This window comes from Azolla caroliniana, unplaced genomic scaffold, assembly GCF_043228905.1.
Source record: "Azolla caroliniana isolate FFs.n. ecotype wild unplaced genomic scaffold, voAzoCaro1.0.p SCAF_13, whole genome shotgun sequence".
NCBI lineage: Eukaryota > Viridiplantae > Streptophyta > Polypodiopsida > Salviniales > Salviniaceae > Azolla > Azolla caroliniana.
This window is the reverse complement of record NW_028230448.1, coordinates 13,021,928-13,082,875: the sequence shown is the minus strand read 5'-3', so window position 1 is coordinate 13,082,875 and position 60,948 is coordinate 13,021,928. Positions and strand designations below refer to the sequence as shown.

Genomic DNA, 60,948 nt, shown 5'->3' with positions numbered 1-60,948 from the left:
TTGGTGAACCCGACATGAAAGGGCGGCAAGGGAGAACCAAGATGCAAGTTCTGCTCCATGAGTCTTGTAGTCAATGAAGAGAGAGGGTGACTACATAAAGCACCCTCCTCCCACCTTGTATAATGTTGAGTCTTTCTCCTTTGTCAATAGACTTTTACCTTGCGTATTCTCTGTGTTTCACTCTCACTCTCTCTCTCTCTCTTACACACACACATAACTCACATCTCTTCTGCTTCACAAGAATCCATCTCTTGATTCTTTACATGGTATCAGAGCGATTTGGTAGCTCGATCTAGCCCATTCGCCTCATCGTGATCGTGTGTTGTGCTCTATGCCGACGACCAAGAACTGGGTCATAGCTATCGTAGCTTCTCTACATAGCTCACATTCGAAGAGAGAAGAAGAAGAAGAAGAATCGACATAATGAATACTCAAATGGGGAGCGCTCTCCCTACCAAGAAGTTGGATCGAAACAACTTCACATCTTGGGAGTACAAGATGCACCAATACCTTGTCAGACAAGGCTATTGGAGCTACATCAAAGGAGCGCATGAAGACCGATCCGCCGAAGCGGTTCCCGGATACGCGACATGGGAGCAAGCTGCAAGCCGCGTGATGTATTGTTTGGCGACATGTGTTCACGACCACATGCTCGGTTACATTCGAGAAGCCAAGATGCCGAAGGAAGCATGGGAAAATCTAGGAAAGATTTTCACCGCCAACACGACCGCGAGGAAACTTCAACTCTGCCAAGAGTTGAACAACATTCAACAGAGGGACATGTCCATCACGACATACACCTTGAAGATCAAGGAGCTTTGCGACTCGCTCGGCTCAATATGCGTAACTATAGATGATGATGAGATGGTGCAAATATGCCTTGGCGGCCTCGCACCACGGTTCGGCGCGATGCGAACGACCGTTCTAGCATGGGAGAAATCTCCCTCCTTCTTCAAGCTCCAATCAATGCTATTGGTCGAAGAAAACCACGTGCGTACAAGCAGCAATGAGTCGGAAGTCCACATGCTCTACACGCACTCTAATGGAGGAAGAGGACGCGGACGAGCGAGAGGACGATTCGGCCAAGGACAAGGCGGACGAGGTCCGACCTATGACCACAACTCCCAAGTTTTGGCCGCAAAACGGAGGCCAACGAGGAACCTTCGCAAGAAGGGGGAGCTTCCACTCTGGCCCAAGCCGTCAAAACGCAACCGAATGCGGATATTGCGGAAAGCTTGGTCACCACGAAGAAGAGTGCCGAAAGAAGATGCGTGAATCGGCTTCCACAAGCCGACAACTCACGAATTACGCACACAACTCCGACTACGAAGATCGTGGCGGAATGTATGCACACAACTCCGACCGTGGTGAAATGTACGAGCACAACTCTGACTACGAAGATCGTTGCGGAATGTATGCGCACAACTCCGACCGTGGCGGAATGTTCATGATGAAACATAGAGCAAACTCTATGTTAGCCGCTACCTCAACTAGTGCCTCCGGTCCGGAAGATGTATGGTTCGTCGATTCCGGTGCCTCGAACCATATGACATCGCATCAAGAATGGTTCTGAGAACTTCGAGGGCCGGAGACAACACTATTCACCCTATTCGGCACATTGGCAATGTTCCGTTCGGAAAAGAAGGTAAGCAAAATTACATTAAAAATGTCTTGCATGTACCAACCATTACGAAGAATTTGGTCTCCGTCAGCCAAATTGTAGAGCAAGGGATGCAAGTTCGATCTAATCAAGGCGGTTGCTTCATCGAAAAAGAGGGCCGACTCATCGCACGCGGACGAAGAGAGGGCCAGATGTTCATTCTCGATTCATGTGAGATGAAATCCGCCATGTTCGCGAAAAACACGAAAGCCGACTCTGACATAGAGTTATGGCACAAGCGAATCGGCCACATCAATCTCAACAAACTCAAAGAAATGAAATAGAAAGGAGTTGTCATCAGACTCCTGACATTCAAAGAGAAGGAGATTGAAGGTGTATGCGAAGCGTGTCAATTCGGCAAGCAACACCGACACCCATTCTCGAAAGAGCGGAACGTGAGCAAAGGTCTACTCGACGTAGTCCATTCCGACGTATGGGAACCGGCGCAGACGACTACATTCGCCGGATGCCGATATTACGTGCTCTTCATCGACGACTTCTCTAGGCACACTTGGATCTACCCAATGCGGCAAAAGATCGAAGTGTTCGGACACTTCCAAAATTTCAAGAATGAAGTCGAGAAAGCCACGGGCCGACATGTACGATGCCTTCGATCAGATGGCAGCAAGGAGTAATTCTCAGACGATTTGATGGTGTATCTCCGAAAGGAAGGAATTCGGCGAGAATTCACTTGACGACACACTCCACAACAAAATGGAGTAGCCGAGTGCAAAAATCATCACATCCTCGAAGTAGTGCGGGCCATGATGAACGAGAAGCATATGCCCAAGTCATATTGGGCCGAAGTTGCAAATACGACCGTCTACCTAATGAACCGGTGCACAACATCCGGCGTGCACGAGGTCACTCCGCACGAAATTTTTTTCGGAAAGAAGCTGAACCTATCACATGTTCGGATATTTGGCTCCATTGTGTACGTGCACATCCTCGACGAGAAGCGTCAAAAGCTTGACCCGAAGTTGGAGAAATATATCCTCATAGGATACTCACTGGAGCAAAAGGGGTACAAGTGCTACAACCCCTCAACTCGAAAATCTCGAGTAAGTCGAGACATCGTTTTTGACGAGTCCGCATCCTGGTACGCACCAAAGATAACTCCAACTCTGACTCCGCTTGACCCGGAATTCGCCGAACAAGAGATCAAGGATGAAGATCGCCTTATGCGCATATTCGAAGAAAGTCTGATCACGATCCGATTGAGCGGACCACAAGAGCCTTTGAGAGATCAAAGCACATCACGGCCTAGCCCGAAGATGGACAAAGGCAAGGCGAAAATGTCGGAATACGAAGATGATCACTTCAACGACGATGAGTCGACTCACTCACTCGACAGTGAGCTCGGTGGTTTCGAGTTACCAATCGGAGCCAAGAAAGCCCTCATCTCTGCAAATGAAAAGCTCTGCCCATCCACTCGTGAAAAGAACCCCGTAAGCCGATTCGGCTACAACGATTATATGGTGTACCATTACGCATTTATGATGAAGGTAGCGACAGTACGGGAGCCGGAAACCTTTTTGGAAGCCGTGAAGGACCCGTGATGGATTGAAGCAATGAATGAGGAGATGCAGGCACTATGGAAGAACAAGACGTGGGATCTCGTTCCCATCTCACCACAGAAAAAGGCGATCGGATGCAGATGGATCTACAAGGTGAGGTATAACGCCGATGGCTCCATGAACCGCTACAAAGCTCAACTTGTAGCGAAAGGATACGCTCAGACGCATGGCGTCGACTACGAAGAGACCTTTGCCTCGGTGGCAAAGATGACGACAGTGCGGACCGTAATTTCGATTGCCGCGGCGAAAGGGTGGCACCTCCATCAAATGGACGTCAAGAACGCCTTTCTACAAGGCGAATTAGAAGAGGAGGTGTACATGATCCAACCACCCGGCTTCAATGCAAGCACCCATCCAAAAGCTGTTTGCCGACTCAAGAAGCCACTCTATGGCCTCAAGCAAGCATTGCGTTGTCGCGTTGTTACGCGCGTGCGTGGAGAGACGAGGCGGGACCACCGGGGTCTTGAACCGAAGAGCAGGTGATTGAAGGGGAAAGAGAAAGAGAGCGACGCCCGGTCACGTATGAGCAAAGAAACACAAAGGGGGGGGGGCACGGCCCGTCAAGACAGAAGACGCAAATGGACACAGAGACAGGGAGACACAAGTGTTTGTATATTAACGAATATCAAGTACACAACAGAGCACGCGAGCGGTTACAACCGAACAGGCCGGCGAACAGATGCCGACACCTGTTCGTCTGCGCACGAAAGGAGAAAAGGGTGGAGGTGCTGCCGGAAGCACACGGGCGTTCCTCGAAGCAGCGCGAGCCTCCCGAAACCCTGTAGAGAAGAGCGATGGGGAACGAACAGAGGAGAAGCGTTCGGTTCCAATCCGACAACAGTTCGTCCTCCTTAATGCGCGATGACTTTTTCCCTGCGTCTCCCTCTCCTTTATAGCATTAAGAAGGGAGCCGTCTCCCTCATTTACTTCCTACCTACCGAATCTAACTACCCAGGATATCTCTATGTACCTAATTCTCTATTATATACATTAAGAGCGCGCACACGTGAAGGGCCGGTTCATGGGCGCTATTCACCGATTGCGCTAAGGGACGGTTTTCTTCACGATATCCGCCCCCACCTAACCGCGCATCCACCGGTATGCACCAAAATTGGGTTCTGGTTGGAGAAAACCGGTCCGGGTTCCGTTTCTTTGTCCATCGGTTCGCCCTCCGTTTCAGACTGTTCGTCTTCGCTGTCCAGGCCTCTTAGATCCGGTTCGTCGTCGTGGCGCTTCTTGAACGCTTTTATCCGCTTCCCTGCTACCGACATCGCTATCCTCGTACCGTCGAGTTCCGCCACGTGATACATCCCGTTGTCGTTGGCGCTCGTTACCACGTAAGGCCTGAACCACCGCTTCGCAAACTTCCGTGTTGCTCGGTGTTGGTTGTCGAGGCTGCTGTCGTAGACTAGCACCCAGTCGCCTTCCTCGATTTTCTTCGGTCGTAGATGGTGCGTTCGGTCGAACCGGGCTTTGTTCTTCATCCTCGCCGTTTGAAGTCTCTCCGCCGCTCGTTCCACGTCCTCTGGCCTCCGCTCAAGCTGCCGTATACGTGCCGCTAGCAGTTCTTCCCGACTCACCTCGTCCCTCGAATCTACTGTCGCCTAAGAGGAGATCGTCCGTTCCATCGGCATGATCGGCTTTTGTTCGAACATGAGCTTTGACGGCATGAACCCAGTTATCGAACTGTGCGTTGTCCGGTCCACCCACAAGGCATAAGGTAACAGCCGTGGCCAGTTCCCGACCTGGCCTCCGCATGCCCGGACTAGCGCTTTGACGATTGGCCCGTGCCCGCGCTCTACCTTCCCGTTTGCCTCCGGATTGTACGCTGTGGTGAGCGAGAGCTTGATCCCTAACCGGTTGAACAGCTCCTCGACCTCTTCGACGTCCAACTCCCCGCGGTCAACCACAATCTTTCCGACGCACCCGTACCGGCATATCACGTCGTTGATCAGGAACCGACACACGGCCACGGTCGTTTTGTTTTGCAGGGCTCGGCCTTCCACCTGGTACGTTAGGTCCTCCCGGGCCAGCACCAGACATTGCATCTGCCCTACGCCCATTGGCATCGTCACCAAATCTACCATCCATTTGAAGTGGATGGCCGGAGGGTAAGTGGGGTGAAGCTCGTCCCGATGTCAGACCATGGAGTGCATTTGACAGCTCTCACAAGTTGTCACGAACCAATGCACGTCCCGGTACAGTCCCGACCACCAGTACTTCCCCTTTAGTTTCTCAAACGTGGCCCACGTCCCACGGTGTCCAGCCCAGGGGCTGTCGTGGTAGGCCTTCAGCAACTCCTCATGTTCCTCCTTCATCGCCACTACTCAGACCTCCGTACCTCCGTGACCGAGTTACAGTCGGGCTTCATTGAGGATATGGCTTTCACCTTAGCCGGAGACGGTTTCCGGCCATACGACCTGCATAGATGTCCGACGACCATGATCTCTGATTGCCCGAAGGCCGATTTCTCCCCGGAGAAGGTGAGCCTCGCGTCCTCTAGGCTCTGTAGCACCCTCTCGCAGTCGTCAATGTGTGTCGCCACGAATTTCCGGCATCCATCCGATCCAACCGTTTCGTCCTTTTCCTCCACCGGACATCCCTTGATCGGGATGTCGTCCAAGAATGGCATGGTGATGTCCGGGATACAATCCCTCAGCACCTTGTTCATTGCATTCACCATGTGGGCCACCGAGTTCGTCCCTCCTTGTGGCAGGGTGCACATCCGCACTAGGCCGAGAGGAGTCCGCATCGTCGTAATGTCTCTGCTCTCTACGGCTAGTTGGAACTGATCATACCCCGAGTACAAATCACCGACCGAGTAGATCGACCTTCCGGCGAAGGCCTTCGCAAACTCGTCTATCGTTGGTCCGATTCCTGCGTTCCGAATGGTCACTCTGTTGACCGGTTGCAGGTCTTGAATGAAGCGCAACGTCCCGTTCTTCTTCGGTACGGTAAACCACCGGTGCGAGTACGGGGCACTCGACGGTTCGAGGATGCCCATATCGACTTTCTGCCTCAATAGCTCCATCAGCTCCAGGATGTGAGCTCTCGGTACCGAAATTGGCTTGAGATTCCATGGTACATTCGGTACCGTGAATATCACCATCGGCTTCACGACTGTCGGGTCTACGCACCCGATCTCTTCCGGTGAGAATGCGAAGGCTTTCCCGTGCCTTCCGAGCATTCTCCGAAACCGGTCTTCTTCCGTCGGCAGTAGGAACCCGCCCCCACCTATTTTGAGCTCCCGTAGCGTTCTGTCGGTGAAGGCGTGCCCTATGCAGGCCGGATCTCGTAAACTGGGGTCCGACGCGACCCCCTCGATTCGCAACTCGCTGCCCTTCGGTAAGGGTGCCGCGACTGGCCTTACCTTTCGGTCCACAGTCTTGTACTTCGTGTTAACCCGGGCCGTGCGATCCGACTCGAGCCCTCGACTGAAGTCTGCGATGACTTCGTACATTTCTTCTGAACAAACCGGTATCGTCCGGTCCTCTTTAAGGCCCTCTCCGACCACCTCTCGCAGTATTCCCAAGGTATCGTCGAAGGAGACCGCCTCCACGGCTCCGTATATTTCCTCACTGGGCCCGAGAATTCCGCACGCCCGAAGTCGCTCTTCCGCCCTTGTCTTTTCTCAGCCAACGATGCTGACTATCGTACACCCTCCGTTGTCGGAGAAACAAAACTTCCTACTTATGGTACAAGGTTTCTTTAGTTTCACTTCTATCGTACATTTGTGGGGTTTTCTCGGAGTGTCTGGACTGTCGCGGCCCCATGCCTTGGCAGCCCTCTCTAAAAATCCTCTCGGTTCTTGCCACCGAGGGACTCGCGGTTTCGCTCGTGGTTCGGTCGCACCGTCAGGAACTGGACCGAATGACACCCGTCCTGAATCTTGACCCTCGCGTAAGCCGACCCGTTGTCCAACACCTTGGTCTCCATTCGTGCTGCCGTAATGTACGGTTCCCCTAGTATGACCGGGTGCGAGGACGTTTCCTGCACAAAGAAGTGCTGGTCTATCTCGACGTCGCCGATCTTGACTCGCACGTTTGGGCAGGCCCCGTGTAGTTCCTCGGATGCGTGCATCACCGCCCGTATCTTCCACCCATCCTTAGTGTTGATCGGCCATTTCCCCTTCTTGTAGAAGTCCATGGACATCAGGTTTATTTCCGAACCGTGGTCCACCAGCGCTACCACCGGTTCCTGAACATCCCCGATCTTCTCCGGGGTTTCCGTGGTCGCTCGGGCCCAGTGTGGCCTCGAATAGTGGCTCTCCGCCCACTCGTCTTCCAGCGCCATGTCCTCTCTGTGCGCCGTCTGCACTTCCACCGGCCTTTCCGGTTCTGCCTCCGTCGACAGCCTCTTCCTCTTCACCAAGTCCACGATGGAGTTGTGGAACTGCTGCTTGGCAATCCCGAGCACCTCCCGCAACGACAGTTCCACCTTGCTGTCGAGGATTCGTTCTTCCAGGACCTTTCGTAGGTCTGTGGTCCTTTCGATCTCCGTGCCCAAACGGTATCCGCCCTTCTTGTGGTTATCCCGGGCACTGGACTCACCGGCCTCGTTCCGTTTCGGCCCGAATCGGGTTTCGTATCTCTCTGAGGGTCCGGCCCCTTCGATTTTACCTACCCGTTTGTCTTCAACCAGAGCCTCGTAGTTCTGGCAAGCTGCTTCGACGAAACCCTTCTTTTCTTTGACTGGGTCACTCCACCCAGTTACCTCCTAGACCCGCTTCTCCGCGCGGTCTGCCTCGTCTCTCTTCAGTCGGGCACCGACGAGGCCTTCCAGCACCGTCGGTCAGAACTCGGCTTTGCTCTCCTTCCGGGCCTCGCTGCCTCCGACCCGAATACTGGCTGACGCTGAGTAGTGGACGGTCTCCGCGTGCTGGGCTGCCGCCTCTTCCATCAGCCTTTTCATTCCTCCTCGCCCGTCGTTTCGGTTCAGGGCTCTCCGGGTATCGTTGGCGTGCACCCGACCTTCCCATAGGTACACTACCCGGCTTCTCAAAGCCTCCATAAAGTCCCCGCAGTCTTCCCATAGGTACACTACCTCGTCGCACCACATGCACCTACTTCCTGCTGGAGGCCGTCGGTCACGAGCCTGATTGCCGCCTTCCCTCCAAGCCTGGGCGATCTGGAGATCCTTTACCGCTCGTGTCAACTCCTCTAGAGCTGTTCCCCCGAACGAGCCTCTGATCACGCCGGTCGAAGACGAACCGGTTTCGAGCCACTCCCGGGTCTCTTCCCTTCGCGCTTGCGGTATCGGTTCGAGCTTCCTTGCTACGACAGGTCCCGCCCCGGTCGCCTCTGTATCAGCCCACTCCCACCGTTTGTCAAAATGGCCGCAGACTCTCTTTACCGCGGCCCAGTCGGTCGTCAGTCCGTCTTCGGTTTCTGGTAAGGAGCCAACTTGCCCCCGATCCCATGCGTTAACCGATTTGACAAACAGTAGGACATGACTTGTGTCCAGAACGGTCCGATCGAGCGCCGAAAGGTGCGCAAAGCGTTCCTCAAACTCCTGGAGGAGTACCGACGCATTTCTTCCTTTGTTGGGGGACTCCACCCACTCCATGAAGCTCCGCTTCGAAAGTCGAAGCGCGTCATCCAACCCGTATTTCTCCAGGAGCCGTCCTTCGAACTCCTCCCATGTCCGGCTCTCCACCCGGACCTCGAGCACCTTCGCATGGATGCCTGGCATCGCCACTCGAGGGAATCCGGCAAGACGCCTCTCTTCCGGAATATCCCTCATCAACATCTCCGCCCGGTAGGACGCCAAATAACTCGTGGCATCCTTTCCACTGAACCGGCCGATCATACCGACGATCGCCTCAATAGCCCTGTTAAGGGCGCCGGTGCCCTCGCGCGCGCTCACTATCCGGTCCATGGTCGAAGCCATGGCCTCTGCAAGATCCGACCCCCTCATCTTCTGCTCCTCTGCCGCCTGCTTCACGTCGGGTTCACCAAATATGTCACGTTGTTACGCGCGTTGTCGGGGTTGCTACGCCCTTGCGTGCAGAAAGGAGGAGGGACCACGGGGGTCTTGGACCGAAGAGCAAGAGAGAGCGGAGTAAGAGAGAGACCCGATTACACAGAACCGAAGATTGCACAGGGACACGGCCCAACAAACAGAGATCACAAATAAACGCCGACGCAGATGGACGCAACAACGAAAGATATGTGCTTATGAATGCAAGAAAATAACAGACTAAAGTATTACAACCCACGGTGGGGCACGGAATAGATACTAACGAAAACGAACAGGGCGGCGAACAGATGCCGACCCCTGTATGTCGCGACGCACAGAAAGGGAAAACAGGTCGGAGGTGCTGCAGGACGCACTCGGGGCGTTCCACGGAACAACGCAAGCCTCCTCGAAACCAGCACAGGTACGCGATGGAGCAGAAGACAGAGAAAGCAGGAGTGAGAGAGGAGCTCCGAAATCGGTTCGGCAGCACTTCCTCCTCTCCGCGCGAGATCCCCCACTTCTATTCTTCCTCCTCCTTTTATATCCTGTCAAGAGGCCGTTTGGCATTAACTGCATACCAACCGAATCTACCCACCTAGGATCCTCGTACGTACCTACTTCGCCCTTAGGTACTTCTTGGCGCGTGTGTGTGTGTAGAGCCGTTTCCCCACGCCTTGTTCCTCCGATTCCTCTTGTGGGCGGTTTTCTTCACGACATCCGCCCCCACCTAACCGCGCATCCACCGGCATGCGCCAAATTAAGTTGGCACGGAGAAAACCGGCCCGCCTTTACTCTTCGCCTGCCGGCCCTTCCTCGGCCTCGGATCGGTCGTCGCTGCTGTCCAGGAGAATCGGGTCGGGTTCGTCGTCGTGCCGCTTCTTGAAAGCTTTGATCCTCTTCCCGGCCACGGGTATCGCTATTCTCGTACCGTCGAGTTCCGCCAGATGATACGTCCCGTTTTCGTTGGCGCTCTGTACCGTGTACGGCCCGAACCATCTCCGTGCGAACTTCCGCGTTGATCGGTGCTGGTTGTCGAGGCTGCTGTCGTAGACGAGCACCCAGTCACCTTGTTCGATCTTCTTCGGTCGGAGTCGGTGCGTTCGGTCGAACCTGGCCTTGTTCTTTATCCTCGCCACTCGGATTCTTTCTGCAGCCGTCTCCACGTCCTCCGGTCTCCGTTCGAGTTGTCGTATACGCGCTGCCAACAAGTCCTCCCGGCTCATCTCGTCCCTCCAGTCGACCGTTGCCCATGAGGAGATTGTTCGTTCCATCGGCATGATCGGCTTCTGGCCGAATATGAGCTCTGTCGGCATGTACCCGGTTACCGAACTATGCGTAGTCCGGTCGGCCCACAAAGCATAAGGTAGAAGTCGCGGCCAGTTACCGACTTGGCCCCCGCATGCCCGAACCAGCGCTTTAACGATCGGCCCGTGTCCGCGCTCCACCTTTCCATTCGCCTCCGGGTTGTACGCAGTGGTGAGCGAGAGTTTGACTCCCAGCCGATCGAACAGCTCCGCGGCTTCCTCGGCGTCCAACTCCCCTCGGTCAGCCACGATCTTCCCGACGCACCCGTACCGGCATATCACGTCCTCGATCAGGAACCGACACACGGCCGCGGTCGTCTTGTTCTGAAGGGCTCGGCCTTCCACCTGGTTCGTCAGGTCTTCCCGCGCTAGGACCAGATACCGCATTTGTCCTACCCCCATTGGCATCGTCACTAGATCTACCATCCATTTGAAGTGGATAGTCGGAGGGTACGTAGGGCGAAGCCCGTCCCGGTGTCGGACTATCGAGTGCATCTGACAACTCTCGCAAGTCGACACGAACCGATGCACGTCCCGGTACAATCCCGGCCACCAGTACTTCCCCTTCAGCTTCTCAAATGTCGCCCACGTTCCACGGTGTCCAGCCCAAGGGCTGCCGTGGTAGGCCGCCAGTAGCTCCTCCTGTTCTTCCTTCATCGCCACCACCCGGAGCGGGACGCCGTTCCTCTTCTTCGGGTGCTTCCACAAATGCCCATCTCGGAGAAAGAATCGATATGCTTTCTTCCGGATCCGGTTGGCCTCGTCCTTCGTCCATGACGCATCAGGCGTCATTGTCTTCAAAAACCCGCCGATCTGCAGCCACTCCCCGTCGTACTTGCTCGCGTCGAACTCGTTAAGCGCCGGAGTGCTCATCCCGTCGGTCGTTATGTATGCCGCCTCGAAGAAATCCACGCCGACTTCTTCGTCTTCCGAAACCATGCCGTCCTCGTCGTCGAACCTCGCCCTCGAAAGCATGTCGGCCATGGCGTTGTCTTTCCCGGAAATGTGTCGTATTTCCGGGTCCAGGGACTTGATGTACGCTATCCACCTGAGCATCGCCAGGTCCGGAGTCGCGCATCCGGAAACCATACCGAGAATCGGCAGGCAATCCGTCTCGATGATCACTGCTGTCCCTATCAGGTAGTCTTTGTCGGCCTTAACCGCCGAAACAATACCCCAGAGTTCGCGTTTAACCTGGGCGTATCCTCGCTACCGTTCACTGAGGACTTTCGCGCCGAATCGGATCGAAAACCGATTGCCGTCCTCGTCTTCCTGGTTCACGACCCATCCGATCCCGGTCGGACTGGTATCCACCGTTATGAATACCGGGGTACCCTTCCCGTATACCGCCTTCCGGAGTGCCGGTGCCGCTGCAAGGGCCTCTTTCAGCTTCCGGACCGATTCCGCGTGCTCGTCTAGCCATTCGAACCTTCGCCCCTTTTTCAGCAACCCGTACAGTGGCTCCGCGACGTGTGCGTAATGCGGGATCCATATGTGGTAGAACGCGCATGCCCCCAGGAACCTCCGTACTTCCGTGACCGAGCTGCAGTCGGGCTTCATCGCGGAGACGGCTTCTATCTTTGCCGGAGACGGTTTCCGGCCATATGGTCCACATAAATGTCCGACCACCATGATTTCCGACTGCCCGAATGCTGACTTCTCCCCCGAGAAGGTGAGCCTCGCATCCTCTAGCCTTTGTAGCACCTTCTCGCAGTCGTCGATGTGCGTTACCACGAATCGCCGGCATCCGTCCGGCCCGATCGTCTCGTCCTTTTCTTCCACCGGGCATCCCTTGATCGGGATGTCGTCCAGAAACGGCATGGTGACGTCCGGGATACAGTCCCTCAGAACCTTGTTCATCGCATTCACCATGTGGGCCACCGAGTTGGTCCCTCCTTGCGGCAGTGTACACATCCGAACTAGGCCGAGGGGAGTTCGCATCGTCGTAATGTCTCTGCTCTCCACGGCTAGCTGGAACTGGTCGTACCCTGAGTATAGATCCCCGACCGAGTAAATTGACCTTCCGGCGAAGGCCTCCGCGAACTCGTCTATGGTCGGTCCGATCCCTGCGTTCCGAATGGTCACTCGATTGACCGGCTGCAGGTCCTGGATGAAGCGCAACGAACCGTTTTTCTTCGGTACGGTAAACCATCGATTCGAATATGGGGCGCTCGACGGCTCGAGAATTCCCATATCAACTTTCTGCCTCAGCAGCTCCATCAACTTCGGGATGTGAGCTCTCGGAACCGGGATTGGCTTGAGATTCCATGGTACATGCGGTACCGTGAATATCACCATCGGCTCCACGATCGTCGGGTCAACGCACCCGATTTCCTCCGGCGAGAATGCGAAGGCTTTCCCGTGCCTTCCGAGCATTCTCCGAAACCGGTCTTCCTCCGCCGGCAGTAGGAACCCGCCCCCACCGATTTTGAGCTCTCGGAGCGTCTCGTCGGTGAAGGTGTGTCCTATGCAGGCCGGATCTCGTAGACTAGGGTCCGATGCAACCCCTTTGATTCTCGACGCGCTGTCCTCCGGTAAGGGTGCCGCGACTGGCCTTACCTTCCGGTCCACAGTCTTGTACTTGGTGCTTACGTGGGCCGTCCGAACTGACTCGAGCCCTCGACCGAAGTCCGCGATGACTTCGTACATCTCCTCGGAACACACCGGTATCGTCCGGTCTTCGTTAAGGCCTTCTTCGACTACCTTTCCCAGCATTCCCAAGGTGTCGTCGAATGAGACCGCCTCCACGGCTCCGTTGATTTCCTCGTCAGGGCCGAGAACTCCGCACGCTCGAAGTCTCCCCTCCACCTTTCTCTTCTCTCGGCCGCCGATGCCGACTATCGTACACGCTCCGCTGTCGGAGAACAAAAATTCCCTACCTATGGTACAAGGTTTCTTCGGTTTTATCGTACAGGTGTGAGGTTTTCCTGGGGTGTCCGGACTGTCGCGGCCCCACGCCTTGGCAGTCCTCTCTAAAAATCCTCTCGGTTTTCGGAACCGAGGGAATCGCGGTTACGTTCGTGGTTCGGCCTTACCGTCAGAAACTGGACCGAATGGCGCCCGTCTTGGCTTTTGACCCTCGCGTAGGCCGAACCATTGTCCAGCACTTTGGTCTCCATTCGCGCCGCCGTGATGTACGGCTCTCCCAGAATGACCGGATGCGAAGACGTCTCCTGCACGAAGAAGTGCTGGTCAATCTCGACGTCGCCAATCTTGACTCGCACATTCGGACAGGCCCCGTGCAGTTCCTCGGTGGCGCGCGTTGCTGCCCTTATTTTCCACCCGTGCTTGGTGTTGATCGGCCATTTGCCCTTCTTATAGAAGTCCATGGACATCAAATTGATCTCCGATCCGTGGTCCACCAAAGCTATCACCGGTTCCCGGACATCGCCGATCTTCACCGGGGTTTCCGTGGTCGCTCGGGCCCAGTGTGGTCTCGAATAGTGGCTTTCCGCCCACTCGTCTCCCAGCGCCATGTCGTCTAGGTGCGTCGTCCGCACTTCCACCGGTCTTTCCGGTTCTGTCTCCGTCGACAGCCTCTTCCGTTTCACCAAGTCCACGATGGAGTCGTGGAACTCCTTCTTGGCGATTCCCAGCACCTCTCGTAACGACAGCTCCACCTTGCTGTCGAGGATCCGTTCCTCCAGGACCTTTCGTAAGTCCGTGGTCCTTTCTATCTCCGTCCCCAGACGGTACCCGCCCTTCTGGGGTTTATCTTGCGTACCGGCCCCGCCGGCTTCGTCCCGTCGTGGCCCGGACCGGGTCTCGTATCGTTGTGAGGGCCCGGTCGTCCCGGGTCTCCCCACCCGCTTCTCTTCTACCAGAGCCTCGTAGTTCTGGCAAGCAGCTTCCACGAAGCCCGTCCTTTCCTCGACCGGGTCGCTCCACCCGGTCATCTCCCGTACCAGTTTCTCCGCACGGTCCGATTCTTCCCTCTTCATCCTCGTATCGGCAAGGCCTTCCAGCACCGTCGGCCAGAATCCGGCTTTGCTTTCCCTCCGGGCCTCGCCGCCCCCGACTCGAATGCCGGCCGACGCCGAGTAGTGGACGGTTTCCGCGTGTCGGGCCGCCGCCTCTTCCATCACCCTTTTCATACCGCCTTTTCCGTCGTTTCGGCTCAGGACCCTTCGGGTGTCGCTGGCATGCACCCGTCCTTCCCACAGGTACACTACCCTGTTCCTCAGCGCCTCCGCGAAGTCGCCGCAGTCCTTCCGAATGTGGCCGACTTCATCGCACCACATGCACCTGTTTCCTGCCGCCGGCCGTCGGTCACGAGCCGGTTCGCCTCCTTCCCTTCGGGCCTGCGCGATTTGGAGGTCCTTTATCGCCTTCGTCAATTCCTCCAGCGCCGCTCCTCCGGTTGAGCCTCTGACTACGCCGGTCGAAGCCGAACCGGTTTCCAACCACTCCCGGGTCTCTTCCTTGCGCACCTGTGGCGCTGGTTCGAGCTTCCTTGCTGCGACCGAGCCCGACCCGGTCGCCCCGTTATCCGCCCATTCTCGCCGTTTGTCGAAACGGCCACAGACCTTCCTGACAGCCGCCCAGTCGGTAGTGAGCCCGTCTTCGGTCTCCAGCAAGAAGCCCACTTGCTCCCGATCCCGCTCGTCGACCGACTTGACAAACAGCAAGACCCGGCTCGTGTCCAGGATGGTTCGGTCGAGCGCCGAAAGGCGCGCAAAGTTTTCCTCGAACTCCCGGAGGAGCGCCGACGCGTTTCTTCCCTTCCCCGGGGACTCCACCCATTCCATGAACCTTCGCTTCGAAAGCCGGAGCGCGTCGTCCAGCCCGTATTTCTCTAGGAGCCGACCTTCGAACTCCTCCCAGGTACGGCTCTCCGTCCGCACCTCGAGCACCTCCGCATGGATGCTCGGCATCGCTACTCGGGGAAATCCGGCAAGACGCCTTTCTTCCGGAATGTCCCGCATCAGCATCTCTGCACCGTAGGACGCCAAATACTTCGTGGCATCCTTCCCATCGAACCGGCCGATCGTGCCGACGACCGCCTCAATAGCTCTGTCGAGGGCACCGGTGCTCTCGCGCGCGTTTACAATCCGATCCACGGCCGAAGCCATGGCCTCTGCGAGATCCGACCCCCTCATTTCCTGCTCTTCTGCCGCCTCTTTCACGTCGGGTTCACCAAGATGTCGGGGTTGCTACGCCCTTGCGTGCAGAAAGGAGGAGGGACCACGAGGGTCTTGGACCGAAGAGCAAGAGAGAGCGGAGTAAGAGAGAGACCCGATTACACAGAACCGAAGATTGCACAGGGACACGGCCCAACAAACAGAGATCACAAATAAACGCCGACGCAGATGGACGCAACAACGAAAGATATGTGCTTATGAATGCAAGAAAATAACAGACTAAAGTATTACAACCCACGGTGGGGCACGGAATAGATACTAACGAAAACGAACAGGGCGGCGAACAGATGCCGACCCCTGTATGTCGCGACGCACAGAAAGGGAAAACAGGTCGGAGGTGCTGCAGGACGCACTCGGGGCGTTCCACGGAACAGCGCAAGCCTCCTCGAAACCAGCACAGGTACGCGATGGAGCAGAAGACAGAGAAAGCAGGAGTGAGAGAGGAGCTCCGAAATCGGTTCGGCAGCACTTCCTCCTCTCCGCGCGAGATCCCCCACTTCTATTCTTCCTCCTCCTTTTATATCCTGTCAAGAGGCCGTTTGGCATTAACTGCATACCAACCGAATCTACCCACCTAGGATCCTCGTACGTACCTACTTCGCCCTTAGGTACTTCTTGGCGCGCGTGTGTGTGTAGAGCCGTTTCCCCACGCCTTGTTCCTCCGATTCCTCTTGTGGGCGGTTTTCTTCACGACAGCGTGTGTGGAGAGACGAGGCGGGACCACCGGGGTCTTGAACCGAAGAGCAGGTGATTGAAGGGGAAAGAGAAAGAGAGCGACGCCCGGTCATGTATGAGCAAAGAAACACAAGGGGGGGGGCATGGCCCGTCAAGACAGAAGACGCGAATGGACACAAAGACAGGGAGACACAAGTGTTTGTATATTAACAAATATCAAGTACACAACAGAGCATGCGAGCGGTTACAACCGAACAGGCCGACGAACAGATGCCGACGCCTGTTCGTCTGCGCACGAAAGGAGAAAAGGGTGGAGGTGCTGCCGGAAGCACACGGGCGTTCCTCGAAGTAGTGCGAGCCTCCCGAAACCCTGTAGAGAAGAGCGATGGGGAACGATTAGAGGAGAAGCGTTCGGTTCCAGTCCGATAGCACTTCGTCCTCAATGCGCGATGACTTTCTCCCTGCGTCTCCCTCTCCTTTATAGCGTCAAGAAGGGAGCCCTCTCCCTCATTTACTTCCTACCTACCGAATCTAACTACCCAGGATATCTCTATGTACCTAATTCTCTATTATATACATTAAGAGCGCACACACGTGAAGGGCCGGTTCATGGGCGCTATTCACCGATTGCACCAAGGGACGGTTTTCTTCATGACAGCGTGCTTGGCATTCGAAGATAACGCAATATCTTCATCAAATCGGCTTCCATATGTCAAAATCGGACAACTCCCTCTACATACGAAGCGATTCCGCAACTCCGATCGTCATCATCTTATATGTGGATGACCTAGTCATTGGAGGTGAGCATCTCGTCGAAATCAATAAGGTCAAATCCCTCCTTTCCGACAAGTTCGAGATGACGGACATGCAGGAGCTCCACCAATTCCTCGACATTGAGGTAATTCGGACTCCGGCCGGAATCATGATCTCCAAACGGCACTACATCCTCAACTTACTGTACATGTTCGGGATGGCTGAGTGCAAATCCGTGGCAACCCTGCTCGATCGTAATCTCAAAATAGATGCGAAGTCCGACACCAAAGTGTGTGAACCAACTCAGTATCGGCAACTCATCGGGAGTCTCATCTACCTCACGATCACACGACCCGATCTTAGTTATCCGGTTGGTCTCCTTAGCCAATTCATGCAAACACCGCGTGATACTCACTTGGATTGCGCTAAGCGAGTTCTACGCTATGTGAGCGACACAATGGATTGCGGCATCCTCTACAAAATCGCGATGCCAATACGACTTGAGGTGTACACAAATGCCGATTGGGCAGGCTACAAAGCTGATAGAAGATCAACCTCCGGATTTGTTTTCTCCCTCGGCAGCGGAGCAATATCCTGAAGTAGTAAGAAGCAGCCTACCGTCGCTCTTTCGAGTACGGAGGCGGAATACAGGGGCACAACCGTAGCTGCGTGTGAAGTCGTATGGCTCAAGAGGATTTTGAAGGATTTGGGCGTACCCATCAAGGATCCGACTTCCCTTTACTGCAACAACATGAGCAGTATCTATCTGGCTCGGAACCCGGTGTTCCACGCGCGGACAAAGCACATCGAAGTGCACTATCACTTCATCCGAGAGCGCGTTCTGGCTGGCGATGTCGATCTACAACACATTAGCACCAATCTTCAAACGACCGACATCTTCACCAAAGCCTTAGGAGCCGACAAGCTATGCCAATTCATGACCGATCTCGGATTGACGATCCCTGATCTGCCAAGCTTGAGGGGGAGTACTAAAGACACTACACAATAACGCGTGGATTCCGCAACCACACAATGAAGCAGTGAAGAGCCGATCTACAGTGCAAAGCCGCGAAGAAAGACGCAAGCCGAAGCACAAACTTCGTAACTACGCACAACGCAAGCTGGAGCACGGATTCCGAAACTCCGCATAAAGCAAGTCGACGTGGACTCCGGAACGCGAGTTGAAGCAGATTTCGAATACCATCTGAAACCGACCCGACTTGAGCTTGAGGGGGCATGTTGAGAATCAAGCTCAACTTGGTATAGTATGTGAACTCACCTTGAGAGTGAAGAGACACTCCAACAGTCAAGAGTCACCATTATGTCACCAGTTTGTATTCTAGCATTTAGTATGAGTCATAGAATCATATTCTATGACACATAACTTATGAGCTTTCACATTCCCCATGCTCTATGAGTCTTGTAGTTAATGAAGAGAGAGGGTGACTACATAAAGCACCCTCCTCCCACCATGTATAATGTTGAGTCTTTCTCCTATGTCAATAGACTTTTACCTTGCGTATTCTCTGTGTTTCACTCTCTCTCTCTCTCTCTCTCTCTTACACACACACACATAACTCACATCTCTTCCGCTTCACAAGAATCCATCTCTTGATTCTTTACAAAAATATTATCTATCTAAGCACGCTAATAAAGCAGAAAAGAGGTCTATTATAAGTCTTTATTCTTTGGGTAGCGATACGATTTAAGTGTTGACAAGTATGTTTGTGCACATACATTTGAATACTATTGAGATATTTAATGTTTAAAGCACAGAAGCTCAATGTTAGTAAACGATTTCCACAACTTAGTAAAAGAATCTCGACAATTGCAGGCTTCGAACCTACGAGGGCGAACACATTTGATTTCAAATCAACTGCCTTAACTACTCGGCCAAATTGCCATTTTTTGTTGGCTTTTATGAGATAGTACAACCACCATAAGCACTCGGGCAAAGTGTTTCTAGTTTTCATGAATCGATTTGAGTATTGTCCACACTAAAATGTTGGAGATATTATCTATCTAAGCTTGATAATAAGCGAACCAAAACGCTAGAAAGAGTAGTTATTCTTAAGGTAATACTACTATTTATGTGTTCACTAGTAGATTATCGCAGTTATATTTCACTAGGTGAGCTTGTGTTTACGATACCTACGGAAGCCAATGTTCAAAAATGCATCTTAGAAAGTTTAGTTTTCTCTGTGTGGTGACCAATGCTTTCTAAGATGGGATATTTATTGTTGAGCACATGTCAAGCTCGATATAAGTTACTAGCAATAATACCTAAGTGCAAAAATCTCGACAACTGCAATATTTGAATTTACGAGGAAGAACCCATTTGATTTCGAGTCAAACACCTTAACCACTCGGCCAAATTGTCATACTAGCTTTATATTGCGAAAATTGTTCCATGGGACTTAAGAAGTCATGCTTGTGTGCGTGTCACATTGCTAAGACGGAAGATGCATTGGTTCACATCACAAAATATCGATGTTATTGAAAGTAGTCAACAACTAACTGAAACAAAGTCGACAACTACAAGATTCGAACATACGAGGGCGAACCCATTTGATTTCTAGTCAAACGCCTTAACCACTCAGCCAAGTTGTCCTATTTTGCTCTTTGTCATAGTTACATATTTTAGTGTTGGTTGTAATTAAATGTAGCAAATATTATATATCTAAGCATGCTAATAAAGCAGAAAAGAGGACTAGTATAAGTCTTTATTCTTTGGGTAGTGATATGATTTAAGTGTTGACAAGTATGTTAGTGCACATACATTTAAATACTATTGGGATATTTAATGTTTAAAGCACAAAAGCTCAATGTTAGTAAATAGTTTCCACAACATAGTAAAAGAATCTCGACAATTGCAAGATTTGAACCTACAAGGGTGAACCCATATGATTTCAAGTCAAACGCCTTAACCACTTGGCCAAATTGCCATATTTGGTTGGCTTCTACCATGAAATAGTACAACTATGAATATTTTGGGCAATCCGTCTAATGATTATCTTAGTTGGCATTTTGTTAATGCAAAAATATTCAGTTATATTAGGAAATTTTGAAAATATGGAGTCGGGCTAATATTAACACATTTGGCGCTAGGGGTTAAATATTCATAATAGATGTCGCCTCTCTAAATTGGGATATGTATTGGTTTGCCACACAATGACTTGATGTAAATCAAAGACAACAACATCAAAGACAACAACATCAAAGATTCTAAAAGAAAGTCTACAAAATGTAGGATTCTAAGCTCCAAGAAGCAAACATTTGATTTTGAATCAACCACCATAAGTAGTCGGGAAAATTGTTTCTAGTTTTCATGAATCGATTTGAGTGTTGTGCACACTAAAATGTTGGAGATACTATCTATCTAAGCTTGATAATAAGCAAACCAAAAACGCACGAAGGAGTAGTTATTCCTAAGGGAAAAGAATGTCGACAACTGCAGGATTCGAACCTACGAGGGCGAACCCATTTGATTTCAAGTCGAACGCCTTAACCACTCGGCCAAGTTGTCCTTTTTTGCTATTAATGATAGTTACATATTTTAGTATTATTTGGAATTAAATGTTGCAAATATTATCTTTCTAAGCATGCTAATAAAGCAGGAAACATGACAATTATAAGTCTTTATTTTTTCTCCAATCCTTGGGGAACCTAATATTAACACATGGGACATTAAAAGTCATGTTTCCTCTGTGAGTCTTGTTCCTAAAATGGGATATTTACTATTTAAAGAATAGAAGCTCAATGTTAGTGAACAATTTCAAACACCTAAATGGAAGAATGCAATGTTAGTGAACAGTTTCAACACCTAAATGGAAGAATGTCGGCAACTGCAGGATTCGAACCTGCGAGGGCGAACCCATTTGCTTTCAAGTCAAACGCCTTAACCAATCGCCCAAATTACCGTATTTTGTTGGCATGTACTATCTATGCTTGATAATAAGCGAAAGAAAAATGCCAGAAAGAGTAGTTATTCTTAAGGTAATGCTACTCTTTATGTGTTCACTACTAGCTTATTGCAATTATATTTCATTAGGTAAGCCTGTTTTAATGATAGATAGGGAAGCCAATGTTCACAAATGTGTTAAATTTTTTTTAGTTTACTCTATATGTTGACCACTTCTTCCTAAGATGGGATATTTATTTTATAGCTTATGTCAAGCTCAAACCTACGAGGGGGAACACATTTCATATCTACTCAAACGCCTTAACAACTCAGCTTAATTTTCCTACGTAGCCATCTACGATAACATATTTTAGTATTGGTTGTAATTAAATGTTGGAAATATGTTCTATCTAAGCATGCTAATAAGGTAGGAAATTGGGAAAGAATGAGTCTTTATTCTTTGGGTAGCGATACGATTTAAGTTTTCACAAGTATGTTAGTGCACATACATTAGATTACTATTGGGATATTTAATGTTTAAAGCATAAAAGCTCAATGTTAGTAAAAAGTTTCCAAAACATAGTAAAAGAATCTCGACAACTATAGGATTCGAACCTACGAGGGCAAACCCATTTGATTTCATTTCAAACGCCTTAACCACTCGGCCAAATTGCCATATTTTGTTGGCTTTTAGCGTGAGATAATAAAACTATTAATATTTTGGGCAATTCGTCTAATGATTTTCTTAGTTTGCGTTATGTTAATGCAGAAATATTCGGTTATATTAGGAAATTTTCAAAATATGGAGTCGGGCTAATATTGACACATTTGGCTTACGCGGTCAAATATTCATGATAGATGTCGCCTCTATAAATGTTGATATGTATTGGTTTGCCACAAAATGGGTCTATTTAAATCAACGACGACAACATCAAAGATTTTAAAGAAAATTCCAAACATGTAGGATTCCAAGCTCCGAGAAGCAAACATTTGATTTTGAGTCCACCACCATAAGTAGTCGGGAAAATTGTTTCTAGTTTTTATGAATCGATTTTAGTATTGTCCACATTAAAATGTTGGAGATATTATCTATCTAAGCTTGATAATAAGCAAACCAAAAACGCATAAAGGAATAGTTATTCTTAATGGAAAGGAATGTTGACAATTGGAGGACTATCGTGACTCGTGAGTAGGAGAGAGAGAGAGAGAGAGAGAGAGAGAGAGAGAGAGAGAGAGAGAGAGAGAGAGAGAGATAAGACTTGAAATGGAAATGAGATTATATTATGAGGAAACAAGGTTACAAAGAGTAGGTTAAGGGCTAATCCGTAATGAACTCCAATAGAATAGATTTCTGTGGACTCTCAGGAATAGGCATTGGCTGTAATAAGCCATATGGATGATGTCGAGTTCTTTTGGATCGGCAATATGTATCACAATTACAAACATATTCCGTAACAAAATGGCGAAGTCCTGGCCACCAATACCTTCGAGAAATTAACGTGAAAGTCTTGTGGATGGCGAAATGTCCAACCATTGGTGCGTCATGACATTGTTGCAAGTCTGGGTGTCGTGAAGGACCATCAGGCACATATAAGAGATTTTGTCGAAAAAGTAATCCATCATGCCAATTGAACTTGTTGTAGTCTTGACGAGGATTTTGATATTGTTAACAAGAAGCACGATCTAGGATAATATGGTTCAGAATGTCTTGGGTGAATTCATCAGTCGCAATATGCTCCCGAATAGAGTCCAGAAGTCTTGAATCCCCGGGTGTGTCTGTAACATGAAATGCCATTAGTTCTAGATGGTCAAGACCAAAGAGGATTTGCTTCTGACTTTCATGAGGCCTCTCCTGGTTGAAGTTCCATATATGAACACCGAGATAAAGCATCTGCTTTTCCTTGTTGCGTCCCCGGGCGATATTCCCCATTTTTTGCAAACATTGGGTACCATCCTTGTTCGACTATCCTTGAACATCCCGAATCTCGACGAACCCAATTGTTGAAGATCGGCTCAGCCGACTCCAAGAAGTTCAAGATATTGATTTGCACTGTTGATGTGATGCTTAAAACACTCAAAAGAAGGTTGCCGACCGTCATCGACGTGATTCATTGACTATGTTTCAAGTGGGAGATTGAGTATGGGTTTTACAAGGTGACATTAAAACAACTGGAGCTTGCTGCAAATTGGAATATCAACGTTTTGGCCTATATGTGATATTTTGTAAGATTAATGATGTGGCATTTTGCCTTGAGCTCCCCCCTCATATGCGTCTTCACCCGGTCTTCCATGTTTCATTTTGGAGCCCTACAAAACCAACTCTATTCCAGGTTGTCTTACATCTCCTCCACCTCAAATCGAAGTTTCAAATGGCTTCGAAGATGAAGTTTCTTCCATTCTCGATTCCAAGATCGTTCGCAACAAATTGTATTATTTGGTTGACTAGTTAGGTTATACACCTAATGATCGAACATGGGAAGATTTCGAGAATCTTGCTAATGCTTCCGAAATGGTTGCTGTGTTTCACAACAAATATTCCCATAAGCAAAGTCCGAAATCTTGTCTTCCGACCAGTGGAACTCGTTGTTGAAAAGGGAGGATAACGTCATGAAGACATACATTTTGGCCTTACAAGGATTTGATCCCAAGACGTCTTTGTCTATATGTTAGACCTTTAACCATTATAATAACATATATGACATATATTTATAATAAATATATTATTAGTTATTACAAGATATATAGAGTATTCTAGAATATTCTAGAACATTCCAGGATATTCCATGATTATATTAAATATCATTAATATCTAGAATATTCTAGAACATTCTAGAATACTCCATAAGGATCTATAAATAGGTGTCTATTCATTCATCAAAACTCATTCGGTTCAACACCAATCTTTAGCCCTTAGCCTACTCTTTGTAACCTTGTTTCCTGAAAAGAATAGCGTGCGGAAGCAATAGAAAACTGAACACAGAAAATACGCAGGTCTAATGGAGAGGTTGAATATAAACAATATGCAGGACTGACATAGAGAGAGAACACACAGAAACTCAATTCAAAATAATACTCAATCTGTACATACACCGTGCTCAGTGATCACCTTTTATACAAGCCCTGACAATCGGGCTGACACAAGTACTTATAATACTTTACCGCTCATAAATGAGCCTACTACACTAATTCCCAAAATTATTCCTTACGAGGAATATCTTCCTAACGGCCTCGTGGTCTTGACACCGATACGGCCATGTTGTGCGTATCGATTTACGCACTGGGTTACGCATCGTATTATGCACAAATGTTGAGCTTGTCTCTCAACATTTCGTAATAATATAATCTCAGTTCTATTTCAAGTCTTATATCTCTGTCTCTCTCCCTCTCACTATTGAGAACCTAGTCAAATCATAAATTCTGCCTACGAGAGAGGAATCGAGCACATGGCTCTTGGATTCGGGCGCTTCATATCATGTGACCCCTCATCGATCCCAATTTCAGCTATACTCAACCCGATATTCCGACTCAGTTCGAGTCGGAAATTCACAGCAATGCGCAATTATCGGAATGGAGGCAGTAGAGCTCAACCTTCACGGTGGCTCTATATTGGTACTACATAATTATTAATGTCAGACATGTACCTGAGCTCTCAAGACTATTGATCTTAGTCAGACAATTAGACAAAGACGACATCCGTGCTGCCTGCTCATCAAGAGGGTGGGCACTCCACAGTGGGAACCACCTGTTTGCTCGAGGACCGAAAGTACACTCGTTGTACCCGTTATATGTTACACTCAGAGAGGGTGACTTGTTCTTGGTCGACATTCCCGTGTCATCACTTTAGCATGGACTCAAACACCTCAGTAAGGCCTAACTGAGACAAAGTCGACAATTCCAGGATTCGAACCTACGAGGGTGAAACCATTTGATTTCAAGTCAAACGCGTTAACCACTCAGCCAAGTTGTCCTATTTTGCTGTCTATCATAGTTACATATTTTAGTGCTTCGCCCAAACTGGTGGCTGTATGACGGGTGTTAGCATTACCTTTAGCGCATCATATGCTTTCTCTTCCATAGCTGTCCATTGGAAGGGAGTTCGATGAACGGTGGCATGTAATGACGTGGCGAAGTCCGCCAAATAGCGTATCATCCGACTGTGCCATCGTATTTGTCCTAAAAACCGGTTGAGTGATTTCGCGTTTGTCGGCCTTTTCGCGCGAGTAATCGCGGTGATTTTATTTGGAGTGACCGCTATCCCTTTCTTGTTAACTATATGGCCAAGGAGAGCCCCATTGGTAACACCGAAGACACATTTGGTGGGATTCAGGCTTAAGCGTGTGGTTCGGCAACGCTTTAGGCACAATTGCTGATGCGTAAAATGGTCGGTTGTTGTCCCATATACCGCAAAATCGTCTAAAAAAACTTGCATGAAGGACGGAATATATTCCCCAAAATTCTCTGTGATTGTCCGTTGAAATGTCGCCGGCGCCGTCTTTAGCCCAAACATTGAGACAACTACAACATAGACTCCCTAGTCCATGACAAACGCCGTCTTCTCTTGGTCGTCGGGGTGCATGCGTACTTGGTTGTACCCATTGAAGCCATCTAAAAAACTATACATGTCATGCCCCGCGACCGCGTCCAGTACGCTATCAATGAAAGCTAAAGGGAATGCGTCTGTAATGGTTACGACGTTTAATTTCCGGTAGTCCACGCATACCCGTATTTTGCCATTTTTCTTTGGTACGACTACTATCGTGCTTAACCATGTAGCTTGTTTAACTGGTCGTATGAATCTAGCCATGAGGAGTTTGTCAATTTATTCTTTTACGCGGGCCGCGTAGTTTGAGTTCATGCGGTATCGACGTTGGTGGACCGGTTTCGCGTCGGTTGCTAAATTGATGTTATGTTGATAGAACTTCGGATCTAACTCCTTCATGTTCTCGTGAGCCCAGGCGAACACATATTTATACTTCCTGAGTAGTGATATCATCGCGTCTCTCTAATCCGACATTAATTCTTTTGCGATGGAGAGGAAATGGGGTTCTGACGCCGTACCCACGTTTACTTCTTCCAAGGCTGAGGTGGTGACTCGCCGTGAAATTTCCATTGACCTCTCGAACGTTGCCCGTGCTCTGCTTAGTTCTAATATTGACTCCGGGTTTGGGTCGTAAGCCTCGTCGTGGAGTGTAGCGGGCATGGCATATTCCGCTGTGGTTTCGATAACGTCGATTTTGAACAACGGAATAATCCGAGGGTGCTCGTCTAGGTATACCTCTAATTCCGTATCATCCACCCCAGCCTGCATATTTATATCGTCTGCGTACAATGGTGTTATGCCCTTGGGTTGTGTCACCATTTCCTTTGTAGGTACGCGGACCTTGGTGCGTCCGCGTCGAAAGCTGATACACTTGTGTTGCCAGCTTTGCTTGATATTCGCAGAACAAAGCCACGGTCTGCCCAACAACATTGGATACGTCCATGGGGCGTCAAGGGTGAGGACTACCGCCGAGATGTCGAAGCGATCTCCTCCCACGATAATGCCTACCTTGCGTATCAACCCCAATGGTCATATTGAGCAAGTATCCGCCATGCGAAGCCAAAACGGGCATGCTCCCAATTATGAAATTCCCAATTGTTCGCATGTCTTCGCGCTAATTACATTAACGCCCGAGCCACCATAGATCACACATCCTGGGATTTCCTGACCGTGTGGTATTAACTTAATAACCGGGTTGTGGTGATCCACCAATGTCGGTCTGTCGCTAATGTATATAAAATTCGCGGCAACGTCTACCCCAGGTCTGCCCGTCATCCACTCTTCCACGGCCTGGCGGAATCGTGGGACTAGTTGCAGCAACTTGTCCATGGTTAACGTTATCTCGCCGGTTGTCAGTGCTTGCCATATGGGGTCCGGAGATGGTCCCTCTTCCTCCAATAGCTCCACCGTGTTTGCAGACTCCTTTCGCATGCGGTCCGTATTTGCTGCGTTTGCTTTTTCAACCCATTCTTGGGCTGTCCACCGTATCTCATCTTGCGCGGCCCAATAAACTTTTTTTGTTTGCTGACGTGTTGTGACTTGCTGTACTTCCGCCGTAATCGTATTGACGGCGGGCCCCTTGCCCTTACGTACTGGGCATTGTGTGGCATAATGTCCGGGCTGTTGACAAACAAAAAAATGGATGCTAGATTCAACCTTGTCGGCCCCTAGTGGTGTGTGCCGATCCCTAGGTGTGACTTGCTCCTCCCAGTCCTGATTCGTTCGTCGAAGCGTACACGGTGGTTGATGTTGGTGTCGGCGTGGTTCCTGGTGCCGGTTTTCGTCCAAACTTTCGTCGTACCGCCGTTGGTCCCGATATTGACGATGGTTTCCGTGAGGCCCATTGAAGCCTCCACGTTTGTTCGTCGGACGGTAGTTCTCATAGCGTTGCCCCCTTTAGTATTTCTGGGGTTGCCACGGTAGTCTTCATCCTTCGGCTTGTCTTCCTCGGAATCGTTGTGATTTCGACGATTCCGGTAGTGCCGGTCATCGCGTGGGTTTCGATCCATATACCGTGGTCAATCTTCTTGCTGCCTTTGTTCATTACGGCGTGGGGGACGTTGTGTTTCCACGATGCGTATTGTGGGCGTGGCTCTGTTCAACATATTGTACTCGCACTGCTCAACTATGTGAGCTTTCGAGTGACATACTGGACAGTGGATTCACATGTTGCATTTAATTGCGGAATGCCCTTAATTTAAGCAAATCATGCACTGGATCGCTTGGCGAAAATGTCGTTCCTCATCCTGAGCTAACGCTTGTCGCAATGAGGACATGGAAAACCTTTCCTCTTCTTCGTCGAGCTCGAGTTATAGCGCTCTTTCTATGACCATATCGACTGTTTCCCCTTTCACGCTATTGTTGTTGAGCGTTGTTCGTATGGGTCGACGTAATGCTGCCACAAATGTCTCCCTAGCCTCGTCCTCCGTTGGGCCCCGTTCTAATTTCCGCCGTAGATTTTGGAAGCGTAAACTGAAATCCGCTACCGTCTCGGTTGGAAACTATTTAATTGTGGAAAACTGCCTGAGGATTTCGCGTTGCGGCACCCTCTGATAAAAAAACCGTAGAAAGGCTGACTGGAGCTGGTCAAAGGTCGTGATTGTTGGCAAATCCATTTGTGAATGCCAAAACGCCGATCTCCCATCCAAGGTTAATCCGAACTCCATCATTTTGGACTGGTGCACTACTGCTTTGGAAAGGCTCTGCGCCATGTGGTTTGCATTCTAGACATTGAGGAACAATCGGATGTGGGTTGCGGCGTCGGTTTCGCCGTTGAAGCGGGGATAAGCAAAGGCCATGCTGGGTGCTACGGCAGGCAGGGAAAGGCCACAGTGCTTTTGTGGTGAGCGTGCTTCATGCGTATCGCCGAGGTATTTGGACGTGCTTCATGCGTATCGCCGAGGTATTTGGACAGCGAGAAATCGTCTTTGTGGTCCCGACAGGTATCACTGAGGTCACTGAGGCGAGGCTTTTACCGTGCGCGTTCCTATGCCTGGCGTGTGATGGACCTTGTGATTGGTCGGTCTTGTCGTGTTGGTTCTCTGGGGCGTCTGCGGCTAAACATCCATTCGTCGTTGTTCATCTATGACAAGACACAGATCACCAAGCGTGCCAAAAGTGTTATCGATTAGGAACACGGTCTACGGTCAATCCTTCGACCTAGACCTCAAAGTGACTGTGTGACAACGAATGGTAGCGTCTGTGCGTAATACTTAGTGGGATACCTCTTGTAACCTAGCAACGTAGAAGGGAGATGGCTACAACCGAGCTCCTTTGACAGTGGGCTAGCACACACACTGTTACTCATGCCTACACTCTTACCATTGTGCTACGCCACCAAGGATTATAGACACACGGTAGGTTAACCAAAGATACACACATATATCAAAGAAGATAAAATTCAATTAAGATACGCCTTTTACATTCAAAATTACATTCTACCTTTATCAGAGGTTTTTTGCCATATATATACGCAGGCAGGGTCTTTTAGCCGTTCATGGTTCCCGTGTGAACCGTTTACATGCGTTACAATATTGCTCTATTCCATATTACTGTGCTCTTCTCCATTGGTTACTATTCCGGCGGACAAAAATGACACATTTGACTTAAGCGGTCAAATATTCATGATAGATGTCACCTCTCTAAATTGTGATATGTATTGGTTTGCCACACAATGGGTCGATGTAAATCAATGACGGCAACATCAAAGATTCCAAAAGAAAGTCTACAAATGTAGGATTCTAAGCTCCGAGAAGCAAACATTTGATTTTGAGTCAACCACCATAAGCAGTCGGGAAAATTGTTTTTCTAGTTTTCATTAATCGATTTGAGTATTGTCCACACTAAAATCTTGGAGATACTATCACCTAACTGAAACAAAGTCGACAATTGTAGGATTCGCACCTACGAGGGCGAACCCATTTGATTTCTAGTCAAACGCCTTAACCACTCGGCCAAGTTGTCCTATTTTTCTCTTTACAATAGTTACATGTTTTAGTATTGGTGTAATTAAATGTTGCAAATATTATCTATCTAAGCATGTTAGGAAAGCAGAAAAAAAGACTCTTATAAGTCTTTATTCTTTGGGAAGCGATACGATTTAAGTATTCACAAGTATGTTAATGCACATACATTTGATTACTATTGGGATATTTAATGTTTAAAGCACAAAAGCTCGATGTTAGTAAATAGTTTCCACAATTTACTAAAAGAATCTCGATAGCTACTTGATTGGCACGTACGAGGGCGACCACATTTAATTTCAAGTCAAACGCCTAAACCACTTGGCCAAATTGCCATATTTTATTGGCTTCTATGAGATAGTACAAGTATTAATATTTTGGTCAATCCGTCTAATGATTTTCCTAGTTGGCGTTATCTTAATGCAAAAATATTCGGTTATATGGAGTCGGGCTAATATTGACACATTTGACTTAAGCGGTCAAATATTCATGATATATTTCGCCTCTCTGAATTGTGATATGTATTGGTTTGCTACACAATGGCTCGATGTAAATCAATGAAGGCAACATCAAAGATTCTAAACGAAAGTCTACAAATGTAGGATTCCAAACTCCGAGAAGCAAACATTTGATTTTGAGTCAACCACCATAAGCACTCAGGAAAAGTGTTTCTAGTTTAAATCATGAATTGATTTGAGTATTGTCCACACTAAAATGTTGGAGATATTATCTATCTCAGCTTGATAATAAGCGAACAAAAAACGCCAGAAAGAGTAGTTATTCTTAAGGTAATACTACTATTTCTGTGTTCACTAGTAGGTTATTGTAATTACATTTCACTAGGTGAGCTATTGGTTACGATACCTACGGAAGCCAATCTTCAAAAATTCATCTTAGAAAGTTTAGTTTTCTCTGTGTGGTGACCAATGCTTTCTAAGATCAGATATCTATTGGTGGGCACATGTCAAGCTCGATATAAGTTACAATGGCGAACCCATTTGATTTCGAGTCAAACACCTTAACCACTCGGCCACGTTGTCATACTAGCTTTATATTGCGAAATTTGTTCCATGGGACTTAAGAAGTCATGCTTGTGTATGTGTCTCACCTTGCTAAGATGGAAGATGCATTGGTTCACATCACAAAATCTCAATGTTATTGAAAGTAGTCAACACCTAATTGAAACAAAGTCGACAAATGCAGCATTCGAACCTACGAGGGCGAACCCATTTGATTTCTAATCAAACACCTTAACCACTCCGCTAAGTTGTCCTATTTTGCTCTCTATCATAGTTACATAGTTTAGTATTGGTTATAATTAAATGTTGCAAATATTATGTATCTAAGCATGCTAATAAAGCAGAAAAGAGGACTATTATAAGTCTTTATTCTTTGGGTAGCGATACGATTTAAATGTTGACAAGTATATCTATGCACATACATTTGACTACTATTGGGATATTTAATGTTTAAAGCTCAGAAGCAATGTTAGTAAATGATTTCCAGAACATAGTAAAAGAATCTCTACAACTGCAAGATTCGAAGCCATTTGATTTGAATTCAAACGCCTTAACCACTTGGCCAAATTGCCATATTTGGTTGGCTTCTACGATGAGATAGTACAACTCTTAATATTTTGGGCAATCCATCTAATGATTATCTTAGCTGGCATTATGTTAATGCAAAAATATTCGGTTAAATTAGGAAATGTTCAAAATATGGTGTCGGGTTTAATATTGACACATTTGGCTTAAGCGGTCAAATATTCATGATAGATGTCGCCTGTCTAAATTGTGATATGTATTGGTTTGCCACACAATGACATGATGTAAATCAACGACGGCAACATGAAAGATTCTAAAACAAAGTCTAAAAATATAGGATTCCAAGCTCCAAGAAGCAAACATTTGATTTTGAGTCAACCACCATAAGCAATCAGGAAAATTGTTTGTAGTTTTCATGAATCGATTTTACTATTGTTCGCAATAAAATCTTGGAAATATTATCTATAGTAGCTTGATAATAAGCAAACCAAAAACGCATGAAGGAGTAGTTATTCTTAAGGGAAAAGAATGTCGACAATTGCAGCATTCAAACCTATGAGGGCAAACCCATTTGATTTCAAGTCAAACACCTTAACCACTCGGTCACGTTGTCCTATTTTGTAAGTAAATGTTGCAAATATTATCTATATAAGCATGCTAATAAAGCAGAAAACACGACAATTATAAGTCTTTATTTTTTGGGTAACGATACGATTTGGCCCGTTTCTCCAATCCCTTGGGAACCTAATATTAACACATGGGACATTAAAAGTCATGTTTCCTCTATGCGAGTCTCATTCCTAAGATGGGATATTTATTGTTTAAGGAACTGCAAGATTGGAACCTGCAAGGACGAACCCATTTGCTTTCAAGTCAAACGCCTTCACCAATCGACCAAATTGCCGTATTTAGTTGGCATCTACTATCTATGCTTGACAATAAGCGAAAGAAAAACGCTAGAAAGAGTAGTTATTCTTAAGGTAATGCTACTATTTTTGTGTTCACTACTAGCTTATTGCAATTACGTTTCATTAGGTTAGGCTGTTTTTAAGATAGATTGGGAAGCCAATGTTCACAAATGTGTTTAATACAAATTAGTTTACTCTATATGTTGACCAATTCTTCCTAAGATGGGATATTTATTTTTCAGCTTATGTCAAGCTCAAACCTACGAGTGGGAACCCATTTTATATCTACTCAAACTCCTTAACAACTCGGCCTAATTATCCTATGTAGCCATCTACGATAACATATTTTAGTATTGGTTGTAATTAAATGTTGAAAATATTTTCTATCTAAGCATGCTAATAAGGTAGGAAATTGGAAAATAATGAGTCTTTATTCTTTGGGTAGCGATACGATTTAAGTGTTCACAAGTATGTTAGTGCACATACATTTAAATACTAGTGGGATATTTAATGTTTAAAGCACAAAAGCTCAATGTTAGTAAATAGTTTCCACAGCATAGTAAAAGAATCTCGACAATTGCTAGATTTGAACCTACAAGGGCAAACCCATATGATTTCAAGTCAAACGCCTTAACCACTTGGCCAAATAGCCATATTTGGTTCACTTCTACCATGAAATAGTACAATTATTAATATTTTGGGCAATGCGTGTAATGATTATCTTAGTTGGCGTTATGTTAATGCAAAAATATTCGGTTATATTAGGAAATTTTGAAAATATGGAGTCGGGCTAATATTGACACATTTGGCTCTAGGGGTTAAATATTCATGATAGATGTTGCCTCTCTAAATTGGGATATGTATTGGTTTGCCACACAATGACTTGATGTAAATCAACGACGACAACATCAAAGATGGTACAATGGTGTTATGCCCTTGGGTTGTGTTGCCGTTTCCTTTGTTGGTACGCGGACCTTGGTGCGTCCGCGTTGAAAGCTGATACACTTGTGTTGCTAGCTCTGCTTGATTTTCACAGAATAAAGCCACAGTCTGCGCAATAGCTTCCCCAACCTCAGCCAGTTCGGCCTTTAGTTTTTCGAAGTTCACCAACTCCAACGAAATTTCGATTTGTTCGAAATTTTTGTATCAATCTGTATTGTACATTTATTTTGATTTACAGAATTTCGATGTATACGCCTATTACGGGGGAGTGTTGAATGCGGGTCTCTAATGAACGTATTCACATTGTCTCCTTTTGTACACACTAGGTTTACGCTATTTATGTAAACAGTGAGAAGGGCAATTGCCCTAAGTCAGTCAGTACATAAATTGACTTTGTAACCTAGTTTTGAGTGTTGTTGAAATATAGGTCATCTTGTGGCTAATCGTCTCGCTCTCTTGCGTTCTTGTTTCTCTGTTTCTGTTGCTGATGCCATAAATCTACCTTGCCTGCATCCACTTATGATCCTCACCTTTGGAGAGTGTTGATTTGTTCCGCACAAGATGACCACGTTCTCAACAATTTCGTCGTATAAGAATGCGAGTGCAAAGAATTGAATGAGATAGTGTATAGACAAAACAGAAGACCGAAAATAGAAAATATAGAGGCATGTATTTTAAAGTGGAAAACCCGAGAAGGGAAAAACCATGTGGAGTCCACAAACTACAAAACAAATCACTATCTACAAGTAATAGTACTAAAACAGAGAGAGAATCAATCCTAGAGAAGGGATTCAGTATTATTAGTACCAAGAGGACTAACTGCGTAAGACTCACGAGTGAGGAACAGAGAAAAGGAGAGAGAGAGAGAAAGAAAGAAAGATATATTAACGTCTTCTAAGGCCAAATTGGCCCATGAGATAATCGGTTTACAACAAAAAGAGTATTTATCCAGTCATAATAACTAAAAGAGAGAGAGAGAGGATGATGATAACAAATGATATTTTATGTGAAGAGTAAAACTTAATTTTGTATAGTAAAACTTAAATGAAAATAATATCCTATGTATTACAATAGATAGTATAATGGTCAAGAGCTTGATCCATATAATATAAGGTCATGGGTTCGTGTCTTGCCATATCATGAGACTATCCCCCCTTAAAACGACGAGTGTTATGAGTTAGCGCTGAGTGGGGACCAGGTTTGTCTGGATATTCTCGATGGAAATAAGCAAGAAGATCCTGAGCATTGGCAACATGCTCGACAGGTTCCCAAGTACGTTCGCTCGGACTATAGCCGAGCCAATCGACCAAATAATAAAGTTTGTTGCGAACAAACTTGGAGTTGAGGATGGTGGCAACTTCATACTCCGGGTTGACGTCCAACTCAAGCGGGGGCGGTGACGGTGTAACATGATAAGGTTCGAGAAGAGAACTATGGAAGACTGGATGTATCTGAAGGTGCGGAGGAAGATCAAGGCGGAACGTGACATCATTAATCTTGTTGGTAATATGGAAACGACTAAGTCATCGATAATCCAATTTGTCGCATGGTCGAGTAGTCTTGATATGACAACATAAGAGCCATACTAGGTCTCCGATGGCCAAAGATGAGGGAAGCCGATGATGATCTGCTTAAGTCTTCTATGTGTGTTGAGCATGAAGAAGATGAGTAGATAGATATGTCTGAATCTTGCGTAGCCTCTCCAAATGATCCTTGGCACGAGGATTGGTAGGTAGCTCCGGAGTGTTGATCACAGACCAACGAGGATGAGAATTGGTATAAGCGTAAAATAGGGAGACCCGAGTGGAGGTGTGAACATTGTTATTATAAGCAAACTCAGCAAAGTGGAGAATATCAACCCAATCGTCCAGTTGATAACTCCGAAAACACCAACGATATTGTTTCAACCTTTGGTTTGTCCGTTCCACTTGCCCATCAGTTTGGGGATGATAGTTGGAGGAGAGGTTGCAAGAATCCTTGAGCATCTTGAAGAGATGCTTCCAAAATTTGGAGACGAACTGAGGTCCTCGGTCACTGAGGATACTGTCTGGGAGGCCATGATGCCGAAAAACCTCACGCATGACAAGGGCGGCGGTTTCCTCAGTAATGTTGGCCTTAGTACAAGGCACAAAATGTGCCATCTTAGTATATCGGTCAACGACGGTTAAGATAGCATCGAAGCCCTTCGAGACTGGAAGATCTGTGATAAAATCAAGACAAATGGATTGCCTCGGCTTACTTGGAATTGGTAAGGATTCCAACAAGCCATATGGATGATGTCGTGGCATATTTGCTCGGCAACAAGCATCATAGGTTCGAACGTAGTCGTTGACAAAACATCGCATATGGCGCCACTGAAAAGATTGTCGAAAACATCTTAGTACTATTGAAATGTCCAGTTGTATGGAAATCGTGACAATTTTGGACGATTTGAAGGCGATTGGAGCAATCGGGAACATACAAGAGCTTTTTAAAGAATAATAAAGCATCATGATATTCAAATTGTCTGTAGTCCATACATGGCTGCTGAGACAGGGAACAACATGCCCGAGAGGCATCAATTTGCGCTAGAATGGCTTGAGCAAATTTGTCCGTCTTCAAATTGGCATGTATGGCATTGATAATCCGGGAATCCAGCGGAGTCTGAAAAATCCAGGTTGTCTTCAAACATGTTGGTCCCAAGATTACCTGATTTTGATTATCAAATGTTGGATCCCCTAACAATCATTGGTTTTCTTGTTCCAATGCAACGATTTTTTCGTTTATACATTGAAGCTCAGAAAAAACGGATTGAGTTTCTTGGAAGCTAACAATATCCGTAGTATTGGAAAAAGGGGTAAGAGGATGAGGGAAACCGAAAAGAAGACCAGAAGGAAGAAATTTGTTCAAACTGTCAAGAATAGTACTAAAACAGAGAGAGAATCAATACTAGAGAAGGGAAGTAATATTAGTACTAACAGGACTGACTGCGTAAGACCACGAGAGAGAGAGAGAGAAAAGGAGAGAGAGAGAGATAGCGAGGGCGAGAGAGAGAGAGAGAGAGAGAGAGAGAGAGAGGATGATGATAATAGATGATATATTATGTGAAGAGTAAATACAAAATAGCTATGAGGTTAAGACTGGCGTTGAACCAATTTGGTTCGAAATAATGCCTTGCGCCTCCTTTTATAGTGTTCTCAGGAGTAGTCCTGCTAAGATGGGATATTTATTGTTCAGCATATGTCAAGCTCGAACCTACGAGGGGGAACCCATTTCATTTCTAGTCAAACACCTTCACAAATTGCCATATTTGGTTAGCTTCTACCATGAAATAGTACAACTATTAATATTTTGGGCAATCCATCTAATGATTTTCTTAGTTTGCGTTATGTTAATGCAAAAACATTCGGTTATATTAGGAAATTTTCAAAATATGGAGTCGGGCTAATATTGACACATTTGTCTTAAGCGGTCAAATATGCATCATAGATGTCGCATCTCTAAAATGTCATATGTGTTGATTTGCCAGACAATACACGATGTAAATCAACGACGTCAAAATCAAAGATTCTAAAAGAAAGTCTACAAATGTAGGATACCAAGCTTCGAGAAGCATATATTTGATTTAAAGTCAACCACCATAAGCACTCAAAAAAATTGTTTCTAGTTTTTATGAATCGATTTGAGTATTGTTCACACTAAAATGTTGTAGATACTATAACCTAACTGAAACAAATTCGACAACTGCAGGATTCGAACCTACGAGGGCGAACCCATTTGATTTCTAGTCAAACGCCTTAACCACTCGGCCAAGTTGTCTCTATAATAGTTACATGTTTTAGTATTGGTTGTAATTAAATGTTACAAATATTATCTATCTAAGCATGCTAGTAGAGCAGAAATGAAGACTATTATAAGTCTTTATTCTTTGGATAGCGAGACAGTTAGTAAAAGAATGTCAACAACTGCAGGATTCAAACCTCCGAGAGCGAACCCATTTGATTTCAAGTCAAACGCCTTAACCACTCGACTAGGTTCTCCTATTTTGCTGTCTATGCTAGTTACATATTTTAGTATTGGGTGTAATTAAATGTTGCAAATATTATCTATCTAAGCATGCTAATAAAGCAAAAAACATGACAATTATAAGTCTTTATTTTTTGGGTAGCGATACGATTTAGCCCCTTTCTCCAATCCTTAGGGAACCTAATATTAACACATGGGACATTAAAAGTCATGTTTCCTCTATGTGAGTCTCATTCCTAAGATGGGATATTTAATGTTCAAAGAACAAAAGCTCAATGTTAGTGAACAATTTCAACACCTAAGCGGAAGAATGTCGACAACTGCACAATTCGAACCTAGGAGGGTGAATCCATTTGATTTAAAGTCAAACGCCTTAACCACTTAGCGAAATTGCCATATTTAGTTGGCGTCTAGTATTCATGCTTGATAATAAGCAAAACATAAATGTTAGAACCTACGAATCTAGTATTCACAAATGTGCTTTAACAAATTTAGTTTAGTCTCTATGTTGACCACTTCTTCCTAATATGGGATATTTATTGTTCAACATATGTCAAGGTCGAACCTACTAGGAGGAACCCATTTCATTTCTTGTCAAAGGCCTTAACAACTCGGCCTAATTATCCTATGTAGCTATCTAGCATAACATATTTAAGTATTGGTTGTAATTAAATGAGTAGTGCCATCATCGCGTCTCTCTAATCCAGCATTAATTCGTTTGCAAAGGAGAGGAAATGGGGTTTTGACGCCGTACCCACGTTTACTTCTTCCAAGGCGGAGGCGGTGACTGGTCGTGAAATTTATGTTTACCTCTCGAACGCTGCCCGTGCTCTGCTTAGTCCTAATATTGACTCCGTGTTTGGGTCGTAAGCCTCGTCGTGGAGTGTAGGGGGCATGGCATATTCCGTCGTGGTATCGATACCGTCGATTTCGAACAACGGAATAATCCGAGGGTGCTCGTCTAGGTATACCTCTAATTCGGTATCGTCCACCCTAGCCAGCATATTTATATCCTCTACGTACAATGGTGTTATGCCCTTGGGTTGTGTCGCCATTTCCTCTGTTGGTACGCGGACCTTGGTCCGCCCGCGTCGAAAGCTGATAAACTTGTGTTGCTAGCTCTGCTTGATTTTCGCAGAATAAAGCCACAGTCTGCCCAGACAGTATCGCATACGCCCCTGGGGTGTCAAGGGCGAGGACTACTGCCGAGATGTCGAAGCGATCTCCTCCCACGATAATGCCTACCTTGCGTATCAACCCCAATGGTCGTACTAAGCAAGTATCCGCCATGCGAAGCCAAAACTAGCAAGCTTCCCATTCTAAAATTCCCAATTGTTCACATGTCTTCACGCTAATTACATTAACGCCCGAGCCGCCATCGATTACGCATCCTAGCATTTCCTGATTGTGTAGTATCAACTTATTAGCTGGGTTGTGGTGATCCACCAACGTTGGTTCGTTGCTAAAGTCCGTAAAATTCGCGGCAACGCCCCAGGTCTGCCCATTATCCGCTCTTCCACGGCCTGGTGGAATTGTGGGACTAGTTGCAACAACTTGTCCATGGTTAACGTTATCTCTGAGCTTGTTAGTGCTTGCAATATGGGGTCTGGAGATGGTCCCTTTTCCTCCAATAGCTCCACCGTGTTTGCGGACTCCTTCCGCATGCGGTTCGTATTTGCCGTGTTTGCTTTTTCAACCCATTCTTGGGCTGTCCGCCGTATCTCATCTTGCGCGTCCCAATCAACATTTTTTGTTTGCTGACGTGTCGTGACTTGTTGTACTTCCGCCGTAATCATATTGACGGCGGGCCGCTTGCCCTTACGTACTGGGCATTATGTGGCATAATGTCCGGGCTGTTGACAAACAAAACAATGGATGCTAGGTTCGCCCTTCTCGACCCCTGGTGGTGTGTGCCGATCCGTAGGTGTGACTTACTCCTCCCGGTCCTGATTCGTTCGTTGAAGCGTACGCGGTGGTTGATGTTGGTGTCGGCGTGGTTCCTGGTGCCGGACGGTAATTCTCATAGCGTTGGCCCCCTTATGTATTTCTAGGGTTGCCACGGTAGTCTTCATCCTCCGGCTCGTTTTCCTCGGAATCATAGTGATTTCGGCGATTCCGGTAGTGTCGGTCATCGCGTGGGTTTCGATCCATATACCGCGCCATCACGTACTGTGGGTGTGGCTTTGTTCAACATATTGTACTCGCACTGCTCAACTGTGTGAGCTTTCGAGTGACAGATTGGACAGTGGATTCGCATGTTGCATTCAACGGCGGAATGCCCTTAATTCTAGCAAATCGTGCACTGGATCGCTTGGCGAAAATGTCATTCCTCGTCCTGAGCTAATGCTTGTCGCAATGCTTGTCGCAATGCTTGTCGCTATAGCGCTCTTTCTATGACCATATTGGTTATTTCCCCTTTCACACTATTGTTGTTGAGTGTTGTCCGTATGGGTCGGCGTAATGTTGCCAAAAATGTCTCCCTCGCCTCGTCCTCCCTTGGGCCCCGTTCTAATTTCCGCCGTAGATTTTGGAAGTGTAAACTGAAATCCGCTACCATCTCGGTCGGCAACTATTTAATTGTGTAAAATTGCCCGAGGATTTCGCGTTGCGTCACCCTCCGATGAAAAAACCGTAGAAAGGCTAAGTACAGCTGGTCGAAGGTCGTGATTGCTGGAAAATGCTTCTGTGAATGCCAAAACGCCACTCTCCCATCTCAGGTTAATCTGAACTCCGTCATTTTGGACTGATGCGCTACTGCTTCGGAAAGGCTCTCCGCCATGTGGTTTGCATTCTAGACATTGAGGAGCAGTCAGATTTGGGTTGCAGCATCGGTTTCGCCGTTGAAGCAGGGATAAGCAAAGGCCATGTTGGGTGCTACGGCGGGCAAGGAAAGGCCACAATGCTTTTGTGGTGAGCGCGCTTCATGCGTATCGCCGAGGTATTTGGAGAGCGTGAAATCATCTTTGTGGTCCCACATTTGATTTCAAGTCAAACGCCTAAACCACTTGGCCAAATTACCATATTTTGTTGGCTTCTATGAGATAGTACAAGTATTAATATTTTGGTCAATCCGTCTAATGATTTTCCTAGTTGGCGTTATGTTAATGCAAAAATATTCGGTTATATGGAGTCGAGCTAATATTGACACATTTGACTTAAGCGGTCAAATATTCATGATAGATTTCGCCTCTCTGAATTGTGATATGTATTGGTTTGCCACACAATGACTTGATGTAAATCAACGACGGCAACATCAAAGATTCTAAAACAAAGTCTAAAAATATAGGATTCCAAGCTCCAAGAAGCAAACATTTGATTTTGAGTCAACCACCATAAGCAATCAGGAAAATTGTTTCTAGTTTTCATGAATCAATTTGACTATTGTCCGCAATAAAATGTTGGAAATATTATCTATAGTGGCTTGATAATAAGCAAACCAAAAACGCATGAAGGAGTAGTTATTCTTAAGGGAAAAGAATGTGAACAACTACAAGATTCGAACCTATGAGGCCGAACCCATTTGATTTCAAGTCAAACGCCTTAACCACTCAACCAAGTTGTCCTTTTTTGCAATTAATGATAGTTACATATTTTAGTATTATTTGTAAGTAAATGTTGCAAATTGCCATGTTTAGTTGGCATCTACTATCTATGGTTGAAAATAAGTGAAAGAAAAACGTTAGAAAGAGTAGTTATTCTTAAGGTAATGCTACTATTTATGTGTTCACTACTAGTTTATTGCAATTACGTTTCATTAGGTTAGGCCGTTTTTAAGATAGTTAGGGAAGCCAATGTTCACAAATGTGTTTTATACAATTTAGTTTACTCTATATGTTGACCAATTCTTCCTAAGATGGGATATTTATTTGTCAGCTTATGTCAAGCTCAAACCTACGAGTGGGAACCCATTTTATATCTACTCAAACTCCTTAACAACTCGGCCTAATTATCCTATGTAGCCATCTACGATAACAGATTTTAGTATTGGTTGTAATTAAATGTTGAAAGTATTTACTACGTAAGCATGCTAATATGGTAGGAAATTGGAAAATAATGAGCCTTTATTCTTTGGGTAGCGATACGATTTAAGTGTTCACAAGTATGTTAGTGCACATACATTTGATTCCTATTGGGATATTTAATGTTTAAAGCACAAAAGCGCAATGTTTGTAAATAGTTTCCAAAACATAGTAAAAGAATCTCAACAACTTCAGGATTCGAAACTATGAGGGCGAACCCATTTGATTTCAAGTCAAACGCCTTAACCACTCGATCAATTTGCCATATTTGGTTCACTTCTACCATGAAATAGTACAATTATTAATATTTTGGGCAATCCGTGTAATGATTATCTTAGTTGGTGTTATGTTAATGCAAAAATATTCGGTTATATTAGGAAATTTCAAAATATGGAGTCGGGCTAATATTGAAACATTTGGCTTAAGCGGTCAAATATTCATGATAGATGTCGCCTCACTAAATTTTGATATGTATTGGTTTGCGACACAATGGCTCGATGTAAATCAACGACGGCAACATCAAATATTCTAAAAGAAAGTCTACAAATGTAGGATTTCAAGCTATGGGAAGCAAACATTTGATGTGGAGTCAACCACCATAAGCAGTCGGGAAAATGGTTTCTAGTTCTGATGAATCGATTTGAGTATTGTCCGCACTAAAATGTTGGAGATATTATCTATCTAAGTTTCATAATAAGAAAACCAAAAACGCATAAAGGAGTAGTTATTCTTAAGGGAAAAGAATGTCGACAATTGGAGGACTATCGGGACTCGTGAGTAGGAGAGAGAGAGAGAGAGAGAGTGATAAGACTTGAAATAGAAATGAGATTATATTATGAGGAAACAAGCTTACAAAGGGTAGGCCAAGGGCTAATCCGTAATAAGGTCCAATGAAATAGATTTCCATGGACTCTTAGGAATAGGCACTGGCTGTAATGACCCATATGGATGATGTCAAGTTTTTTTGGATCGGCAACATGTATCACAATTACGAACATAATCCGTAACAAAATGGCGAAGTCGAGGCCACCAATACCTTTGAGAAATTAACGTCAAAGTCTTGTGGATACTGAAATGTCTAGCCATTGGTGCGTCATGACATTGTTGCAAGTCTTGGAGTCGAGAAGGACCATCAAGCACATATAAGAGATTTTGTCGAAAAAGTAATCCATCATGCCACTTGAACTGGTTGTAGTCTTGACGAGGATTTATGAGATTGTGAACAAGAAGCACGAGCTAGGATAATATGGTTAAGAATGTCTTGGGCGAATTCATCAGTCGCAATATGCTCCCGAATGGAGTTCAAAAGACTTGAATCCCTGGGTGTGTCTATAACATGAAATGTCATTAGTCGTAGACGGTCAAGACCCAAGAGGATTTGTTTCTGACTTTCAAATGTGGCCTCTCCTGGTTGAAGTTCCATTTATGAACGTCGAGATAAAGCATCTGGTTTTCCTTGTTGCGTCCCAGGGCGATATTCCCTATTTTTTGCAAACATTGGGAACCATCCTCGTTCGACTATGCTTTAACATCCCGAACTCCCGACGAACTCGACTGTTGAAGATCGGCTTATCATAATAAATGTTGAATCATCAGGAACCATATAAACTAGTGGCTACTTCGACTGCTTAGTCTATTCAGGAATATAAGAACAAAGTAGGCCAAATTGTGGAAGAATACTTTTCGACTGATAAGATTGCAGAGACCGCTGTTGAGCTGCGAGAGCTTGGCTCTTCAATGTATCATCATTATTTCGTGAAGAAGCTCATCTCCATGTCCCTTGATCGACATGACCGAGAAAAGGAAATGGCAGCTATGTTGCTTTCTGCTCTTTATGTTGATGTCATTCAGTCCGACCAAGTAATAAAAGGGTTTACTAAACTTGTAGAATCGTCTAATGACTTGGTGATTGACATACCAGATGCACTCGATATACTTGCTCTATTTGTGGCTAGAGCTATTGTTGATGATATTCTTCCTCCATCATTTATTCATAAAGTAACCCAAACTTTGCCCGAAGGATCGAAAGGTCATGATGTCATACATAAAGCTGAGAAAAGCTACTTGTCACCACCTTTGCATGCTGAAATTGTAGAGCGTCGATGGGGGGGAAGCACACACATGACTGTTGAACTTGTTAAAAATAACATAACTGCCCTTCTTAATGAGTATATCGAAAGTGGTGATAGAGAAGAGGCATGCAGGTGTATTAGGGAGCTGAGTGTGCCTTTCTTCCATCATGAGGTGGTAAAAAAAGCACTCATATTAGCCATGGAAAAGAGAAATTGTGAAGGTCTAATTTTCTCTCTACTCAAGGAAGGTTCTGATGAAGGATTGATAACATCTAGTCATCGACGTGATTCATTGACTATGTTTCAAGTGGGAGATCAAGTATGGGTTATACAAGGTCACATTAAAGCAACTGGACCTTGCTGCAAATTGGATTATCAACGTTTTCGCCCATATGTGATATGTGGTAAGATTAATGATGTGGCATTTTGCCTTGATCTTCCCCCTCATATGCATCTTCACCCGGTCTTCCATGTTTCACTTTTGGAGCTGTACAAGACCAACTCTGTTGCAGGTCGGCTTACATCTCCCTCACTTCCAATTAAAGTTTCGAATGGCTTTGAATATGAAGTTGCTGCCATTGTGGATTCCAAGATTGTTCGCAGCAAACTGTATTATTTTGTTGATTGGTTAGGATATTCACCTAATGATCGAACATGAGAACCTCTTGAGAATCTTGCTTTCGAAATGGTTGCTGTGTTCGACAACAAATATCCCCATAAGCAAAGTCCGGAACACATTGTCGAAAAGGGAGGATAATGTCATGAACACATACATTTTGGCCTTACAAGGATTCGAGCCCAAGACATCCTGGTCTATATGTTAGACCTTTAACCATTATAATAACATATATGATATATAATTATAATAAATATATTATTAGTTATTACAAGATATATAGAGTATTCTAGAATATTCTATGATTGTATTAAAAATCATAAATATCTAGAATATTCTAGAACATTCTAGAATACTCCCTAAGGACCTATAAATAGGTATCTATTCATTTATCATAACTCATTCTTTCAACACCAATCTTTAGCCCTTACCCTACCCTTTGTAACCTTGTTTCTTCATAAAATAATCTCATTTCCATTCCAAGTCTTATCTCTCTGTCTCTCTGTCTCTCTCTCTCTCTCTCTCTTATGGCGTGCTCGAGGGTCATGATGTGGCGTGCTCGAGGGTGGGAAAAACCGGCGAAAGGAGGGGTCAGAAATGTGCATGTGCAATGTGTATGCACACAAATGCGATTAAGTGTGTATATGCAAAATAAAAAGGAAAAGAAAGGGTGAAAAGGAGGTATAGAAGCTCGTGCAAAAAGTAAGAGAGAGGAGAGATAAAAGGTAGAGGGGAGATAGACTATAAATTTATAGAGATAGAATTATATATTATATAAGAAAGAGTTAGTGGGCTAGTGGATAATCACATTGACTACTAGCTAGAGGTGCACGGTTTGAATTTGGACTTATAGTGTAGCGTGATTTAAGGAATTTTATTCCTTTTTCATTAAAGACAAATTTGGCGACCCCCCCTTCTTTTTTTCCTATAAAAGGAGGTCGAGGGGGGCTCATTCGGGAGGACATTTTGGGAGGAGGAGACTATCACCAATTTTCCTTCGAAGCTCTTCATCTCCTTATTTACCACTTCTCTTCATCACATACCCCTTCATCCCCCCATCGCCACGTGCTCGTCCTCTTCGCATCGGCACTTGAAGTGCTCGTTAGCCCAAACTTCGTTGGTTCGACATGCTCCGCCCCGTTCGTCGTTGCGAGCCCGTGTGCTCGCCGTTAGGGTGGTCGTGGTTCGTTGGGATTGGCATTTTGGTGGTGCTCATGTGTTTATCTTCGCCGTGTTCGGATTTGCGTTTGTCTCTAAGGGCATTTAATATTTATGTTTTGATTGAGCTTGTGGTTAACTATAAGTTGCCATTGTAAACAGAACCCTATTTTATAAAGGGTTCTCATAAAGGGGTACGAGCATTTGTTTGTGTGTTTGTGTCTTCCATATACGTTCGGCCGTCTTGTGACGAGGGAGCGTTTCGGGCGTGCCCATGCACCACTCCTCCTCATAAAGACTTACGAGCATTTTGTGGGTGTGTTGTGTCTTCCTTGTATGTTCGGCCGTCTCGTGACGAGGGAGTGTTTCGGGCTCGCCCATGCACCTCTCCTCCTCATAAAGGCGTAAGAGCATTTTGTGCGTGTGTTTGTGTCTTCCTTGTACGTTCGGCCGTCTCGTGACGAGGGAGCATTTCGGGCTCGCCCATGCACCTCTCCTCCTCATAAAGGCGTACGAGCATTTGTGCAAGTGTTTTGTGTCTTCCTCGTACGTTCGACGTCTTGTGACGAGGAAGCGTCCGGGTGTGCCCATGCACCTCTCCTCCTCATAAAGATGTACGAACATTCATGTTTCTGTTATCGTCCCCTTGTGCGTTCATGTTGCGTGATCATCTTGCTTGTACCCATTTGGTCACTTGGCTCGTGCGGTGATCTTGGAAGGTCGACGAGTCGTGATCAACGAGAGCCACCGACCTCACAAAACAAAGGGCAACGAGACCTTACTCGGGAAGGGGTCGGGAAGTAGTATTGTCGTAAAGCAAACCTCGGGTCTTCTCTATCCCTTGAGTACTCCCTAGTCCAAGACCCCCGTGGTCCCGCCCAAGTAACACACGTGCGCGAAACTTCGCGACATAAATTGGTGAACCTGACGTGAAAGGGTGGCAAGGGAGAACCAAGATGCGAGGAGGAGAACTCGCTGAAGCGATGGCGGCGGCGTTGGACCGCTTGGTAAATGCCCAAGAAGGCATCACCGGCCTAGACCAGGCCATAGAGACATTGGTAAGCACAACGGGTCGGTTCAATGGAAGAGATATCACGAGCTACTTGGATGCCTATAAGGCCGAAATGCTTATGCGAAATGTCCCCGAAGATAGGCAGCTAACTAGATTCCCTAGAGTGGTAACGCTGAGTATCCACGTGGAGGTACTCGAGATCCAAGCGGACTGTTGCAATTGGGTGGAGTTTGAAGAAAGACTCCTCGAGAAGTACGGCCTTGATGACTCACTCAGAATTTCGAAAAGGGATCTAATGGAGTGGGTTGAGCTTCCCGGCAAGGGGAGAAATACTATGGTACTTTTACAAGAATTTGAGAAGCGCTTCGCGCAACTCTTGACGCTCGATAGGATGGTGCTTGACACAAGAAAGGTCCTACTATTCATAAAGATTATTGATGCATGAGACCGAGAGAAGGTGGGGTCCCTCCTCGAAACTGATGATGGGCTCATGATGGATTGGGCTATGGTAAAACAGGTTTGTAGCCGCTTCAATAAGAGAAGGGAATTGAATGACGGGTCTCCGTTGAGCGGCCAAACATCCACAGGCTCCATTAGTGAGACACATGAAACCAGGGGTGGTAGATGGTTGAGAATCAACCTCAACTTGGTATAGTGTGTGAACTCACCTTGAGAGTGAAGAGACACTCCAACGGTCAAGAGTCACCATTATGTCACCACTTTGTATTCTAGCATTAAGTATGAGTCATAGAATCATATTCTATGACACATAATTTATGAGCTTTCACATTCCCCATGCTCCATGAGTCTTGTAGTCAATGAAGAGAGAGGGTGACTACATAAAGCACCCTCCTCCCACCTTGTATAATGTTGAGTCTTTCTCCTTTGTCAATAGACTTTTACCTTGCGTATTCTCTGTGTTTCACTCACACACACACACTCTCTCTCTCTCTTACACACACACATAACTCACATCTCTTCCGCTTCACAAGAATCCATCTCTTGATTCTTTACATGGTATTAGAGCGATTTGGTAGCTCGATCTAGCCCATTCGCCTCATCGTGATCGTGTGTTGTGCTCTATGCCGACGACCAAGAACCGGGTCATAGCTATCGTAGCTTCGCTACATAGCTCGCATTCGAAGAGAGAAGAAGAAGAAGAAGAATCGACATAATGAATACTCAAATGGGGAGCCCTCTCCCTACCGAGATGTTGGATCGAAACAACTTTGCATTTTGGGAATACAAGATGCACCAATACCATGTCAGACAAGGCTATTGGAGCTACATCAAAGGAGCGCATGAAGACCGACCCGCCGAAGCGGTTCCCGGATACGCGACATGGGAGCAAGCCGCAAGCCGCGTGATGTATTGTTTGGCAATATGTGTTCACGACCCCATGCTCAATTACATTCGAGAAGCCAAGACGCCGAAGGAAGCGTGGGAAAATCTAGGAAAGATTTTCGCCGCCAACACGACCGCGAGGAAGCTTCAACTCCGCCAAGAGTTGAACAACATTCAACAAAGGGACATGTCCATCACGACATACACCTTGAAGATCAAAGAGCTTTGAGACTCGCTCGACTCAATAAGCGTAAGTATAGATAATGATGAGATGGTGCAAATATGACAGGAACTACACGCTCCCTATGCGCAAGCTTGACCACAACCGAGCTTAGAATCATACATAGAGAAACATGGAATGAAACTGACGACACAGTGAAGAGAAGAGTACACAAGATGTTTACGTTGAAAACCCAAACTAGCGAAAAACCACGACAGCCAACAGACTACAAACTATCACTATATCACAATGGTTACAACAGTGAGCTCACGGAGGCAACGACCTCGCGCTCACGATCTTCGCCACAGGCGGCGGTTACAACAGAGGCAACGACCTCTTCCTCTCTCTCTCTCTCTCTCTCTGTACACTGTTACGCGCTCTCTAGTCTTGCACCAACAAGAATGACAACAGCCACAAAAGAGTTTGCCCTAAGTCATATTTATACTAATATGACTTTCTGGCTATTTACAAATATAGCCCCAATGGACTCTCAGAAACATATTTACGAATATGTCCCTTCATCCGGTGACCACTCCTTACCGGGCCTGCATCATTCGGCGCTTGCCAGGCACATGTCATCCGGTTCTCACCGGGTCTTCCGTTGCGGGGTACTCGTCATCCGGTTCTCACCAGGTCTGCCGTAGCCGGGAACTTGACATCTGGTTTGCTCATTAGTACTATTCTTCTCGCTTCCCATCCGGAGGGACCTGTTTCCTGACAACGGCTCCCGGATACGCGACATGGGAGCAAGCCGCAAGCCGCGTGATGTATTGTTTGGCGACATGTGTTCATGACCACATGCTCAGTTACATTCGAGAAGCCAAGACGTTGAAGGAAGCGTGGGAAAATCTAGGAAAGATTTTCGCCGCCAACACGACCACGAGGAAGCTTCAACTCCGCCAAGAGTTGAACAATATTCAACAAAGGGACATGTCCATCACGACATACACCTTGAAGATCAAGGAGCTTTGCGACTCGCTCGGCTCAATAAGCGTAAGTATAGATGATGATGAGATGGTGCAAATATGCCTCGGCGGCCTCGCACCACGGTTCGGCGCGATGCGAACCGCCATTCTAGCTCAGGAGAAATCTCCCTCCTTCTTCAAGCTCCAATAAATGTTATTGGTCGAAGAAAACCATGTGTGTACAAGGAGCAATGAGTCGGAAGGCCACATGCTCTACACGCACTCTAATGGAGGAAGAGGACGCGGACGAGCGAGAGGCCGATTCGGCCAAGGACAAGGCGGACGAGGTTCGACCTACGAGAACAACTCCCAATTTTGGCCGCAAAACGGAGGCCAACGAGGAACCTTCGCAAGAAGGGGGAGCTTCCACTCCGGCCCAAGCAGTCAAAACTCAACCGAATGCGGATATCGCGGAAAGCTCGGCCACCACGAAGAAGAGTGCCGAAAGAAGATGCATGAATCGGCTTCCACAAGCCACAACTCACGAATTATGCACACAACTCCGACTACGAAGATCATGGCGGAATGTATGCACACAACTCCGACCGTGGCAGAATGTTCATGATGAAACATAGAGCAAACTCTATGTCAGCCGCTACCTCAACTAGTGCCTACAGTCCGAAAGACGTATGGTTCGTCGATTCCAGTGCCTCGAACCATATGACATCGAATCAAGAATGGTTACGAGAACTTCGAGAGCCGGACTGACCTGGCTATGTCGAAATCGGAGACGACACTACGCACTCGATTCGGCACATTGGAATTGTTCCGTTCTGAAAATAAGCTAAGCAAAATTACATTAAAAATGTCTTGCATGTACCAACCATTATGGAGAATTTGGTCTCCGTCGACCAAATTGTAGAGCAAGGGATGCAAGTTTGATTTAATCAAGGCAGTTACTTCATCGAAAAAGAGGGCCGTCTCATCGCACGCGGACGAAGAGAGGACCGGATGTTCATTCTCGATTCACGCGAGATGAAATCCGCCATGTTCGCGAAAATCATGAAAGCTGACTCCGACATAGAGCTATGGCACAAGCAAATCGGCCACATCAATCTCAACAAACTCAAAGCAATGAAATCGAAAGGAGTCATCATCAGACTCCCGACATTCAAAGAGAAGGAGATTGAAGGTGTATGGGAAGCGTGTCAATTCGGCAAGCAACACCGACACCCATTCCCGAAAGAGCGGAACGTGAGCAAAGGTCTACTCGACGTAGTCCATTCCGACGTATGGGGACCGGTGCAAACGGCTACATTCGGCGGATGCCGATATTACGTGCTCTTCATCGACGACTTCTCTAGGCACACTTGGATCTACCCGATACGGCAAAAGAGTGAAGTGTTCAGACACTTCCAAAATTTTAACAATGAAGTCGAGAAAGCCACGGGCCGACATGTACGATGCCTTCGATCAGATGGCGGCAAGGAGTACTTCTCGGACGATTTCACGGTGTATCTCCGAAAGGAAGGAATTCGGTGAAAATTCACTTGCCGACACACTCCGCAACAAAACGGAGTAGCCGAGCACAAAAATCATCACATCCTCGATGTAGCACGGGCCATGATGAACAAGAAGCATATGCCCAAGTCATATTGGGCCGAAGCTGCAAATACGACTGTCTACCTAATGAACCGGTCAAAAGTCACCATTATGTCACCACTTTGTATTCTGGCATTTAGTATGAGTCATAGAATCATATTCTATGACACATAACTTATGAGCTTTCACATTCCCCATGCTCCATGACTCTTGTAGTTAATGAAGAGAGAGGGTGACTACATAAAGCACCCTCCTCCCACCTTGTATAATGTTGAGTCTTTCTCCTTTGTCAATAGACTTTTACCTTGCGTATTCTCTGTGTTTCACTCTCTCTCTCTCTCTCTCTCTCTTACACACACACATAACTCACATCTCTTCCGCTTCACACGAATCCATCTCTTGATTGTTTACACAAATATTATCTATCTAAGCATGCTAATAAAGCAGAAAAGAGGTCTATTATAAGTCTTTATTCTTTGGGTAGCGATACGATTTAAGTGTTGACAACTATGTTTGTGCACATACATTTGAATACTATTGAGATATTTAATGTTTAAAGCACAGAAGCTCAATGTTAGTAAACGATTTCCACAACTTAGTAAAAGAATCTCGACAATTGCAGGCTTCGAACCTACGAGGGCGAACACATTTGATTTCAAATCAACCGCCTCAATTACTTAGCCAAATTGCCATTTTTTGTTGGCTTTTATGAGATAGTACAACCACCATAAGCACTTGGGCAAAGTGTTTCTAGTTTTCATGAATCGATTTGAGTATTGTCCACACTAAAATCCTTGAGATATTATCTATCTAATGCTTGATAATAAGGGAACCAAAACGCTAGAAAGAGTAGTTATTCTTAAGGTAATACTACTATTTATGTGTTCACTACTAGGTTATCGCAATTATATTTCACTATGTGAGCTTGTGTTTACGATACCTACGGAAGCCAATGTTCAAAAATGCATCTTAGAAAGTTTAGTTTTCTCTGTGTGGTGACCAATGCTTTCTAAGATGGAATATTTATTGTTGAGCACAAGTCAAGCTCGATATAAGTTACTAGCAATAATACCTAAGTGCAAAAAATCTGGACAACTGCAATATTTGAATTTACGAGGAAGAACCCATTTGATTTCGAGTCAAATTCCTTAACCACTCGGCCAAATTGTCATACTAGCTTTATATTGCGAAAATTGTTCCATGGGACTTAAGAAGTTATGCTTGTGTGCGTGTCACATTGCTAAGACGGAAGATGCATTGGTTCACATCACAAAATCTCGATGTTATTGAAAGTAGTCAACAACTAACTGAAACAAAGTCGACAACTGTAGGATTCGATCGAACGCATTGGATTTCTAGTCAAACGCCTTAACCACTCAGCCAAGTTGTCCTATTTTGCTCTTTGTCATAGTTACATATTTTAGTATTGGTTGTAATTAAATGTAGAAAATATTATATATCTAGGCATGCTAATAAAGCAGAGAAGAGGACTAGTATAAGTCTTTATTCTTTGGGTAGCAATATGATTTAAGTGTTGACAAGTATGTTAGTGAACATACATTTAAATACTATTGGGATATTTAATGTTCAAAGCACAAAAGCTCAATGTTAGTAAATAGTTTCCACAATATAGTAAAAGAATCTCGACAATTGCAAGATTTGAACCTACAAGGGCGAACCCATATGATTTCAAGTCAAACGCCTTAACCACTCGGCCAAATTGCCATATTTGGTTAGCTTCTACCATGAAATAATACAATTATTAATATTTTGGGCAATCCGTGTAATGATTATCTTAGTTGGCGTTATGTTAATGCAAAAATATTCGGTTATATTCGGAAATTTTCAAAATATGGAGTCGGGCTAATATTGACACATTTGGCTCTAGGGGTTAAATATTCATGATAGATGTCACCTCTCTAAATTGGGATATGTATTGGTTTGCCACACAATGACTTGATGTAAATCAACGACGACAACATCAAAGATTCTAAAAGAAAGTCTACAAATGTAGGATTCCAAGCTCCAAGAAGCAAACATTTGATTTTGAATCAACCACAATAAGTAGTCGGGAAAATTGTTTCTAGTTTTCATGAATGGATTTGAGTGTTGTGCACACTAAAATGTTGGAGATACTATCTATCTAAGCTTGATAATAAGCAAACCAAAAACGCATGAAGGAGTAGTTATTCTGAAGGGAAAAGAATATCGACAACTGCAGGATTCGAACCTACGAGGGCGAACCCATTTGATTTCAAGTCGAACGCCTTAACCACTCGGCCAAGTTGTCCTTTTTTGCTATTAGTGATAGTTACATATTTTGGTATTATTTGGAATTATATGTTGCAAATATTATCTATCTAAGCATGCTAATAAAGCAGAAAACATGACAATTATAAGTCTTTATTTTTTGGGTAGCGATACGATTAAGCCCCTTTCTCCAATCCCTGGGAATCTAATATTGACACAGGGGACATTAAAAGTCATGTTTCCTCTGTGAGTCTTGTTCCTAAAATGTGATATTTACTGTTTAAAGAATAGAAGCTCAATGTTAGTGAACAGTTTCAAACACCTAAACAGAAGAATGCAATGTTAGTGAACAATTTCAACCCCTAAAGCGAAGAATGTCGGCAACTGCAGGATTCGAACCTATGAGGGCGAACCCATTTGCTTTCAAGTCAAACGCCTTAACCAATCGCCTAAATTACCATATTTTGTTGGCATGTACTATCTTTGTTTGATAATAAGCGAAAGAAAAACGCCAGAAAGAGTAGTTATTCTTCAGGTAATGCTACTCTTTATGTGTTCACTACTACCTTATTGCAATTACATTTCATATCTACTCAAACGCCTTAACAACTCGGCTTAATTATCCTACGTAGCCATCTACGATAACATATTTTAGTATTGGTTGTAATTAAATGTTGGAAATATTTTCTATCTAAGCATGCTAATAAGGTAGGAAATTGGAAAATAATGAGTATTTATTCTTTGGGTAGCGATACGATTTAAGTTTTCACAACTATGTCAGTGCACATACTTTAGATTACTATTGGGATATTTAATGTTTAAAGCACAAAAGCTCAATGCTTGTAAATAGTTTCCAAAACATAGTAAAAGAATCTCAACAACTATAGGATTCGAACCTACGACGGCGAACCCATTTGATTTCATGTCAAACAGCTTAACAACTCGACCAAATTGCCATATTTGGTTGGCTTCTAGCGTGAGATAATAAAATTATTAATATTTTGGGCAATCCGTCTAATGATTTTCTTAGTTTGCGTTATGTTAATGCAAAAATATTCAGTTATATTAGGAAATTTCAAAATATGGAGTCAGGCTAATATTGAAACATTTGGCTTAAGCGGTCAAATATTCATGATAGATGTCGCCTCTGTAAATTGTGATATGTATTGGTTTGCCACACAATGGGTCGATTTAAATCAACGACGACAACATCAAAGATTTTAAAACAAATTCTAAAAATGTAGGATTCCAAGCTCCGAGAAGCAAACATTTGATTTTGAGTCCACCACCATAAGTAGTCGGGAAAATTGTTTCTAGTTTTTATGAATCAATTTTTGTATTGTCCACATTAAAATGTTGGAGATATTATCTATCTAAGCTTGATAATAAGCAAACCAAAAACGCATAAAGGAATAGTTATTCTTAATGGAAAAGAATGTCGACATCTGGAGAACTATCGTGACTCGTGAGTAGGGGAGAGAGAGAGAGAGAGAGAGAGAGAGAGAGAGAGAGAGAGAGATAAGACTTGAAATGGAAATGAGATTAGATTATAAGGAAACAAGGTTACAAAGAGTAGGCTAAGGGCTAATCCGTAATGAAGTCCAATGAAATAGATTTCCGTGGACTCTCAGGAATAGGCATTGGCTGTAATACGCCATATGGATGATGTTGAGTTCTTTTGGATCGGCAACATGTATCACAATTACGAACATATTCCGTAACAAAATGGCGAAATCCTAGCCACCAATACCTTCGAGAAATTAATGTGAAAGTCTTGTGGATGCCGAAATGTCCAGCCATTGGTGCGACATGGCATTGTTGCAAGTCTTGGAGTCGAGAAGGACCATCAGGCACATATAAGAGATTTTGTCGAAAAAGTAATCCATCATGCCAATTAAACCGGTTGTAGTCTTGACGAAGATTTTGAGATTGTTAACAAGAAGCACAATCTAGGATAATATGGTTCAGAATGTCTTGGGCGAATTCATCAGTCGCAATATGCTCCCGAATGGAGTTCAGAAGAGTTGAATCCCCGGGTGTGTCTATAACATGAAATGCCATTAGTCGTAGACAGTCAAGACCCAAGAGGATTTGCTTCTAACTTTCAAATGTGGTCTCTCCTGGTTGACGTTCTATATATGAACGTCGACATAAAGCATCTGCTTTTACTTGTTGCGTCCCAAGGCGATATTCCCCATTTTTTGCAAACATTGGGTACCATCCTCGCTCGACTAAGCTTGAACTTCCCGAACTACGGACGAACCCGACTGTTGAAGATCTGCTCAGCCGACTACAAGAAGTTCAAGATATCCTTTTGCACCATTTATGTGATGCTAAAAACACTGAAAAGAAGGTTGTCGACCGTCATCGACGCGATTCATCGAGTACGTTTCAAGTGGGAGATCGAGTATGACTTTTACAAGGTCACATTAAAATCAGCCGACCTTGCTGCAAATTGGATAATCAACTTTTTAGCCCATATGTGATATCTGGTAAGATGAATGATGTGGCATTTTGCCTTGATCTGCCCCCTTATATGCATCTTCACCCGGTCTTCCATGTTTTACTTTTGGAGCCGTACAAGACCAACTCTATTGCAGGTCGGCTTACATCTCCCCCACCTCCAATCAAAGTTTCGAATGGCTTCAAATATGAAGTTGTTGCCATTCTTGATTCCAAGATCATTCGCAGCAAACTGTATTATTTGGTTGATTGGTTAGGTTATACACGTAATGATCGAACATAGGAACCTCTTGAGAATCTTGCTAATGCTTCCGAAATGGTTGCTGTGTTTCACAACAAATATCCCCATAAGCAAAGTCCGAAATCTTGTCTTCCGACCCGTGGAACTTGTTGTCGAAAAGGGGGGATAATGTCATGAAGACATACATTTTGGGATTCAAGCCCAAGACATCTTGGTCTATATGTTAGGCCTTTAACCATTATAATAACATATATGGTATATAGTTACAATAAATATATTATTAGTTATTACAAGATATTTAGAGTATTCTAGAATATTTTAGAACATTCTAGGATATTCCATGATTATATTAAATATCATAAATATCTAGAATATTCTAGAACATTCTAGAATACTCCATAAGGACCTATAAATAGGTGTCTATTCATTCATCACAACTCATTCTCTCTCTCTCTCTCTCTCTCTCTCTATTGAGAACCCAGTTGAATCATAAATTCTTCTTACGAGAGAGGAATCGAGTACATGGCTCTTGGATTCGGTTGCTTCATATCATGTGCCCCTCATCGATCCCAATTTCAGCAATAGGCAACCCGATATTCCGATTGATTCCGATTCGGAAATTCGCAGCAATGTGCAATAATTGGAATTGATACAGTAGAGCTCAACCTTCAAGGTGGCTCTACATTGGTACTGCATAATGTTAGACATGTACCTGAGTTCTCAAGACCTTTGATCTCAGACAGACAATTAGACGAAGACGGCACTCCACAGGGGGAACCACCTGTTTGCCCGAGGACTAAAACTACACTCGTTGTACCTGTTATATGTCACACTCAGAGAGGGTGACTTGTTCTTGGTCGACATTCCCCTGTCATCACTTTTGCATGGACTCAGACACCTCAGTAAGGCCGGTATTACACATTTATCTAGAGTCGTATACATCCCTAAACTCTCCTTCTCTAATCATGAGTTTTGCGAGCATTGGCAGTATAGCAAACAGATAGCCGCATCACATCCAACATCAGCACCGAGAGAATCAAGTCCCCTCAATTCGGTCCATTCAGACGTCTGTGGTCCAATGCTACATCCGGCTCTCAGTGGTGCCTCGTATTTCGTTAGCTTTATTGATGACTCGACTTGGAAGGTTTGGGCTTATACAATTAAAACTAAAGATCGAGTGTTCTCTATTTTTTCCGATTTGCTCGTTATGGTCGAAAATTAGTACGGCTGAAAACTAAAATGCTTTTGGACCGACAATGGAGGAAATCTGAAGAATTTATTAGATGTTGCCGACAACGCAGCATACGCCATGAATATATGGCACCCCAGTGTCCGGAGCAGAACAAAATTTCCGAGCGGATGAATCAGACAATTCAAGAAAGGATAGTTTCCATGCTCCAACACTCCGGACTATCGGATGGGTTCTGAGCAAAGGCACTGCTTATGGTAGTTCACATAATCAATATGTCGCTGAGCAGGCCTCTAGGTCTTCGGATTCGTCTGGAATCATGGACCGGCAGTAAGCCAAATTATGATAAGCTGAGGATTTTCGAGTGCGAGGCGTATGCCCTTATCCTGAAAGATGATCGCCGCAAACTTGTACCAAGGTCCAGGAAAAGTATTTTCCTTGATTATGGAGGAGATGGCGAAATTGGCTACCGACTCTGGGACCCTCAGCACAGAAAATTGTCTGAAGTTCGGATGTAGTGTTCAATGAGTTAGCCATGCACCAATCGGCGGAAAACCCGATCGAAGTCCGAAGGGTAATTTTTTCGGATGTGCCAAGCCTTCATGAAGGCCCAACACACAACACAAGGTTGGCTTCACAGGTAGCCAAAACCTCTTGTACCGACTCGGCAACATCCAACTCGGGACAATCGAATGTTTCGGTTTCGGACCATCCGGCTACGACACCCGATGCGACTAGTCCAGTCATAACTCGAAGATCCAAGAGAATGTTGCAGCCCCCAGAGAACGGACGTTGGAGAAACAAAGAAGCATCAGCATCTGCTGATTCGACCATCTGGCATCTGGCAATGGAGTCCGAAATGAACTCCATTCGAGCAAACCAAACTTGGGACTTGGTCGAACTACCGAAAAATCGACGTGCTTTTCCATGCAAATGGATCTATAGAATTAAAGAGAAGTCTGATTCGGCCACCCCAAAATTCAAGGCCAGATTAATTGTGAAAGGGTTTCAATAGAAATATGTCGTCGATTTCGACAATTTTTTTTTACTAGTGGTGAAAAGGACAACCCTCCGCTTTATGTTTGGGGTTGTGGCAGCCAAGAATTTGGTGCTGATTCAACTAAATGTCAAAACAACATTCCTCCACGGTGATCTAGAGGAGGAAATTTATATGGAGCAACCGAAAGGCTTCGTCGCACCCCGGCCAAGAACATCTAGTCTACCGACTCAGGAAGAGTCTTTACAGCCTGAAATAGGCACCATGACAGTGGTATAAGAAGTTCGATGATATCATTCAGTGAGTCGACTGCTCGAAGAGTGATGAGGTCCACTGTCTCTTCAGAAAAATAGCTCGAGATGGGTCACTCATCTTCGTCACCATCTACGTGGATGACATGCTAATCCCCAGTCAACTCCGACGGTTCGAAGTTCGACTTTAGCTTCCCCAACCTCGGCCAGTTCGGCCTTTAGTTTTTTGAAGTTCACCAACTCCAACGAAATTTCGATTTGTTCAAATTTTTTGTATCAATCTATATTGTGCATTTATTTTGATTTACAGAATTTCGATGTATACGCCTATTACGGGGGAGTGTTGAATGCGGGTCTCTAATGAACGTATTCACATTGTCTCCTTTTGTACACACTAGGTTTACGCTATTTATGTAAACAGTGAGAAGGGCAATTGCCCTAAGTCAGTCAGTACATAAATTAACTTTGTAACCTAGTTTTGAGTGTTGTTGAAATATAGTTCATCTTGTGGCTAATCGTCTCTGTCTCTTGCATTCTTGTTTCTCTGTTTTTGTTGCTGATGCCATCAATCTACCTTGCCTGCATCCACTTATGATCCTCACCTTTGGAGAGTGTTGATTTGTTCCGCACAAGATGACCGCGTTCTCAACAGTTTCGTCGTATAAGAATGCGAGTGCAAAGAATTGAATGAGATAGTGTATAGACAAAACAGAAGACCGAAAATAGAAAATACAAAGGCATGTATTTTAAAGTGGAAAACCCGAGAAGGGAAAAACAACGTGGAGTCCACAAACTACAAACAAATCACTATCTGCAAGGAATAGTACTAAAAAAGAGAGAGAATCAATACTAGAGAAGGGAAGTATTATTAGTACTAAGAGGACTAACTGCGTAAGACTCACGAGAGAGGAAGAGAGAAAAGGAGAGAGAGAAAGAAAGAAAGAAAGAAATATTAACGTCTTCTAAGGCCAAAATTGGCCCATGAGACAATTGGTTTACAACAAAAAGAGTATTTATCCAGTCATAATAACTAAAAGAGAGAGAGAGAGAGAGAGAGAGAGAGAGAGAGAGAGAGAGAGGATGATGATAACAGACGATATTTTATGTGAAGAGTAAATACAAAATAACAATGAGGCTTAAGACTGGCGTTGAACCAATTTGGTTCGAAATAATGCCTTGTGCCTCCTTTTATAGTGTTCTCAGGAGTAGTCCTGAACCTTTTAGAATGTTCTAGAGAAATCTGGAATATACATTAATTTTCTATAGTAAAACTTAAATGAAAATAATATCCTACGTATTACAATAGATAGTGTAATGGTCAAGACCTTGATCCATATAACATAAAGTCATGGGTTCGTGTTTTGCCATATCATGACACTATCCCCCCTTAAAACGACGAGTGTTATGAGTTAGCGTTGAGTGGGGACCAGGTTTGTCTAGATATTGTCGATGGAAATAGCTATGAGGTTAAGACTGGCGTTGAACCAATTTGGTTCGAAATAATGCCTTGCGCCTCCTTTTATAGTGTTCTAAGGAGTAGTCCTGCTAAGATGGGATATTTATTGTTCAGCATATGTCAAGCTCGAACCTATGAGGGGGAACCCATTTCATTTCTAGTCAAACACCTTAACAAATTGCCATATTTGGTTAGCTTCTACCATGAAATAGTACAACTATTAATATTTTGGGCAATCCGTCTAATGATTTTCTTAGTTTGCGTTATGTTAATGCAAAAACATTCGGTTATATTAGGAAATTTTCAAAATATGGAGTCGGGTTAATATTGACACATTTGACTTAAGTGGTCAAATATGCATCATAGATGTCGCATCTCTAAAATGTCATATGTGTTACTTTGCCAGACAATACACGATGTAAATCAACGACGCCAAAATCAAAGATTCTAAAAGAAAGTCTACAAATGTAGGATACCAAGCTCCGAGAAGCATATATTTGATTTAGAGTCAACCACCATAAGCACTCAAAAAAATTGTTTCTAGTTTTCATGAATCGATTTGAGTATTGTTCACACTAAAATGGTGGAGATACTATAACCTAACTGAAACAAATTCGACAACTGCAGGATTCGAACCTACGAGGGCGAACCCATTTGATTTCTAGTCAAACGCCTTAACCACTCGGCCAAGTTGTCTCTATAATAGTTACATGTTTTAGTATTGTTGTAATTAAATGTTACAAATATTATCTATCTAAGCATGCTAGTAGAGCAAAAATGAAGACTATTATAAGTCTTTATTCTTTGGATAGCGATACAATTTAAGTGTTCACAAGTATGTTAGTGCACATACATTTGATTAATACTGGGATATTTAATGTTTAAAGCACAGAAGCTCAATGTTAGTAAATAGTTTGCACAAGTTAGTTAAAGAAACTCAACAACTGCAAGATTCAAACCTCCGAGGGCGAACCCATTTGATTTCAAGTCAAACACCTTAACCACTCGACTAGGTTCTCCTATTTTGCTATCTATGATAGTTACATATTTTAGTATTGGGTGTAATTAAAATTTGCAAATATTATCCATCTAAGCATGCTAATAAAGCAGAAAACATGATAATTATAGGTCTTTATTTTTTGGGTAGCGATACGATTTAGCCCCTTTCTCCAATCCTTGGGAAACCTAATATTAACACATGGGACATTAAAAGTCATGTTTCCTCTATGTGAGTGTCATTCCTAAGATGGGATATTTAATGTTTAAAGAACAGATGCTCAATGTTAGTGAACAGTTTCAACACCTAAGCGGAAGAATGTCGACAACTGCACGATTCGAACCTAGGAGGGCGAATCCATTTGATTTAAAGTCAAACGCCTTAACCACTTAGCCAAATTGCCATATTTAGTTGGCGTCTAGTATTCATGCTTGATAATAAGCGAAACATAAACGTTAGAACCTACGAATCTAGTATTCAGAAATGTGCTTTAACAAATTTAGTTTAGTCTCTATGTTGACCACTTCTTCCTAATATGGGATATTTATTGTTTAGCATATGTCAAGCTCGAACCTACTAGGGGGAACCCATTTCATTTCTAGTCAAACGGCTTAACAACTCGGCCTAATTATCCTATGTAGCTATCTAGGATAACATATTTAAGTATTGGTTGTAATTAAATGTTGGAAATATTTTTTATCTAAGCATGCTAATAAGGTAGAAAATAGGAAAATAATAAGTCTTCATTCTGGAAGCCAGGAAGCGATGGCGGGAGCAAACGCAGCGGAACAGGGCGCGTAGACATGGCGTGCAGGAGCAGGAGCAGGTGCACGCTGAGGAACGCGCGCGCTGCCCAACAGAGCAAGAGGCGCCAACTGCTGTCCAGGCTGTCACACTGGAGAACTGCAGGTAATAAGCAGCAGAGCGTTGGCGGGAGCAAACGCAGCAGAGCGCAGAGTGGGAGCAGTAGAAAAAGGTGAGCAGGAGCAGGAGTAGGTGCACACTGAGGAACACGCGCGCTGTCCAACAGAGTAAGAGGAGGAGCACAACGCCAATTGCTGTCCAGGGGGAAGGGAAGAACAACACATACAACCTAGGCTCGCAAGACACATAACTCGCTATGATGGGAGGAATCGAGCTTCCACCAGCGCCCAATTTGCTCGATGAAGAAGGTGGATCAGATCTCGCCATTACCCTGTCCCCCAAGGCTAACCGTGTCTTAGCGGAAGAAATCGAACGCCTACGGCGTACCTCCTTCGTATGTAGGTTTCTGGCAGGTAGACCAA

General features: G+C 45.2%; 8 non-coding genes and 1 pseudogene across 8 annotated transcripts; 1 reads left to right on the top strand and 8 right to left on the bottom strand.

Annotated features, from left to right (window-relative positions):
- Positions 1-19,597: 19,597 nt before the first annotated feature.
- TRNAS-AGA (transfer RNA serine (anticodon AGA)) lies at positions 19,598-19,678 on the bottom strand. Its single transcript has one exon. It is a non-coding gene; the product is annotated as a tRNA-Ser (tRNA).
- An 835-nt stretch (positions 19,679-20,513) lies between these two features.
- TRNAS-UGA (transfer RNA serine (anticodon UGA)) lies at positions 20,514-20,594 on the bottom strand. Its single transcript has one exon. It is a non-coding gene; the product is annotated as a tRNA-Ser (tRNA).
- A 969-nt stretch (positions 20,595-21,563) lies between these two features.
- On the bottom strand, positions 21,564-21,644 carry TRNAS-UGA (transfer RNA serine (anticodon UGA)). The gene has a single exon. It is a non-coding gene; the product is annotated as a tRNA-Ser (tRNA).
- Positions 21,645-29,391: 7,747 nt separating this feature from the next.
- Positions 29,392-29,472, bottom strand: TRNAS-AGA (transfer RNA serine (anticodon AGA)). The gene has a single exon. It is a non-coding gene; the product is annotated as a tRNA-Ser (tRNA).
- Positions 29,473-36,582: 7,110 nt separating this feature from the next.
- Positions 36,583-36,663, bottom strand: TRNAS-AGA (transfer RNA serine (anticodon AGA)). The gene has a single exon. It is a non-coding gene; the product is annotated as a tRNA-Ser (tRNA).
- Positions 36,664-42,230: 5,567 nt separating this feature from the next.
- Positions 42,231-43,619, top strand: LOC147856176 (MA3 DOMAIN-CONTAINING TRANSLATION REGULATORY FACTOR 1 pseudogene; annotated as a pseudogene).
- A 7,843-nt stretch (positions 43,620-51,462) lies between these two features.
- On the bottom strand, positions 51,463-51,543 carry TRNAS-UGA (transfer RNA serine (anticodon UGA)). Its single transcript has one exon. It is a non-coding gene; the product is annotated as a tRNA-Ser (tRNA).
- A 484-nt stretch (positions 51,544-52,027) lies between these two features.
- On the bottom strand, positions 52,028-52,108 carry TRNAS-UGA (transfer RNA serine (anticodon UGA)). The gene has a single exon. It is a non-coding gene; the product is annotated as a tRNA-Ser (tRNA).
- A 7,172-nt stretch (positions 52,109-59,280) lies between these two features.
- On the bottom strand, positions 59,281-59,361 carry TRNAS-AGA (transfer RNA serine (anticodon AGA)). Its single transcript has one exon. It is a non-coding gene; the product is annotated as a tRNA-Ser (tRNA).
- Between the last annotated feature and the right edge of the window lie 1,587 nt (positions 59,362-60,948).